The sequence below is a fragment of the Acomys minous genome (assembly GCF_964271855.1).
Source record: "Acomys minous genome assembly, chromosome: 9".
Lineage (NCBI taxonomy): Eukaryota > Metazoa > Chordata > Mammalia > Rodentia > Muridae > Acomys > Acomys minous.
In genome coordinates, this window is record NC_140490.1 from 3,277,552 (window position 1) to 3,347,414 (window position 69,863).

The 69,863-nt window shown below is 49.1% G+C and overlaps 2 protein-coding genes and 1 long non-coding RNA gene across 10 annotated transcripts in view; 2 read left to right on the plus strand and 1 right to left on the minus strand.

The window, feature by feature from the left end:
* Positions 1–2,442: 2,442 nt before the first annotated feature.
* On the minus strand, positions 2,443–12,087 carry LOC311605941 (disks large homolog 5-like). Of its 3 annotated transcripts, none has more exons than XM_084796775.1 (8): positions 9,905–10,176; positions 9,603–9,765; positions 8,409–8,540; positions 7,611–7,794; positions 5,360–5,475; positions 4,723–4,819; positions 3,757–4,524; positions 2,443–3,124 (listed from the first exon to the last, which is right to left on the minus strand). In XM_084796775.1, exons 1-6 carry the CDS (start codon positions 9,948–9,950, stop codon positions 4,732–4,734), a joined length of 729 nt encoding a protein of 242 aa, XP_084652901.1. In that variant the 5' UTR covers positions 9,951–10,176; the 3' UTR covers positions 2,443–3,124; positions 3,757–4,524; positions 4,723–4,731. The 3 variants fall into 3 exon arrangements, with proteins under 3 accessions (XP_084652901.1, XP_084652899.1, XP_084652900.1); XM_084796773.1 differs by lacking the exon at positions 9,905–10,176 and adding an exon at positions 11,936–12,087 and having other exon boundaries at positions 2,785–3,124; XM_084796774.1 differs by lacking the exons at positions 2,443–3,124; positions 9,905–10,176 and adding an exon at positions 11,936–12,087 and having other exon boundaries at positions 3,367–4,524.
* A 6,366-nt stretch (positions 12,088–18,453) lies between these two features.
* Positions 18,454–20,123, plus strand: LOC311605942. Its single transcript, XR_014782123.1, has 4 exons — positions 18,454–18,560; positions 18,655–18,782; positions 18,946–19,040; positions 19,393–20,123. It is a non-coding gene; the product is annotated as an uncharacterized lncRNA (long non-coding RNA).
* Positions 20,124–46,908: 26,785 nt separating this feature from the next.
* The window catches only part of LOC311605376 (disks large homolog 5), a 120,050-nt gene continuing 97,095 nt past the window's right edge, over positions 46,909–69,863 (plus strand). For 3 of the 6 annotated variants that reach the window (XM_084795864.1, XM_084795867.1, XM_084795866.1), the window contains exon 1: positions 46,909–47,806. In XM_084795864.1, the coding sequence (XP_084651990.1) occupies positions 47,503–47,806 (304 nt within the window). In that variant the 5' untranslated portion in view covers positions 46,909–47,502. The remainder of the gene's footprint in view (positions 47,807–69,863) is intronic. The other 3 variants (XM_084795863.1, XM_084795865.1, XM_084795868.1) reach the window with 2 other exon arrangements.

Here is a 69,863-nt window from a genome sequence, read left to right on the forward strand (position 1 = left end):
GATGAGATGTGAGAGAACAGCTCCAACCCTGACAATAAGACACAATGAGGCATGTTACTGAGTCCATGAATGCCATGCCTCAGTGCCTGGCCGCCTAAGACAATTCGCACGACTGACTACCTCATGGATGTGTCCCTACAGGTCTCAAGGAGTTTCTCTCTTTGGTTGGACCCAAGTAATACAGCACACAAGAAGGGAAGGACAACGCTCAAGTGCAGGGGCTGGCTGATTGCTCATCTAGTATGAACATTTGTTTCTCAGAGGACCCACAAGGCAGCTAACAAGCATTTATAACTTCCGTTCCAGGTGGAATCTACTGCCCTCTTCTGGCCTCTTGGGGAATTGCATGTATGTAATCCACAGCCCTAAGAGGACAAGACACCCATACAAATAAAAGAAAAACAATATTTTAAAACCCAAAAACAAAAAAGGAGTCAAATACATAGTCGATGCCAATGGCACAAAAATCAACAAAAACAAAAACAAACAAACAAAACCCCATGATTTAACAGGTCTTGGAATTTATTGTCTTTGCTGGGCAGTAATCACATTTGTAGGAAACCAGAGGCAGGTAGTTCTGGGTTTCCTAACTTCTTTTATACTTCCTCAAGGAATTTTTTCACTTCCTGAGAGGCATTAGAGAAATACTGTTGTGTTTTTCACTAATTTGGTCCACATGATCACCCACAGAGCCCCATATTTTAGCAGTGGCCTAATATTGGCCACAACGATAGTTTCCATCATGAGGCAGGTATCCACAGCGTTGGCCACGGTATCCAGATTGAAAGCCCAATCCCCCTGTGAAGCCCTGGCTGGCTAGGAACTCACTGTGTAGCCCAAGCAACCAGCAACTTAGAGAGATCCTTCTCTGCCTGTGGGTTCTGGGATTCCAGGACGGGACGGTGGCAGCACACCTGACTAAAGGAGGGTCATCAGGGTGAGGAATTGTAGATCATTTTCTTATTCATAAAAATGTGTTAATTCCAGGAGATTGGGATAGATGCAGGGACCTCCCATTGGGACTCTAGGTGAGAGAAGTATGGGAGAATGGGGAAATAGAAGGACCCAGAGGGTCCTAGAAACCTACAAGAACAACATCATGATGGGCAGATCTGGGTCCAGGGGGGTCTGCTCAAACTACTGCACCAACCAAGGACAATACAAGCAGTAGACATCAAACCCTTACTCAGATCTAGCCAAGGGACAGGACATTCTCCACAGTCGTGTGGAGAGGAGGGACTGACTCCAACATGAACTCTGGTGCCCTTATTTGACCACTTCCCCGTGGTGGGGAGGCCTGGTGGCACCCAGAGAAAGGGTAAGCAGGCTACCAAGATGAGACTTGATAGGCTGTGACCATATGGTGGGGGAGAAGGTCCCCTCACTCACAGACCTAGGGGAGGGGAATAGGGTGAAAGAAGGAGAGAGGGAGAAACAGGAGGAGGCAAGCAAGGGGATGTAATCTGAATTAAAAAAAATAAAGTTCAAGTTACCAGTAAATATAAGGACATAAATGAAAAAGAAAAAAGAAAAGGTTATTACAATTGGTGACTGACTTTCCAGCATGTTTCCAAGACCAGCCAAAATCTGTAGGTTTGTGCTGCTAAATCTGCAGCACTAAACTGATATTTAGCTTAATTTTTTCATTTGGTTTTTGTTTGATTTTGTTTGCTCTGGGTGTTTGGTTTTCTTAGTTTTTGTTTGTTTTGCTATTTCTTTGTTGGTGGTGTTGTTCTTACTGATTTGCTAGTTTGCTATATATAATTACTGTCCCCCTCCTTTAAGCCTCTATTGAATAAATGAACACATTTTTAATTAATTTATTCAGGTAGCCTGCCTATCCTTTCTCTGAGTGCCACCAGGCCTCCTCACCATGGGAAAATGGTCAAATAGGGGCACCAGAGTTCATGTCAAAGTCAGTCCCTGCTCTCCACACAGCTGTGGAGAATGCACTGTCCCTTGGCTAGATCCGAGTAGAGATTCAATGTTTAATGCATGTATTGTCCTTGGCTGGTGCAGTAGTTTGAGCAGACCTTTTCAAGATGAGTGTAGCCATGCCTCTTTGGGGTTTGGTACTAGTCTTGGGTGAAACATGTCTTTCAAACTCTCTTGACTGCACTCCATTAACATATCTTTGATGACCTACCAGGACAAGCACCAGTCTACACTCTCAGACCTCTCCTGGATGCCCAGCAACCCTGGCTGTGCCTCAGCCCTTCTGTGAAGCCCTCAGGTACATATTCAGCACAAGGGACCCTGCTCTCTGTGCTTCCCTTGTCTACCTGGGCCACAGCCTGGGCCACAGCCTGGGCCACAGCCTATCCTCAGCTCAAATCTTTCCATCCCAGATGAGGTAAACATTTCAAAGTTCATCTTCTTGATGTCTTCCAATTATTTCATAGAATACAATCTCTAGCATGCAAAGGCTTTTTCTCAGAAACCCACAGGTTTTGGGTTTTTTTTTTCATTTTACACATGCATCCTGCACATAGCAACGCTTGTGTGGATACCGTGTTTCTTCCTCTACTCTGAACTGGCTCCTCAGTGTTCTGCACTTAACACTTTTTTCCATTCACAAGTCTGTGCTATTCACATTAAGCTGCTGACAGTGAAGTTTCTTAGGTCCTTAGCTTGAAGAACCATCAAAGCTCTTACAGCCCCTACACAGTTATGTCCAATAATGACCTGGGCCAAACCAAGGTGGTGACCTTGAGAACTGAGCAACTACAGCCGTACAGGGTCTAATTTGTGCCAGTAGAAATCTCTGAAATGCTTTTTTACAGTGGGATTCACTTGTTTTCAGGTCAGTCAGCTTAAACTTTACAATGTAAGCATCCGTCTTTCACAGAATGCTTTATCGAGAGAGGAACAGGAATCCTGAATTCCGTGACACTGGGTTTAACTTACGTGTGGAGTTAACTTCGTATCCTGGATAAACCCTGCATGCCGCACACAGTGGAGAACCAGTCACAGATGTATAGGCTGCGTGGGAATCTAGAGTAGTAGTTCCTGGCAACTCAAGCTCCACGTTTTTGCAGCACACATCTTCAACGATAGCATGGCCTCCTCTCTTTTTACACGCTTCTTTAGCAAACCTTTAAAATCCCACCGTGTGCTGACACCTCTGGGGAACAGATCAACCACATAATATCCACCATTATTCTCTCCACTGGGACTCAGTGGATAATTTGTGGTCCCCCCCCTTTTTTTCCCCAAAAACTCCACAAATGTTGATTGCTCTGAAAACTCAAATTTATCTTTGATCTTGATGTTTTGGCCATCTGGGTTTCATGCCCAGTCCTCATCAGCTGCAGGCACAGCACTGGTGGCAGCTCAGGCCACACTCCCTGAAGGGTCTATTTGTGGCCACACCTAGATGTTGTACCCTCGTATGATGCCCAGTGATTTTCATGTATCTTTCCTTTATACCCAGCTGGATCTGATCAGAATCTACAGAGCTTCGAGCCCACCGCTTTGCACTGGATGTGGTTGCCACACTGCCTCTGGGTAATCCTGGAACAGCATCTTTTAAAGGATGCTTTTTTTTTTTAAACTGACCTCACACTATCTGGCAATGGTGGACACGGCTCTCAAGCGCCGTACTATCTGAAGTTTCCCAGCCACATGATTGTTAGAACCTACTGGGCATGAGCTTAGCATTGTGTGGTGGTCCCTGGAGCACTCTTCATGGCCATAAAGAAGCTTAGCACCCACTGCTGATGCACTATACACAGCCTGTGATACACAGCCTTTTACCTGTGAAAAGGATAGTCTTCAGCAGGCCGATTCTGTAATGTGTTGGTCCCTGTTTGATTGTTTCAGACAACATAGGCCTGTGAGTGTGGGGAGCATCTGTCTGCCCCAAACTGCCAGCTGTCTTCTGCAAACTCATTGTCAGAGCCAGGCACTTCAGTCCAGGCTTAAAACAGAAGAGAACAGCCATTTTCCTTATTGGAGAAAAAAACTGACTAATATAACCCACAAGGCACTGCCGTCATCTCTGAAGAGCACTAACGTGAGCATCACATGGGTGTGACATGGAGCAGCTTCAACACTGTACTAGAGAAAGAATATGACGCCTTGGGGGGTGGTGTGTCTGGATAACCGTGTGGCATCAACACAGTCTTCCACAACAGATTTCTTCCCACATGTGGAGAGCTGAGGACTCAGTCAGCTTGCCACAGCCCCTGGTAGAGTAACTCTTGCTCAGCAACATGTCCTGCATGTTCTTGTGCCCCTCACCGAGACCACTTGCTGATGAGTGTCGGGGTTCTGAGTAATTCTTGTCTCAGGTTTTCTGAATTTCTAGATCATTTTTGATGCTTTCTTTTCTCCTGTTATAGTGAGCCAACAGACACATTGATAAGATCGGGGCTGCATCCCCTAGGAGGGTGGATGGTGTTTGCTTCATTAGTGAGTTCACAATTCCAGGGCGTTTTTCTGAGGAGGCCTGGATTCTAGTTAGAGAATGTTGCTTTCAGGTTGTCTGTGGCTATTTTGGCCTCTTCAGTTCTCTCACAGGTGCTGTCAGAGAGGAAATGGCAATCAGTCAGACATAGAAGCACTCATGCTGTGCCACCTGCTAGATAAATCAGGGCCCATGGACACTAAGGAAACCAAAGTCAAGGCAGAGAGCCCACCCTGAGATTGCCCCCCTGAGGATGGGATGGGATGAGATGGGATGGGATGGGATGAGATGGGACGGGATGGTGGCTCACTTGCCTGGCACACCTAGTGCTCCTGCTGCAGCACCTCTGTCTGCAGGGAGCTCTCGCCCTGGGCTGTGGCCAGTTTCACATCACACTGGAGTATTTCAGACCTAGGGGAGGAAGGAACACAGGCCTGGTGAGGGCTTGCCATGTCAGCAGCTCTTTTCACCTCCACAATCCAGCATGATCATTCCTTGCAGCTACAGCACATGGATGTGCACTGCAGAGAGCCGGTAACCACCAGGAGTGTGCTGCCCGCTAATCTGCCCTAGCATAGGAACTGACCTCTACAGGTGATGTTTCTTAGGGAAACACAGTGGCATTGGGCTCACTGTCTTCCACAAGTGATGCTCACCCTGGTAGGTATGGGACTAGGAGTATTTGTGGGGAGACCTAGGAAACAAGGTACTTAGATCATACCTACGAGAGAGGTCAGGAGGGAGGGGGGTGCACAATCCCCAGAAACACTAAAGATCAAACACTGTTTCCTGGACAGAAGTTCCTGGTGACTGGACCAGCACAATATTCTGAGGTGTTCTTTCCCTGGCTGAGGCTGAGTGGCACACAGATGGCGGGGAGCCCAGAAAGACAGAGACACAGGGACAGGCAGCCCACCTGGCTCCAACCCTCCTCCCAACCTGGTCTCCTACCTCATCTCAGAGACATCACACTGATGCTGCATCTTTTCTGCCGAGCCCCTTTGCTGGATGCCCAGTTTGTTCTGCTTCAGCGGGTCCTGCAGTCTTTCCTCCAGTCCTTCCTGTGCCTGCTCATTAGAAGATTGTGTTCTCAGTGGAGTGGTGTATGTGCACACACAAAATCTCCTGAACACACAGAAGTAAATGTGTGCACACATACAAGCACACTGCATTGCAGACACATATTTAGCTCTCCATGTAATGATAATATTAGAGATCACCAGGGATACTATGGAGGAGGAAGTCAACTTTCCTTGGAGGGGATAAGAATATAGTGGACATGTGACATAGACAGCCCAGTCAGTGAAGGGTTTGTCCTGTAACTTTAATAGAGAGACAGGTAGACTGCTGGGGTCCTGGTCTATGAGTTAAGCCTCATTCACAAGTTCGCAAGGCTGTCAGTGTTGGCTTGGTCCCCTGCGCGTGACCACTGGATCATGGTGGACCAGCTTCTAGCTCTTCCTCACTCTTCCAAGGTGAACAGCTTCTCCAAATGGAGCTCCCTTAGCTATAGTCTGTCTCATTATGGGCCAAAAGAATAAGCCCAGGAAACTAGAAAATCTCCATAACCAGGAGCCAGAATAAACCTTTTCTGCACGTAATTTGATTGCATCAGGGATTTTTTGAGTAACAGGCTGGCTAAAAGATGGCCAAATGGTTGCATGTATTATTTCATGAGCAGCAATATTCCACAGAAGGCCTGGACCACATTGCTCTTTTTTACTCATCTACTGATGGACATCCAGATAGGTTCTACTTTGGGGATGCTCTGAGGAGTTCTGCTGCCATCCTGATGCCCCCGAGTTCCACTTGGCTTTGGAATGGCTGGGCCACCTGAAGATCATAGCTCAGCTTTCTGAAAAAGTGTCCATGGCTTCTCACAAGGCTACCGCATTTTATAGCATGAGCAATGTCTGAGGGTCCTCATTTCTCCCAACCCTCCTTGAGGTTGATTTTAACTCAGAGTCAATGGCTTTGAACACAAGCAGATGCTGAGTGCTGCAGACACAGCGCAGGGTGAGTGCTTTAGAGCGCCATGAGTCTAAGGGGGGCTGTACTGAGACAGCCCTGTTCTCACACCTCAGCATGCCTGTGAGCTTCTGATGACCCGAGATGCAGCAGCAAGCAACTCAGAATCTCCCAGAAAATAAGACCCACGCCCAACTCCAAGGCCATGGTTTACTGAGCCAGGTTCAGCAAAGGTGGAAAGAAAGTGGCTGAAGGCGATGATGATGACAGCAGGATGCAGGGAGACAAAGCAAGCCGCCTGAAGATCCAGTGTGCAGTCAGTATTCACCAAGAGAGAGAGGGGCACAGAGCCTTAGCCAGCCTTTTCTATCAGGCACCTTGATCAGCCACAGCAGCCTCCTCTGCACATAATGTGCCCCACTCCTTTGCTTTCCTCCAAAGAATATTTTGCAGATTAATAGCTCTGCCTCTACAAACACCTGAAACTCTTCTGAATTTGCCTCAGTTTTTGTTCCAGGGAGTCAGGTGGGCATGCAGAAATAATTGTCAGCTACATATGTTTGATCCATGCAAAGTGAACTGACACACTTTCTCCTTTAAATTTAGGATGTCCCATGAGCAAGTGAACATACATATATGCAGAAAAACACACAAATGCACACATGCACATATAAGAGCCCACACCTACAAGCACACAGAAACACCCCTACTCAAACATGCAAAACAGGCAGACACATGCTCACTCACACCTAGGCACATGTGTGTGCACTCATGAGCGTGCACGCACACACACACACACACACACACACACACACACACTCCTTTGGCATTTGTACTGGACTCTAATCCTGCAAGCTCCTCCTTCCTGTGACCTCACATGACCCCTGCAAAGCAAATGAGCTACAGACCTCTGACCTCATCCCTCAGAGCTCTGTGCTACTCCCTAAGTGGCTCTGCACACAGCACCCCTCCTATCATAATGGCATGTGGGTGTGTAATGTGTGCTGAACCAGACTTTCTCAATGCACTGCAATGTCTGGCAGAGCAGGACGGTTTGCTTGTCAATTATCCACTTTCTCCAAAGAGTCTGACTCTGCTCAAAGACTTGGAAATGGCCATAGAAATGAACAGTTACATGAGATGCAGGTGAACGGCAGGGTGGGTGGATGGTTACATGGGCGTGTCTGTTTACGGTGTGACAGGTGGGCAGCTTGCCCCTGCTGCCTCAGCCTACCTGCGGCTGCTTGGCAGAGCGGCTGTAGATCTTCTCACCGGCCTCCTCATGGAGCCTCTTTGTCTCCTCACAGGCCTGTTGCAGCACAATCTGTTCCCGCTGCAGCTTTCTGATCTCCACTCTTGAAGTGTCTATTTCCTGCTTCAGCTGAGCCCGTTCACTCAGGCGCCGACTGTGAAGGATTCTGAGCCACAACCAAAATATGATGAGTGCCAGCCAACCTTTATCTGCGCCCCCCCTTTCAAGGACCATCATCCCTGCAAGGTCCAGAATCCCCCAGAGAGCCCCAGACTTGGGCCCGTAGTACCACCTAGACGGAGGCCAAATTCTGAGAACAGCCAGAAACCAGAAAGACTCAAAGTCCTTCTGAAAACCTTGACACCAAAGGGATCCATGTACCTTCCAGAAAAGGAAGTGGCCCCCGCCCTGTTATTATCTTTCCATGTTATTGGGAAAATATCAGCAGAGAGAGGGCAAACACCCTCTGAGAGAGGACTAGAGACCCAACAGGAGTGCAAGCTGTCCATGGTCCCACAGAAACCGGCTGTGAATCCCCTGCCAGTGCCTCAGTGGCTCTGGGCTGTCTGACAACCCCCTCATGGTGCAAACCTTCCTGAGGCAGGCAAGACAGTGCTATAAAGGGATCACAGTCTCCTCACACTTAGCAACACTGAGTCCAGCAGCTACAAGGCAGGCTGCTTGCTAAGAGAGAGACAGGCTAGAACCAGAGCTTAAAGACAAAGAAAAGTAGAAGCAGTCCCTCCAAGTGCTGGGGTCCCAGCCAAGTCAGTCACTCACCGGCAGGATTCCATCTCCTCGGTAAGCTTCTTGCACTTGTCCAAGGCCTCACTTAACTCCTTTGGCAATTTCTTCAGGCCTATCATCGTCTTCTGATGTTCCGTTTTCAACATCTCAAATTCAGAAGTCCGCCTGTAGTAGGACATTGCCCCAGGATCAAAGAACCCCATGAATACAGACCTCAATGGTCCTATGAATTCAGGCTGCAGCCTGCACTACCCTGGCCGAGGAGATGCCACATCCTGACTTCTATGTACTGGGACATCATGGTGCTTATTAAACTTACTATATTTCCCCAGGCCAGCAGAAGCAGGGCACTCAAACAGAGGGAGCCAGGCTGCAGGAATTCTCTCAGTGGCCCTGAAGAAATGGTCTAGCCCTCTGTGAAGCTCCCAGGAGCCTGTGCACAGGTCTAAGCCCACTACAAATTTGTAATGACATTTATTCTGTTTCAGAGCAGGGATATTTGATCCTGGGTTCAAATTTCTACACAGTTGCCCAGAATTTATGATCAGTATTTCTAAGGAAGCATCTTTGTAACTTCCCAGGAGATTCCTATACGCCACTAAGGTGAGCACAGGGGCAAGAGCTGTGCTGCTCAATGTGGGGCTCCCTGGCCTCAGCACTGGTGTAACCTGGAAACTGTGAGATTGGAAAATCATCAGGCTCAATCAACAGCCACCGACTCCCAGGATCTGGAGGGAATCCACACAGTGACCATATAACATAGTGCGCGCGCGCGCACACACACACACACATGCACAATTAGGATGCCAAGCAATTATAAGTGAGGTGGCATTGCCTCAGAATATAATGAACATGAGCAGCGTGGTGCAGTGATGAGTACCAGGCCATTCAGTCTCCCACTGAGCGGCACCAAGTGGTACCAGGCCCCTCCAGCTGCTGCCAGGAGCATCCAGAATCCAAGCACCTGCCGGTCAGGTACAAACACCATAAACTCAGAGCGATTCAGGATTCACTTTGTGCTTTACATTGGAGGAAGCGTGGGAAGCCCCTGTCCCCATCTTAACTCCTAACCCATGCTTCAAGTTCTACATCTCAGATGCACTCAGGAAAATTAGTATGGGCACGAGGACACCCTGAATGAAGGTGCAGCCTCCTGTGATGTGAGCAAACCTGAGGCTGACACCGAGGGATCAAGACAGTCTACAGAGAAGTGGGCAAAATGACTACCTCTTGTTCAAATCCTTGTCAGCGCAGCGAGCGAGGATTAAACGCAGCTCATCCCTTTCACAAGTCATCCTCCGAAGCTGAAGCGTCAGTCCCTCCAGTTTGTCCATCTCCTGCTCCTGCTCGGTGATGGTGGAGGCTTGGGATGATGCCTTCCCAGTAGACCCTGCAGGTGGACAAACACAAGGGAACGTGCCTGGTTGATGGCCCAGGGCCAGGAGAGACCATGTTGATTCCCAGGAAGCAGCCTGAGGAGGCGGGAACGGTAGGTTCCCAGGGAAGGGCAGAAAGTGCAGGGAAGTTACCATCAAGCTGGTCTATAAAGGCATTTTCAGTGGAAAAATCAAGCATGTCACAGTTGTAGGAAGAGTATGCGGTGTGTCACTGTGTCACCCCTCCATGGAGTCTGTGTGACAAATACTACACAGGCCTGAGGCTAAGACCTCCAAAAAGGGGAGAGTCTCCTGGGCTGGTTGATAGTCCTGCCAGCTTTTCTCTCACTGTGCTGGGGACCTAGTGTTTCTACTGTAACTGTACTTCACTCTCTAAGTAGGACTCCTCAAGCGTAACCATGGTCGCTAGGAGACCCTGACTCAGGGCTGCAGCCAGCGACCGTCCAGGTCCGGACTAGTTCTCCTTCACTTCCACTTATTTTTAAAAAATGACTAGAAATTAATCATTAGTTGATAAGTTATACTGTGGTCTACAAAGAAATGGAGTATTTCAAAAGACTCCAGGTAGTGGCACTCAAATATCAGAAGAGTGAACTAAAGAAAAGGAAAAAATACTGTCTTGGCACACAGGTGCTGGGCACAAGTTTCGTTAGGGAGAGAACATTGACCCTGGGCAGAGGGAGCACAGGCATATTGATGTCAAGCCAGTAACTTAGAAGTGAAGATGTCTCTGCTGTGAGTCCTGTATTGTTTCATTTAAAGCTGTAATTCAAATTATGACAAGACAATAACTTCACATTCTGTACCTGTATCTGTATGCTTGATTGCTCACTGACTTCTGTGAATTTGCTCTGTGGGGAAATGCTATGAGAAAAATGTAACCAAAAAGCCCCTGCTTTCAAAAATGTATATAATGCTAGACAGCTTGCTTTAAAAATACACTCAGATGAAAACTCAAACTTGAGTTGCCTCTGTCTGTCAATGCCTTATCTCGTGTACACCGACGCTCCAAGAACTCCCATTTTCAGAGAGCTATCCCCGACTGAGCTGTCTGTGACATCACTGCTATGGGGTGTCACCCGGAGCTACATACTAGCCAAAGTCCTCGCTCTATAGTCTCCACTGAAAATGCACATGCCCTTAGGAGAAGGTGACACAGGCGACAATGCACATGCCCTTAGGAGAAGGTGACACAGGCAGCTTTAAGTGCAATGTCACTGGAGCATGAGTAGGGCAGGCAAAGGGCACAGGGGAAGAGATGTTGAAGGTGCCTCTGCCCTACAGATTGACCAGAGCCCCACTTCACATTTTAAACTTACTGACAGCTCTGGAAATGAGGAGCTGGCACCACACTCAGCCTGAAGTGTAAATTCTCCAGAAATCTGGACTGTGGCTTCAGAAGTGTGCATGGTGGAACCCAGGACAAAGAGGGGGGTGTGGAGATCTATGTCTTTCGAATGTTTATCATACTAGCAAGACATGCTAGGCGTGGCTGGCTATGTCAGGATGATCCAATGCTAGAGGTCAAGGGACACTGCATGCCCTACACCACTTCATCTGAGCCCAAGCCGGGAGCCCTGAAGGGGGTTCTGTAAGTAAACTGATAGATGAGACTTTGCCCAAGCTGGTTCTGAAGGCTGAGACTTGGTTCTTCTTCTTTGTGGATGATGTCAAGTCTCCAATCTCCTTATAAGGAGGTGGGTGTCTCCTAGTCAGCTGGGTTCTTCCCCCTCCCTGCACAGGCTGACCCAGGGGACAGCCTCCTCAAACTCACTCCCAGGATGCAGCTTGGCCTCAGAGGCCTCAGCATGTGCTTTCAGAAGCCAGGAGAAGATTTATGCTGTCCACAAGCAGTCAGGTAGGGTAAAGATGCCTAAGTCACTTGCTGGATCTTTCAGACTTGTGTTAGTGGAGATGCCACGCAGGGGGCAGAACATGGTCACCAGATTAACAAAGCCATCCTCATTGACAGCCCAGGAAGACCCAGAGCTGGCAGGATGAGGCCTGCTTCTTAGGAACCCAGAGAAAAGGGTAGACCTCCTGCCTCCCAGAAGCTCCCACTTTTAAGGCCTTTTATTGAAAGGCCTAACTCAATGTCTCCTCCTCCAGGAAGCTCCCCCTTCCCTGCCCAGGACTCGCTGCGCCTTCCCCGGGATCATTTACTTCTTGTCCTGAACCAAGGCTGAAGGCCGTGCTCTTTCCAACTTTCTTTTGTTTCTCCGTTCTCTCTCCCAAATAACCTGCTCAGCATGTTGAAGGGTGAACCCTATCGATGCTGAGTGACTTCTCCACAGGCAGTTGGTATCTCCACAACAGTGGTGACATCACAGAGCATGCTAAAGCTCTCCAGGATACAATGGGTTCTCAGGAAAGGGACTGCTGCTGATGTCACTCAGAATTGCCCTGGCCTACCTGCTAACTAGCTCCTCTCAAATTCATCAGAGGGCAAGGTGTCCATTAAAGGAGCCTGTCCTGTGACACAGGGAAACACTTCAGCACTCCCTCCCTCCAAAGCCAGAGAGTCTTTCTGATTCAGGTGGATCTTTTTTCGCTATTTCGCCCGTGGGGATCTGAAGGCTCGCTTTCCAAACACTGCTCAGGAGTGGCCCCTCCCCTCCTCAAGGTTCACACTCAAGCTGAGAAATAAAGATGCTGAGAAATCAGATGAGGATAGTGGGGAGGAGGGATGACGGTTGCTCTGAGCGGAGCAAGCACTTGGGGAAGATGCTCATATTATTAGAGTTTAGGGACATGTAAAAAACAAACAGAAATCACACATGTGATGAAGAAAATTTCCCTCCTGAGTCTTATCAGAGCTCAATCCAGGCATGAGCTGTTAGTGAAGATGTGACTTCCTGTTCACAGGCTTGGCTGGAGACACCTGCACACTGGCTGGAGACACCTGCACACTGGGTCAACACAGGTGAGACCTAAGGCAGCATACAACCATCTAACAGAACATGTTGTATTTTGTAAAAGTAACTTCTATTTTTCCTGTTTCAGTAGTTGTCTGGGAGGGTTACTGCCTCCTTTTGCTCACCTGGGCCTAGTTCTGGAAGCTTCTAGCCTCTGTAAATGTAACCTAGGCCAAAATGTTCTCAATTTCTAGGCCTACTGCTTTATAAGTTCACCCTTATATGTTCTTTCTGAGCTCAGGCCTGGCTGGTTCAACTCAGCTGTTCTGGCTCAAACCCCTCTCCCAGCTGACTTATTCAATCTGGCTTCTCTCTTGGCCCAGAATTGCTCTGCTTGGCCTCAAACTAACTCACCCATCAGTTCTAATCTTCTGGCTTCTTCTCATTTTCTGACTCATTCCCTCTTCACCTGAGTTCTCTCCCTCCAACTCATCTCTCCATTCCTGTCCTGGTAATACTCCCTCCTCTCCTTAAAACTGCCTCTTAAGTAGCTTCCTTTTCTTCTCTCTTCCTGTGAGAGTTGGGCGTATCCTATTCTGACAAATAGTCTCTGATTGGTCACCTTTTCTGTCACTCAATTAGGCATCACTTTCAAGCATGGGTGTTTCCTTCCACAAACTAACTTCACCTCTTTTGGAATTAAAGGCATGTACCACCATGCCTGGAACTAAGCTTTTCTTTACCTGATACTTGCTCTATACCAGGCTGGCCGTGAACTCAGATCTGTTTGCCTCTGTCTCCTGAATTAAAGGCATGTTTTTATTCCATCCAGATCAAACAGGCTTGGAAGACCTTTGGATGTGATCTCTTGCCAGAACAACCATGTTCTGAACTGACATTCCTCTACAACTTCCCTCTTCTGTTCAGCTAAAATTTGTACACACTTTAATTTTTACAATAGAAACAATTATCAGTCCTACAATCTTCACAGTCTGAATGTCCTTGTGAAGACCCACTCAGCCACTGATGCGATGGTCCTCCCTAACTGCAGTCCTGGTCATCTGTCCTTCAGCAACAGCCCATTTCAGCATCAAGGTTTTCCAGTCTGCCAGTTGTGAGAGCATCTGAGAGAGCTGGTGTGCTGAGTCTGAACTCCCGTGCTCATCCAGCATGAAGCCTGCGGGCTGTGTGCTGCATCGTTAGTGTGCGCATTGGCTAGAGGAGACCACTGGCCTTCCTTCTTGTCGGTCTCTACCTTGTAGCAGGGTTTCTTCCCAAGTTAGCCTGATGGGGACTGGGGACTAGTCTCTGGACTGGGCTGTTGACCAGCGAGCTCTTGGGATCCTTTACATGTGCTTGCTCCTGTATGGAAGTCCATGCACGCCTGTGTGCAGCCCTCCACTAAACACCATCTTGTAATGAACAGGAGCTAGAAAGACTGGAGGAAAGGCTGCAGTGCACACGGAAGCAGAAGCAGCCGGCCATCCAGCAAAGACTCAGCCTTAAACCTGCAGCATCAGTGCCAGGTCCTCCAGATGAGGTAGGAGCCAAGCCGGGAGGAGAGGGTGAAGCTATCTGGGTCCCCTGTACCTTGGACCTCTGTCTTTTATGGGCTTCTGTTGACAGCAAAGCTAAGAGCCACTGCAGGGAAAGTACACCTCAAAGTACTGTGCTGGGCCAGTTAACAAGAACTTCTGTCCAGGAAACATTATGTCTGCTACTCTGTGTGTGTTGGGCATTGAAACTCCCTTCTGGGCTTCGTCATATGGTCTGAGCAGGCTATCCTTGAACTCTTGAAGGTCTGCTTGCTCCTGGTCTCCTAAGTGATGGGATCTCAAGTTGTGCGCAACCACACCTGACTGAAATTTTCTTGATATTAAACACATCTCTGTTGAGATCAGATTCCCTCCATTGAATACTGCTCCCTACAGCGGTTACCCATTTCTGTGAAAAGGGTTCTCTGGTTTCCAGGATGAAGCCAGGCAGTTGTCTCTGCTGCAGGGATGGTCAGGACCTTCACAGGAGCGTTCTGTAAGACACTCCCACAGAGAGCCAGGATGCAGTTTGCCAGCTCCAGCCCTAAGGAAAGCACAGGCTTCCCTTTGGTGCCTGAGCCTGTGCAGCACCATTGTTCTCAGGCTCACAACCCAATAAATGCTGCTGCAGCATGACAGGCTCCACCCTGCATGCCTCTTGGGTGCAAGGTGCCTCCTGAGCAGAGGGGCTGAGCTTGTTTCATGATCTCGTTCAGGTTGCCATGTCGCAAGGCTGTATTATGCCTATAAAATGATGTGGTCCATCCATAGCTCATCATGAGTAACGTGGATCTAGCTCATATGCTGTTGATGATGGTAGACTGCCTTTACAAAATGATGCCCGTGGGCAGGAGGAGAAAGTCTTACACTTCCTAGCAGAACAGAGATCGTACAGGACCCAGATCAAGTTCAGACACGTGTTTACGCTTGAAATGTCTAGGCCCAGCCACCGTGTGACTCTTACTTGTTGGAGTTACAATGACTTCAGTTAAAAGATCATGTTGACTGTCCAGTGCTGTTGAGGTTGTGGAGGGGACCATCCCGACAGCTGACACTGCAGGACTTCACCGGGTCTCTGTCTTTATTGTCTTCTTTTCCCCCAGGTTTGAAAAACTGCAGGGGGAAATGATCAGGAACTGGCCGCAGCCCAGAAGGAGAGCCTCCTGCAGAGGGAGCTGCCGCGTCAGGAGACACCTGCTGAGCGCCTTCCCCAGCAACCACAGAAATCCGGCATTGATATTCCTCCTCATGTTTGGTTTCCTCCTGGGAATAGGACCTAATTTAGCCAGTGAGCCAGGCTGGTTCTGAGTCTGATTCCCTTTCGTTTCTGACAGCACCCTTGAGAGAACTGAGGTGACTGCCTTGCCACTTAGTGTCACAGGCTGTTGGTCTGTGCTGCTATATTTGCAGTCAGAGAATGCTGCTGAGCATAATTTTTGTTTACATTTTATTTTTTTTTCTTTTGGTTGTTTACATTTTGGTTTTGTTATTGAAGTGTTATATCTTCTTGTTTTTGTTTTTAAATTTTTTATGCTGTTCACTCTTTATACTGACTGCCCTTTTAAAGTCTTTTTTTTTTTTCAAATGTGCTTTTCATGATTAAAAGTGCAATTCCCAATCTTCTTAAAATCTCTTAAGATCATCTTTGTTCAGGTGTCCCAGGCCACTCCTTAACCCCTAATCCACAGACAGAGATGGGCTGCAAGTTCCTGGCAGCCTGGACCACATACAGACTTTCAATCCAGACATGGGAGAAAGTGCAGCAGGGGCTTAGAAACTTGTGTGTGGACAGTGTGGCTTATTCCATGGACACATCCTTTATGACAGAAACTGTATCCATGCTGTCATGTATTTAGCTACCCCTAAGGTAGAGTGCTTTACAACACATATCCATTACTGGCCCTGTGGACCACATTGTTGAGATAAACACCTGTATTGCTCTCTTACTTTTCAGGAAATAAACATTCACTAATGGAGTATGACTGAAGTCATGAAACATAGGACAATGTGACTCAGTTGTCCTGCAATACAGCATTAGTGATAAGCACACAATAGAGATAATGACATTCCGAGTCATGTTTGAAATATAGCTTATTATAGATGCTTTGGGCTTTGACCATGGATTTGGTATGCTGTTTCTTTTTTGATTTTTGTTTTATTTTTATTTATGTGAATGGATGTTTTGCCTACTGTCTTTCTGTGCCTCACATGCATGCAGTTCTGGCAGAGGCCAGAAGAGGGAGCCAGATCCTCTGTTATAGATGATAGTCACCAGTCACCATGTGGCTTCTCTGAGAGAGCAGCAAGTGCTCTTAACCTATGAGCCATCACTCCATCCAGCTTCTGCGCTTGGCCTTTGTCCTTCCTGTACACGTCCTGCATTAGTTGGGGTGGATCACCCCCCCCCCCATCAAATGGATAAGTCTCTATAGATTTGTAGGACAGGTCAACGAGGCAGGCATGCTGATTGTCATAGAGTGACAGGCATCTCTGTAGGGCACTGCTCTCCCTGAGTTCCGGATCATGTAGCAGACAGCATCACATATGTTCAGTTTTGGAAGAGAGATCTCACCTCTCATATAGGATGACACTGTAGGTTACTCACATCTGATAACATTCAGGATTGAGATAACATGCCTGGAGGCTGGGGTGGGGAAATGAATCCTTCTTGGTGACAAGAAAACATCTCCAGCTACAGCGCATGGAGCCTGCAGCACAGGCCACATGTTTCTGGTGCAGAGCATGCATGTGCAAGCCTGGAACATAAGAGGAACATGGAAGCTGCCCCTTTGCCATGCAGATCCAAGAGTATATTGATGAAGTGTTTCTTCCAGGTGACTGCTTTATAACCTATGGAATGCATCTGACCCCCGAGACTGGATGGGAGTGAGAGAGTACAAATGTGAAGGGAGTAATCCCGTGGTCCTCAGACAGTTGCTAGGAAACCCTGAGAGGCTCAGCAGCCAGAGAAGTAGGGTAGAGGTGTTGGTTCCTCTCTGCCATAGGCCACCTTCTCTTCCTGAGCTCACAGAGTCACAGAAAGGGACATCTGTAGACTTGGCAGAAACTAGGTGAGGCTTGGTTTAGGCCGTACGACCAAGTTACTGTTATACTACGTGGGTCTCCCTGTCCATCTTAGTGTCTGGAAAGAGCCTGGGGCAGGCTGTGCCTTATTGACCTGTGGCTAATCAGCATAGTCCTTGGCTGTTTTGGTAAATGTGAACAGAATGGAAAATTAACCAGGCTTTTTTTTTTTCTTTTTTTTTACTGGCTCTTGTGCAGGTAGACAATAGTTTCATGTCAGTTTTTCCCAGGCTAAACTGTCCTTGGTGCACACTGTGAACTGAGGCCCTTCCTTTTCTTTCCCAGCTAGCTAAATATTCTCAGTCATGAAAGCATTGTGTCAGCCAATCTCAAGGACCAGTCTTGGGGTGGCCAGATGGCCACCCCAATATACTTACACAGCCAGCCCTGTAATTGTTGTGGATGATGAATGGAGTTCCAGACCTGAGATGTCACTCAATGGGAGAGTGTAGTTGCCTAGCAACCATGATGCCCTATGTGCAATCCTAGCCCTCGGGGAAGAAACATGAACAAACCAGTTATATCTGAAGTGTAGCCTACAACAAAAGGGGGGGTCTGCACAGAGCCTGTTAAGTCCTCCAGCCTCCAATCTCCACGGCTCCCTCCACTGTCTCCATTAGCTGACATGTATTTTCACTAAGGTGAGCATTCAATCCTGGGGTGGAAAGAATCTGTACGTTATCAATAAGACACATAACCGATTGTGTATGTGTGTGTGTGTGTGTGTGTGTGTGTACACAGAGGTTATAAATACAGATAAAGGGCTTGTGAAATTTCTTGGTGGAGGTGATGAGGTTAGGAGATGGCTCAGCCAGTAAAGACACTTTCTGTCAAGCCCAGAACCCTGAGTTCTTTCCTTGGACTCCACGTGGAGGAGAGAACAAACCTACCACAAATGTCCTCTGATCTTCATGTGTGTGTGCATGTGCATACGTGAACCCACCATGGCACTTACTAAGGACTTCATGCGTGTGTGCATGTGCATGCGTGAACCCACCATGACACTTAATAAGGACTTCATGTGTATGTGCATGTGCATGGGTGAACCCACCATGGCACTTAATAAGGACTCAAGACCATGGTGAAAATAACTGTCGAGGAAGACTGCAGACTTCTGGCACTAATGCCTTGTGGTGCCTTGTGGTGACAGTGAAATGGTGGCCCCTTCATCTATACCCTGAAACCTGGCAATGTGGCTGTTCTCACAGAGGCATCACCACCGTGGAGAAAAGGAAGAGATTATACACTGCAGTCCCCAAAGTGAGGCAAAGCCACAACTCAAGGAGAAGCAGCAAGGTTAGGGCAAGGTTAGAGGTCAGTGCTGTGGGCAAGGACTGTACTGCTAAGTGATTGGCCAGGTTTTTGCCGCAGCCCTCTCACCCCAGCTTTCCTTCTGTCCTCTCATCAGCTTGGTTGTAAAGGGTTACAGTTCCCTGAGCTGCTCTCTCCATGACCCAGACGCCACACAGCGCTCCTAGGTTCAGTGGATTCCTGGCGGACACTGCTGGCAACAGATCAAGCGCATTGTGTGCCCAGGTATTATGGACCCTGACACCCACCCAGGAGACTGGATGCCACCTAGTTCACTATAGCATTTCTGCCCTTGGCTCCTTGCCCCATCTGCAGCTCAGTAGAAGTGCTCTGTGCCCCTGACACGTCTGGGTAGCCTCACCTGTGCCCATGCCCCTTGCTTCCCTAGGAACAATGCCCACGGATGGGCAGAGGCTCCTGGTTACACATACCTGAACCAAACTGTGTGGGACCTGAGGAGTGCTTGTCACCTCACCTGTACTGGTTAGTACTGTGCCACATAGACTGGAGTAAGCCTAGCCAGGTGTCCTTGTTTCAACTGTGCATCAGTTGCCAAGGCATCTCCGTACATTTCTACGTGACACACTCATGTAAATATATTAGTATTTGTGCCATTTGAGGAGTTTGGGGCTGTTATTATTTTACTTTTGTTCCCAAGAAGCCGTAGACACCATGAAAGTTGGCCTCAAAGTGTCACCTGAAAAACTGGTTAAGGAATGTGGCCATTGGGACTCTGTACCTGAACTGATACTGAAGTGAGACCCAAACTCCCCCAAATGGTCTTCTATAGTTGCCTGGCTAACTGTTTTATTGTCTGCTTCTGTGTGTCTCTAAGAGCCAGTTTCCGGTGACAAAAGTCAATCCAGTCCCTGTGTCCTGCAGAAGCCTCACTGGAGCTTAGAGCCTCCTTAGATGACCTAGACGATGCACAGCTGCTCCAGGTCTCCTGCACTGCCTGTGATGTCATCCACACAAATTCCACATGGGAGCAGTCTATCCCAGGTCTCCTGCACTGCCTGTGCTGTCATCCACACACATTCCACATGGGAGCAGAGCCACCACCAGAGCCAAAGAATGCACAGCACTAAGACTCCTCAGTTCAGACAGACCCCAGCTGCACAGTAGAAGGTTCCGGAAGATGGAGGCCTTTGCCCAGACTGGAAACAGGAGGATTTTGGAACAGTAAAAAACAAAACAAAAACAAAAAGTAAACCTAACTAGAAAATGGCCTGTGAGGGGGCAGGCAGAAGACTTGCACAAATTCCTTAATCACTTCTCATGTTTCCAACTATTATTTCCTTTTGCCAGGAGCCCTTGGGATCTGGGGTCCATGCAGCACAAGAGAGCAATGAAAGTCACTGTCCAGGAGGCTTTGCTCCTGAGACCATGTCCCTTCTTGCTGTGTGTGCCCAGTGGAGCTGGCCTAGGGTCAGGATGCAATGGCCATGGCCACAGCTCCCTGCGTCTGGAGCACAGCTTTGGGCCTGTTCTCCTCTCCTGCCCACAGGGGTTACGGTAGTTGTCCTTGCTTCCTGGGCAGTGAGGTGATAAAAATTAAGGATCTGATGTGTCTATTTTGTTCTGTGCACCTGAGGTTCATGTCTGTAATGGCCATGGGCTCTAATTCTCTCAATTCTCCAAGAAACAATAGTCTACTCTGGTGGGCTGGCACATGCCTTTAACACCATGGGAGGTAGAGGCAGGCAGGTCTCTATGAGTTTGAGGCCAGCCTGGCATACATAGTGTTCCAGGATAGCTCAACAGATGGATTGAATGATGAGAGAGAGAGAGAGAGAGAGAGACAGAGAGAGAGAGAGAGAGAGAGAGAGGTGACAAAAGAAAAAACAAAGACAAACTGTCACAAATTGAAGCAATACGCTTGAGAACATATATGTTATTCAGAGTTCTGATAGCTGATTTTCAAAGCTCTGAGATCAAGTCGCTAAGGAGCTCATGTGGCCACGGGTATTGGCATAAGCACGTGGTACACTTTTCGTTTATGATGGCATAGGCTTACTCTCTAGCCCAGGCTAGCTCTTCAACTCAAGATCCTAATGCCTCAGCTTTCCCATTGCTGAGATGGCAGGCTTGTACTAGCTGTACTGAGCTCCACACAGCAATCCCTGGCCTGTTACTTTTTTTTTTTAACCAAAGTCACAGTTTTCAAATGGAACTTAATTGGCCACGCATGGGGACAGACACCTGTGATTCTATCACTCTGTTCGTGGAGGAAGAAGAAAAGGCAAATCTATTCCACATAGGAAAGTCGTATAGTCAACTGGGCTTTGCAGTTCTGGACTCCGATATACAGGTGTTCTGGCTGCATCTACCAGGTGGAACTCTCACAGCGTCAGTGATGGGGAAATGCTTGCTGTTCCCCTACTTTAATGAGCTAGCCTGAGTCATAACAAATGATCCGGGCCATGAGCTCAGGTTAGCTCAGGCTTTCTATTCTAATTGGCATAGCCTCCTCCCCCATGAGACCCAGGAGAGCCACAGAGTTACACCTGTGTGTGTATACACAGCTGAGTCCGTGCAGAGTTCTCTGGGAAGAAGACACAGGCCTGATGAGACCCAGGAGCACAAACGCCCCCCTCAGCAAGGGGCAGAGGAATAGAGCAGGAGCAATGCCAGGCCGTTCTGCTTGTGACCCACTTGAAATGAGACGTCTGTCCTGTCAGGGCCATGACAAGTGTCCTTCTGATTGGGTGAGTGCACAGGAGCGTTCCTGTGAGCTTTGTGTGTGCGTCAGTGTGTGCCGTTCTAGGAATGATCTGGCATGGGCCAGTATGATGGCAGAAAGGAGTACATCACAGAGTGTGACATCACCCCCGAGTACCTTCCTGGTACAGCCAGCCCTGCTGCCGCCTCCCACTCCCAGCCCCAGCCCACCAAACATGGTGCATTGATACAAATGCTGTGTGCCACTTAATTTCCCAGGCTCCCTGCCGCCTCCCACTCCCAGCCCCATCCCACCAAACTTGCGCCATTTGCTCTCTCAGCTCTGTGGCTTTCAGATCATGTTTCTGGACCTATAGCCAGGCTCTGATAAGCTCCAGGCCCCCTCAGGGGGAAGAGAGAGGTACTGCTGATGCTAGCGGGTGGTGTTCTGGCTTCCAAGCTGTCTCTCTATGGCCTCCTCCTCTTAGGCACAGACTACGGAGGTTGTGCCCTGAGCAGAGGACCCAGGCTGGTCATCCTTGCAAAGTATATGACTGCCACCCTCCTTTCAAGCCTCTGAGCTGGGCCCCAGGGAAGTCCCCACGTGAGTGAAACTGGCCACCTGGTTGGACATCTTTGGAGTCTTGGCTTCCATGGTCCTTGTGAGGACTCACATCCCTGCTGCTGTTTTCTCAGGTGAGAGAAGAGCGCAAAGCCTCTTCTTCCCCCACCTGCCTCATGGCTAAGGGAGAGACGCCACTGCGATTCCATTTTGGAGTCACGGTGATCAAAAAGGCCAGCAGGCTTCAGGTGATTCAAATGAGAGGTTGTTTTTAAATAAAGAGATGAACCGTGGTGTCATTAACGAATTTATTACATAACACAGAAAATGACTTCTGTTCAGTGTAAGCCCCACGAGGACTTGACTAGAAACTGCCTTGATGAGAAAAGAGGCTGAGTGACCAACATTGGGCTATGAGGTATTAAGGTCTGAATTTTCACTGGGGTGGAGAAATAATATAAAATATCTAATTTCGTAAACTTTGTATTTATTCAGTTTGTGTCTTGAAGCTGCCCCCCCTCCTCCTCCAGCCTCTACTCACACATCTCTTCTGTCACTCTCTGCTCTCCTTCTCCTCAGAGAAGGGAGAAGACCCCCATGGGTAAGAACCCACACTGGCACGTTTAGTAGCTACGGGACTAGGGGCATCGTCTTCCACTGAGGCCAGACATGGCAGCCCAGTTGGGGGGAGAGGATCTAATGGCCTCAGAGTCAGAGAGGACCACGATGTGCTGAGGGACTCACACGAAGACCAAGCAGCCATACCCTCTCCATATGTGCAGGGGCCCTAAGACCTCTTCATGTCTGCTCTTTGTGGGTGGTTCAGACTCTGTGACACCCATTGGTCCAGGATGACCCCGTAGGCCTTTTTGTGTTGTCCCCGACCCCTCCAGCTCCCTCAGTTGTTCCCCCAACTCTTCCATAGGACTCCCCGAGTTCTGTCTAATGTTTGGCTGTGGGTCTCTGCATCTGTCTCCATCAGCTTCTGGGTGAAGCCTCTCAGAGGAGTTCTGCTAGGCTCCTGTCTGCAAGCGTAGCCCAGTCACCTTAATAGTGTCGGGGATTGGTTCTCCCCCATGGCATGGGTCTCTAGTAGAGCCAGTCAATCTTTGTTCCATCTTTTTCCCTGCGCATCTTGTCAGCAGGACCAGTTTGGGGTTAAAGGTTTTATGAGCGGGTGGGTGTCCTTATCCCTCCACCGGAAGTCCTGCCTGGCTACAGGAGGTGGCCACGTCAGGTTCCCTATCCCCCATTTTAGGAGTCTCAGTAAGGTGGCCCCCCATAGGCTTCTTGGGGACTCCCCTATCCCAGGTTTCTGGCACATCCCGGAGGGGTCCCCCAGATCCCCGTTCTCCTCTCACCGGCCCCCTGTCCCCTGCTCATCCCCACCCCTGCTCCCCTCTCCTGCCCAGCTCCCTCCCTCCACCCACCTCTGATGCCTACTTCACTTATCTTTCTGAGATTTTAGCGTCCTCCCTCGGGCCTTCCTTGTTTCTTAGCTTCTTTGGTCTGTTGATTGTAGGGTGGTTGTCCTATACTTTATGGATAATATCCACTTATAAGTGAGAACATACCAGGTGTGTCTTTCTGGATCTGGGTTAACTCACTCAGGGAGGACCTTTTCTGGTTCTAAGCATTTGCCTGCCAGTTAATGATGGCCTTGTTTTTAGTAGCTGAGTCATATTCCATTGTGTAAATGTACCACATTTTTTAACCCATTCTTTAGTTTAAGTTAAAAGCAGAGAGTTGTGGATGGACAAAGTGTTAAGTGCATAGGGCGCAGACGCCAGTTCAGAGCTGAGGAAGTCGCACTGTATCCGACCTGCATGGCTGTCTGCAGGATGCACAGAGAAATGAACAGCGCTGTGGGGTCCAGGGAAAGCACCAGGGAGACTTTGGCTCCTAAAAATTGTATCAGAGAAAAAAGTGTGGTGCGCATCAAGAGGATGGACTTTTAGACATTCGTCTCCTAGGAGTGGAAAGGTTTGAGCAGAGGAAACGCCATGGTCCAGGGACACGTGGCAGCTGACTTTCCACACAGAGACTTGGATTTCCTTCTTGCTGAGGATACAGCAGAGAGGTCTTCAGAGAAATGTTGAGACACACCCAGAGCTGCTGGCAGTCAGGAGGAGTCTGAGAGTGTAAATTAGGGCTTGTCCTGATGGGCCATCAAGGGTACGTTAGTAGAGACAAGTAAAGTAAATTCCAAACACTTTTAGACAAACTCTGCGATATGTTTCATGCTCAGCCATGGTAAGAGCAGAACACATAAAGTCCCAAAGACCCATGCGTATAAATGCTTTGGGTTTTTTATTTTAAATTATTATAATTTATTCAGATTACATCCTGAATGTCATACCCTTGGTTGTAACTTCCTGTTCCTACCCTCCCTCCCTCCTCCACCCTATTCCCCTCCCCTCTGACAGAAGACCACCTCCCCTACCATATGACCCCAGCCTATCAGCGCTCATCCAGATAGCCTGCTTCCCCTTCCTCTGTGTGCCTGCAGGAGCTCCTCACCAAGGAGAGGTTATCAAATGGGGGCACCAGAGTTCATGTCAGAGGCAGTGCCCCCTCTGCCCACACTGTGCAGAATGAGCTGTCCGTTGGCTGGATCTGAACAGGGAGTCTAGGTTTTCTGCATGCATTGCCCTTGGTTGTGCAACTGTTTGTGCAGGCTGCTCTGGGCCCAGATCCGCCAGCCTTGATCGTCCCCTTGTGGGGTTCCTGAACCCTTCCATGCCCCCATGCTTCCAGACCACTCCCAGCCCTCCACCAGAGTCCACCAGCGAGTCTCAGCATCTCTCCTGATCCTCCCCTGGGTGGAGTCTTTCAGAGGGCATTTATACTGGGATAATATCCACTTATAAGTGAGTATATACCATGTGTCTTTCTGGGTCTGGGTTACCTCACTCAGGAGGATCATTTCTAGTTCCATTCATTTGCCTGAAAATTTCAAGATTTCCTTTTTTTTAATGGCTGAGTAGTATTCCATTGTGAAATGTACCACAGTTTTTTTTTTTTAATCCATTCTTCAGTTGAGGGACATCTAGGTTGTCTCCAGATTCTGGCTATTACAATTAAAGTGGCTATGAACATAGTTGAGCAAATGTCCTTATATGGTGGGGCATCTTTCGAGTATATGCCCAGGAGTGGGATAGTTGGGCCTTGCAGTACACTAGTCCCAATTTTCTGAGAAAGCACCAGATTAATTTCCAAAGTGGTTGTACAAGTTTGCACACCCACCAGCAATGGAGGAGTGTTCTTTCTCCACATCCTCGCCAGCATGTGCTGTTACTTGAATATTTGATCTGATAGGTGTAAGATAGAATCTCAGAGTGGTTTTGATTTGCATTTCCGTGATGACTAAGGATGTTGAGCGTTTCTTTAAGTGTTTCTCAGTCATTCAATATTCTTCCGTTGAGAATTTATATACTTGTTTTTAAAAGACTTTTAGAATTGATAACGGCCTTGCCACTTGTATATCCAAGGAAAGGCAAATGTTGTAGGTCTGTCTGTGCTACCAAATCGGTAGTGAGAGAATGTTCTTTATCATAATTTTCATTTGTCATTTTACAGCTCTTTTTGAGAAAATGTACTTTCTTAATGAATAAAAACACACGATTTCCAACTCTTCACCCTTAAGGTGAGCTTCTTCAGTCATGTGTGGTGTCACACACCTGTAACCCAGAACTCACAGGCACTGATGGTTCTCTGCAAGTTCCAGGAAACCTGGGCTACATAGTGAGTTCCCAGCCAGCCAGGGCCACACAGGGGCATCGGGTCTTGGGTGTCGATAGCTTGGCTTACTGTACGGATACACACTTTATGGTGAAGGATCATACTGTATCCATGCTGTCATGTATACAGTGACCCCTAAAATATAGTATACCCACATTCATGAAGTAGTCATGTGGGCCAAATTATTGAGAAATACATTTGCATTGCTTTATATCTTCTCCGGAAATAAAAACATTAATTGGGCGAGTATAAAATAAATCAAGATCTGGGCATGGTATCACATACCTATAATGCCTACACTATGGGAGGCAGAAGCTGGGGTATCTTCGTGATTTTAAAGTCAGCCTGATTTACAAAATGAGTCCAGGACAGCCATGGCTGCAAAGAAAAACTCTGTCTGAAAAGTCAAATAGATATAATAAAGGAAAAATAAAGAAATCAGGAAAACAAGAGATATCTGCCTTTGGTTTTATTTGTTTGTTTTGTTGGTGGTGGTGATGGTGGTTTGTTTTGGGTTTTCAGGGTTTTGGGGTTTTGGGGTTTTTTTTTGGCAGTATGTCAGTGAGAACCAAACAACAGAGATAATGACCTTTCAAGTCGTGTTGGAAAACAGCCTTTTGTAGATGCTGGTGGTCTTGAACATGCATTTACTCTGCTGTTTGTTTTAAATGTATTTACACTTATTTTATGTGAAGAGGTGTTTTGCCTACTTTATGTCTGTTGCCCACAGTCATGCAGTTCCATCAGAGGCCAGAAGAGGGAGGCAGATCCTCTGTTATAGATGATTGTTAGGCACCCTGTGGTTTCTCTAAGAGAGCAGCAAACGCTCTTAACTTATGAGCCATCACTCCAGCTCCTGCACTTGGCTGTGTTTGTTGGACTGGATCACCTACAACAAAACGGAAATACTTTAGAGACATGTAGAGACAGGTCCAGGGGGAAGGCACTCTGACTGAGGCTGCCAACTACCTGTGCCCCTGCTCTGGTGTCCCCACCGCTCTCCATGAGTTCAGGATCATGCACCAGCCGTACTTATTGTCAGGTTTGGAGCAAATCTGTCACCTCTCATCTAAGATGACAGTGTATATTAGGCACATCTGATAAAGTATAGAGTTGAGATGACCATCCTGGAGGCTGGGGTTGGGTAATGAATCCTTCATGGTAACAAGAAAAAAGATCTTCATCTAAACAAGTTGAGAGAAAGCTCCACAGCAGCCACGGGGCATGAGGCTGCAGCACAGGACACATGCTTCTGGTGGGAGCATGCATGTGCGAGCCTGCAACATGAGAGGGACAGTTTACGCTGCCCCTTAGCCACGGCAGATCTCAGATTATATTGAGGAAGTGTTTCTCCCAAGCCACTGTTTTATGATTGATGGAACGGATCTGACATCTGAGACTGTCAGTGAGTCAGAGAGTTAACGTGTGAAGGAAGTGAGTGTGTGGGTGTCCAGGCAATTGCTGATAAGCCGGGCCATTTAAAAGCTGAGCAGCCAGAGAACCAAGGTCCAGCCTTTAGTTCATCTCTGCCATAGGTCACCTTCTCTTTCTGAGCTCACACAAACGCAGAAGGTCCATCTGTAGACAGGCGAGACTTGGTTTAAGGCATGCTACCAGGTAACTATTGTACTGAGTGGTTCTCCTTCTCCATCCTGGCACCGGGAAGGAGCCTGGGCCCGGCTATGCCTGACTCACCTGTGGGTCCTCAGCATAGTGTTTGGCTAGCTTCTGACAGGCTGCCACATGGGAAGACTAACCTGGTTACTTTGCTGGCATTTTTGCAGGTGGACAACAGTCTCCTATCAGCCTTTAAGGGCTAAATTGTCCTCAGTGCACAGTGTGGGCTGAGGCTCCTCCCTTTCTCTCCCAGATAGCTAATCATTCCCAGTTTGAAACTTTTCGGCCAGGCATCCTCAAGGAGCAGCTGAGTGTACTCATCCAGCCTGCCCCGTAATTGCTGTAGAAGATGGAGTCTGAGGCCTGGGACGTAGCTCCGAGGTAGAGTAGTTGCCTGGCGTTCACAGTGCCCTCGGCTTGGTCCTAGCCCCAGGGGATACAGGGTAGAAAACCTAAGAACCCAGTTAAACCCAGAGGTGTAGCCTGCAACAAAAGGGAAAGTTACACAGAAGCTTTTAAGTCCTACAAACTCCAGCCTCCACAAGGCTTATTTTCATAGACAACATGTGTTGTCACTAAAGGGAGCATTTGTTCTAGGGGTGAAAAGAATCTACACTTCATGAAAGAAGTGTACTTAACTCATAAAGTACAGATATATATGTACATATGTACATGCACACACACACACACAGAGAGAGAGAGAGAGAGAACATAAACACAGACACATCGCTTATGAAATCCCGTTGTTGAGGTGATGGGCTTGCAAAATGGCTCAGTGGTAAAATGTGCTTGCTCTCAAGCCTATCTTCATGTGTGTGTGTGTACACCCATGACCTATCTTCATGTGTGTGCGTGTACACCCATGACCTATCTTCATGTGTGTGCGTGTATACCCATGACCTATCTTCATGTGTGTGCATGTACACCCATGACCTATCTTCATGTGTGTGTGCATGTACACCCATGACCTATCTTCATGTGTGTGTATGTGTACACCCATGACCTATCTTCATGTGTGTGCATGTACACCCATGACCTATCTTCATGTGTGTGTATGTGTACACCCATGACCTATCTTCATGTGTGTGCATGTACACCCATGACCTATCTTCATGTGTGTGCGTGTACACCCATGAACCCACCATAACTTTTAAAGATGACTCAGAAGACCATGGTGAAAATAACTGTAAAGCATCCTGAAGACTTCTTTTGGAATGTCTCATGGCACACAAGCACTCCTAGGTTAAGTGTATTTTGGTGGTCACTGCTGGCAACAGATCACAGGCCTTGTGTCCCCAGGTCTTGCAGACACTAACACCCACCCTACTCCTGATGCCTCTATATTGCCACATAGTTCACTATACCCAAGCCTGTAATCCCAGCACCCAGGGAGGCAGAGGCAGTCAGTTTTCTGTGAGTTCAAGGCCAGGATGATCTATAAAGCAAGTCCAGCACAGCCAAGCCACACAAAGAAACCCTATCTTGAAAAACCAAAATAAAAATAAAAACAAAAACAAACCAAGAAAAAAAGGGCGAGAAAAAGTATTGGCTCACTAATTAAGAGCCCTGGCTGATCTTGAAAGGACCAGAGTTTAATTCTGGGAAAACATATGGAGGCCCATTGCTAAAACTCCCAGGTAATTCAACACCTTCTTCCAGCTTCCTCAGACACCAGACACACGTGTGATGTGCAAACAAAGCTGCCCACAAAACTCTCACATGCATAAAATAATAAAATAAATTTAAAATAAAATAACAATACAAGTCAGTGGCTTCTGAAAACGCTCAGCAGGTAAAGGCTTGCTGCACACACCTGGGGATCTAAGTTCAATCTCCAGAATTTACATAAACATGGAGAGGAAAGATGGACCCCATAAAGTTGTCTTACAACCTCCACTTGTGCATGTACACAGAATAATAATTCATAAAAACAGAAAGACAACAGTAAATTTAAAAAAATAGACACACACACACTATAAAAGCAGCAAGGATTGAGGCATGGCTCTGTGACAGAGCACGTGGAAGGTCCTGGGTTCCATCCTTACCACCAGAAATAAAAACACACAAAATACATGTAAGTGAATTCAAAGCCCTGTTTAGCATCAAGGAGTGAGGGTCCTGGAGCCCAGCAGAGCTTTCCAGAATCCCTGCCTAGTGTTTTGAGGTTCCTATGACAGTGTCCTCGTCCTGACCAGGAGCTTGGTTCAGGTGGCCACTTTTTGCAGAATCCTCCTAGGTGCTTCTTGATCTTGAACTTTTTCACAAAAGGCCCCACGGCAATTGTGCCAGCAAGGGGGCTGCATAGAGCTAGGTCCAGGAAAACAGGCTGTGACCCCCATGCCTCCTAATTTCTGTCTAAAAGCCTGGGCTCCAATCTTGGCCCCCCAAGAAAAAGAACCAGAGCCAAATGCTTCTAACATATACCACTACGGATGATTTAAGGGTCTCCAAATAATCACTTAAGTATCACCATGGCAACCTGAAGAGTTGCCATGGAGATTGGAGCAGGAAATGTCCCCATGGAGACACCTGGGAGACTCCATAGGAAATCACTACCAGGTGGAGGGCTTAGAAAGGGAGTTGCTAAACACAGAAGAGAGCCCCCCTCTCTGCACCCCATGGCCCCTACTCTGACATGAGGAGGGAGGCTAAGGAGCCAAGTGAGAGAGCCAGCAGAGAGAGGCAGGAGACTTGCTGAGTTCCACTAGCAGCACCACGTGATACGAAGTTGCTAGGCCAAGCATAGAGGAGATCAGCAGGAAGGACGGCGCACGGGTGGCAGTGGCGGTCCCCAGGGAAAAGGGGAGTGTTTGTTCTCGGTGGGCTCTCTTGCGTTTGGATTTATTTTACCACAGTGTCTATTATTAACTGTTCCTCAATTACCATGCTTGACCATTTCCCGTGATGACTCTGCTGTCTCCTCAAATCAATCTCACATGGCTGGAGTCACCTTATTAAACAAAAAATATAATAGAGTCTCAATTATTTTAATGCTATCTGGATTAAGAGAGAAACTGAGAAACAAACACAGTTTTATAAAAATATCTTTAATATGTTGGTGCCTAACGTGGGGCCAAACATCATAGAAAGTGAAACTACAAAGCAGTTCTTTACTTCTGTTCATTAAGAGAACAGCCACAGTTTCTAAGGTAGGAACTCGCAGCTTCCTAATTAGACACCACCACCACCCCCTTGCAAAGCAGCAACACATTCAGCTTGCTGCAAAAAACAAAACAAAACAAACAAACAAACAAAAAACTGATACAAACCCCAGAGAGGCAGTTCTTTTAGGAAACTCTTGCTAAGGAAAAAAAAATGGCTCTTTAATACAAACAAGCTTCTTAAAGTGATTCAGTTTCCTAACTAACAGCCTTGATAGCTTTCCTCAAAAATCTATATCTGGAGCAATTTCAAAAAGGCGTTAACTAGATGGTCCATCATCAAAGACTGTTGCAGTTAGGACTTTAGTTAAACTCTGAGCTTTCTCAGCATGCAGAGACTGGACAGCAAATGTTACTGCTAATTTTATTAAGGCTGGACAATATCTCTATTTTCTTGGATCCCCAAAAAGAAAAACTACATCCTAAATCAGCAGAAAGCAAATTAAGAAAACTATGCTCCATCCCCACAGGGATCATCGTGTGGGCGATAGATGCTTATTATTGTTTTAAAGCGGTTGATTACAGAAATGAGAAGTAAAAGGGTGGCTTATTGAATCTACTTTTGGACCAAAGAACATTAATAAGCTAAAAATATTATATGGTATAGATATTTTGCTACAACATGCTAAGGTATTATATCTATGTAATTCTCAAAACTGCAATGTTAAATTCTAGACCTTTTGAAAGCCGCTATTACCAACTGTTTAGGATAAGTAAGAATCACATATAGCAGTCAGACAATCAATATCATGGTCATTTTAGATCCTAGTTTAGTTAATTACAAAAATATGTTTTCTAGATTGATGGGCAAAAATAGTTTGGACAAGATAGATAGATAGATAGATAGATAGATAGATAGATAGATAGATAGATAGATAATAGATAGATAGATATAGATAGATAATAGATAGATTGATAGATACATGGATAGATAGATAGGTAGATAGTCTTCAAACACCTTATAGACCTACAGAACATGGCATTTAAAGATTTTTATTAACAAGGCCTTTTCGACAATAAGATAAGTCTGCTCCTGGTAGCACACCTGTTCCACTTCAAAGGGCATCAAAGGCTTCATATCTGGCAAGCTGGCCTTTGGGTGAGAAAATGCCCTGTGTCAGTTACAGACAGAATACCGCCCCAAACAGGACAAACTGGATGCAGGAGAGGAGACTGCCAAGCTTTACAGGGACTAGGTAGGTTAGTCCTTTATAAGTCCTGTTTCACAGATATTCCTATCAAATATTCTGAGCCAGAAGGCTAAAAGTGATGTTCCAATGTTTTAGGGCAATTTGGAGGGGGGGGGGTCTGTACCAGCAGCCAAATATCTCTGTAATCTCTATATTTTGAAAGCTTCTTGCCTTAACTTCCTACATATTTAGGTAATATTTATTCCTTAAGTCTCTGATGTGGTTAAAGACTAGATAGTTATAGTCTCACGGTTAAACTTAAATTGTTTAAGATGATATAAATTGATAGATAGTAGAATACTTTTTCCAAGGGTGCCAAATATACAAATGTAAGTCTTCCCTAATAATTTTCATAATTGTTATTATTACATACAGATTGCTATTATAAGAGAAAGAGCCTGTTATTGGACTAAAAGGAGGAGAAGTAGGCGTGAGGTGATCGTTAATTCAAATGCTGATTTCGATATTCCCCCATATCTGGTTACAACCTTTGTTCTAAAATCTCCTGTTTCGAAGTTGTGTAAACACTGCTTCCCAGTTTCCCCCTGGTATGCCAATAAAGCAGTTTATAGCCAATCTCTGAGCAGGTGAGAAAGTAGGGTTGGACTTCCTGCCAGCCAGGGGAGAAGGCCAGCAAGGAGGAAGTAGGGGACTGAGGCACAGGAGTGGTCCAAGAGAGGGCAGGAGAAGGGGCGGGAGCAGGAAAGCAACTGAATGAAAGTATCTCTGCGATGTACGCTGGGAGGAAGCCAAATTAGATTTGAGGGTTAAGAATGGAGTAATAATTGCTCAGTTCTTGTGTTGTAAAGATTATTATTTTTTAAAAATATAATAGAGTCTCAATTCTCAATTATCTTAATCCTAGCTGGGATAAGAGAGAAACTGAGAAACAAACCGAGTTTTATAAAATAAATAAAACAAAACAAAACAAAACCTTAAAACATAAGGTTCAGAGGAAGCTGATCAGGTGTAGCAGCTTTGCAACTCAACAGTTCAAATTCAAGTTCTTGACTTTAGGCAAGATGCTGATCTCAGAGACTTTCTGCATTGAATAAACCCTTGGAAGCAAAGCCAATTCAACAGTTTGTAAAGGAATTTCAATTCAGAACATGACTTCCCTGGCAAAAGATCACATCCAAAGATCCTTGAGGTCTGTATTAACTGGCTCAAATACAAACAACTTTTTATCCAGGAGACAGAGGCAAGCCGACCTGAGTTTAAGGCCAGGCTGGTATAGAGAAGGTTTCAGGTTAAAAAAAAAAAAAAGTTTAGTTCCAGGTGTGGTGGTAAGGGCCTTTAATCCCAAATAATGAAGGTAAAGTTAGCTTGAGGAAGGAAGCACCCATGTTTTAAAGTGATGGCTAGTTGAGTGATTGAAAAAGTGACGAATTAGAGAAAGACGACATAGTAGGATATGCCCAACTCTCACAAGAAGAGTGAGGAAAGAGAAGCTCCTTAAAGGGCAACAAGAGAGGGAGAGGGGGCAACTTCACCAGGACAGTAACAGGGGGCAGATCACAGAGAGGGTGAGAGAGAAGAAGCCAGGCAAAGTGAGGCCAAGTGAGCCAGACAACGAAAGGGCCAGGAGATCAGAGCAGATTGCTGGAGCCAGTGTGAGGCCAAACAGCAATTCAGAGGCCGAGCGAAAAACCAGATTGAATAAGTCAGCTGGGAGAGGAGTTTGAGCCAGAACAGCTGAGTTGAACCAACCAGCTGTGAACTCAGAAAGAACAAGAAAGAGTGATCTTATTAAACACTTAGTCTCAGAGGCTGAAAACATTCTAGGCCAAGGAAGCCTCCAAGACAGTAATTGAAACAGGCGAGTGAAAGTTCCCTTTCTAACTGTTGATTCACTCACTCTCACATTCACACCATAAATGCTCGGCACACCAGGGTCCAGGCTCAGTTTAGAATGATTTTTAAGGAGTACCCCTTCTCGCTCCCATTAAGATGAATGCTATGTGGAATCTATATTCTTTGCACTTGGGAGGTCAAGGCAAGAGGATCTCAAATTGAAGGTTAGACTCAGATTCACAGAGTTCCACACCTGAACTGTCAGGAGCTCAGTTCCACTGCACTGCCTCTCAGCTCACTGACTCAGCCTAACTGCCTGAACAGAACTGACTAGAACTCAGAGACCTGCGTGCCGCCTCTAGTGCTGGGATTTTCCCCTAAATCTTGAACATTGCTTCTAAGTTTTTAAAAATCCATCCTTAGGAAAGATGTAGCTTGTAAAATAAACAGCCTAAGTGGCTTCTATGTTGTCTTAGGGCCAGGACAATCCTGACTCCCCCAGGCATCATGTTTACCTCAGTTATTTGCCCCAGACCTTAAATATCGAACACTGTTTTTGGCATCAGCATTACCAATCTTTATGGGAGAAGCCATAGTACTTTGTAAAGAAATTCAATGTAAACGTATCTTAAGTTTTGTTGTACACACAGGACTGAGTTAATTGTCATCAGAAAACTCTTTTCCCAAACAACGCTGTGTTTAAATATGGCTAAAATAAATGACCTGGGTCAGATTCTAGAAGTTTGAACCCGTTACCAACAGCTAAGTCGAGCTGAACAGAGTTGCACTCTTGTCTCTTCCTGGATCATGGTGCTTCTGGCCATAATGCCTTCAGGGACACCTGCACAGCTCATTGTGGGAATCCCACATGTTTTTTTTATATATATATACTAGTAAGGACTAAGAATACAGGAGAATCCTGTGTCCTGAAATGAGTCAACTCTGGAGAACCCCAGTCAATTTGCACTTCCTTTGGAAACACTCCTGGAAGGTACAGGGAAGTGGGAAAGAGGTAGACATTTGAAAATTTGTGGCTTGCACAGGGTGTGTGTGTGTGTGTTTGTGTGTGTGTGTGTGTGTGGTGTGGTGTGGTGTGTGTGTAGGTGTGTGTGCATGTGTACGTGTGTGCACATGTGTTTCAGTTTTGTTTCATATTTTTCCAGTGCTGCATGATGAACACAGAACCTTGATGTGTTAGGCAGCACTCGACCACGGGCATGAGTTTCAATCCCTCTTTTCTTTGGCCATATTGCACGACTCCCCTGTGACTCAGTTTTCCCATTTGCTCAGCAGACAGACGGATACTGGGCCATGTGTCAGAGGGTGGCTCTGAGGACTGAGAATAGATGATGAAAAGCTGTCCAGCCTCGGATGCTCTGGGATGCTCTGGGATGCTCTGGGCTACACACTGAGATTTGAGGACCCTTTGCTCCTGTCTGCTGGTGAAGAGGGCATTCTGGGTAAAGTTCCTCCAGGGAGGGAGAAGCTGCCTCCCTGAATAAAAGAGGCTCAGGGGGGTAGGGTATATATACCCCACAATCCCTGACACCAGTGGAAACCTATGACATGGGAGGACAGAGTGCAGTGTCCAAGCCATGGCAGGCCTTTTATAGTGGGAATCTTTGAGAGTCACTTTGTTTCTCTGTGTGAGACTGCCCTGAGCCCTCTTGCATCTCAACATAGTGTTAAGCTGAAATTTGCAGTTTCCCAAAAGACTCATGGGCTTGAATTTCTGGCCAATCAGCAGTGAGGAAAAGCCATGACCAAGTCTGGTTGCTAAGAGACCTGTGGAGAAGCCCACCTGCAATAGGGAACAAACACATTTCTTGCCTGAGTGCAGGCTCCTAACTGGAACAGAAAGGGAAGGAACCAGACCCCAGGTACGCTCACAGGAAGAGGAAGTGGCTGACCAGAGGATGGAGGGTTTCCGCATCAGGTGGCTCCCTAACAATCAAGGCGTTTTCCTTCTAAAAGATGCAGGCTCAGGACTATTATCCAGTTCACAGATAGACAACTGAGGCAGCCAGGGGGAGGGATGAGAATAAATTTGACCAGTCTCAGTCAGAGGAATTGAACACAGGTACTTGATCCCAGCTTGCTCCAGCAGAGGGCAGCACTCACTGTCCCTGGCCTTGGGTTTAAGGAAGGCTAGCTAGTGGGAAAGACGGGGAGGCTCAGGTGTGCTCTGCTCCTGATCAAGGGGACCCCGGGTGTGGGCTGAGTAGACACAGAGAGTCCTGTGTGGCTGCACAGAGTAACAGGCTGGTCTTTTCCCTCTTGTCCTTCCCGGGGCCCTGGCTCACTGGAGTCTTTCTGATAAGGTTCTGCATGCGTAAGTGCAGCGGGCCTGGCCTGAGGGTCTGGGCAAAAAGCAGACAATCCAGTGGAGGCAAAAATCTGGGAAGCTAGTAGGTGTTTATCAAGTCTTGGCCATTTGGGGGGCAGTTTTTATAAGGGTGCAGCTTGGCCTCCTTGACTGACTGCTTAGATGGTGGGTTGGCTTTTAAACTGGCTGGTGGCTCATTTCTTTAAAAGTATTTTTAAGATTTTTTTGGGTGGTAGTGCAAGTCTGTAATCCCAGCACATGGGAAGCAGAGGCAGGTGGAGCTTTATTACTTGACAACCAACTTGGTGCACATAGCAAGTTCCAGGGCAGCCAGAGCTGCAAAGTAGGTGAGACACTATCTTAAAAGAGAAAAAGAAAAGATACACTTATTTGTGTTCGTGTGCATGAGCTTGTGCCTGCATTAGTTTATGTGCACCATATACGTGTCTTGAGTCCAGAGGGCATTAGATCATCTGAAACTGCAATCATATCTGCCCAAAGCAGGCTGGAAACCGAACCCAGTGAAGGGTTGCAAAGAAACCTGAGCCACAGTCTAACTGTGGTACCTATTAGCATACCAAAGCTCACCCTGGCAGCCAAGCTCACTTGGTCCCTTCAGCTCCTCTCATTCTCTTCAGCCCTAAACCTCAGCAGCTCAGGGCTGAGCTTCCCTTCCCCAGCTTCTCACGTCCATACACCCAGCCTTCCTGGCCAAGGGCTAAGTTGGTTTTTTTTAGCTCTTTGTTCTCTGGGTCCTCTGCTCTGGGGTCTTGGTCCATTCTTGCCTGACTCCCTTCTTCTTCTTCTTCTTTCTTTTTCTCCTCCTCCTCTTCTTCCTCTCCTTCTCCTCCTCCCTCCCTCCCTCCCTCCCTCTTCTCTCATGGCCTGATTCAGTCTGCTGGCCACATTCAGGGTACTACATTTTCTCCCTGCTCTGGACTCCTACAGATGCCTCTGGCTGTCCCCTCCCTCATACCTATAATAAAACTTTCTCCACAACCAAACTTTGGAGTGCGCATGTCCTCACTGTATCCACCCAGGTCCTCTGGAAGAGCACTAAGTGCTCTTAACCACTGAGCTATGGTTCCAGCCCCTGGGTCATTTCTTTTGCAGATACAGCCTGGCTGTTTTTCTGTGTCTATTTGGTCTCTCAGAAGACTTCACAGCCCTGCACACAGGAAGCAGACAGGTCGCCCCTGCTGTAGGGATCAGAACCTTGAGTTTTCGCTTGCCTTCCCTCTGGGGAACACCCCATAAGATCTGCCTTGTCTTCCAGATGTGGCCATGGTCATCAGACAGCTGCTTTCCAGCTGTTGCCTCTGCACAGAGGAGGCTTGCCTAGAGGACTGACCTTGACAGCTTCCTGTGGGGAGTGATCCTCCTTCTCCATCCTGACCAGGCTGACCGGGCCTCTCTGAGCTTCAGTAGGGGACAGGGACACTTGTTCCCTGACATAGTGTGGACAGAAGGACACATGAAAGGGTTGGACAGAAAGGGTGTGGGCGACATGAGTTCTGCTTCCTCCAGCCAGAGTTTCTGAGCTGCAGCCATTCCTCTAGCAAGCCGCTTCTGGCCCTGTAGCACTTCATCACCTCTGAAAACATGAAGGATCATATGACTATTTGCATCTGGTTTGCATATGTCTCCACCCACAGGGCGGGACAGCCTTTGAGTTTAAGCCAGCCCCTCCTCAGGAGCTGGGTGTCATTGTGTTGGGAGCAGGGCTGTTCTTACTGTCTTCAAGAGCTCCTGTAGACTGTCAGCCACTCTCTGCAGCAGAGATGGCTGTTGCTGCAGGACAGGAGGTGCACACTGCCAGGAGGGTGGGAAGGAGTCACAATGCTGAGCCCCAGGTCACTCTTCTGCATAGAGGGGCCTGTCAGGCTGTCCTTCCCGTGGTCTCCCTTGGGAAGAGACTTTGAGGGCTGCAGGGAAAGCATCAGAATAATCTGCCATGATCTTGGTGCTCAGGAAAACTGCAGGCTGATTGGTCTCTCTGGCTTGATCATGGCCAGAGCTCTGTTTATTCATGAAGTCGCTGGGTCTCAGAGCTCTGTCCCTGGTCTACCCTAGAGAAATGGAGGTGAGCTCGCTGGAGTTCTTGTCTCTTTCTGAGCAGCTAACAGGGGTCATCTCTACTTCCCCTGGTCATCCTTCCAACCAGAAGCTCAGAGCTATGCTGTGCTTGAGGCCAGAGGCTGACATGTCAGTTTTAAAAGATGACAAAGAAGTAGTCAATTCAAATTGGAAGCGGACACAGTTCTCTCCACTGAAGTTTATAACAATGGGACCCGCAGAAGGGAGTGCTGGCTTTAATCCCAGGACACTGGGTGCAGAGGCAGGCTGAGCTCAGCGAGTTTGAGGCCTGGCTTGTCTACAGAGTGAGTTCCAGGACAGCCAGGGCTATTGCCCAGAGAAACCCTGTTTTAAAAAGTAAAAGAACAACAACAAAGGAACTTTTCCAAGGGAAAGTGGGAGTGATTTTTGAATCCTAGAATTACCGAAGTTTTCTCAGGTAAAGAGGATACAGAAACGTAGTCTACAGGGATGAAGCCACATTTTGTTTTTAAGATGTATTCTTTCTATTTGCTGTATGAGTGGGTTTTGTCTACTTGTAATGTATGTATGTGGACCATTTGTGTTTAATGCCCAAGATGTCAAAACATGATATCATATTCCCTAGAACTGTAGTTATGGATGGTTGTAAGAGGTCATGTAGGTGCTGGGAACCAAACCCAGGTCCTCTGGAAGACCAGCAGGTCCTCATAACCACAGAAATCTTCCAGCCCTGAGAAGGCACAGTGCACCAGCAGGTCCTCATAACCACAGAAATCTTCCAGCCCTGAGAAGGCACAGTGCACTGGTGCGGGATAGAGTTGTGTTTGGGGAGGGTTTTGTGCACTGCGCGTTCAGATGCTGATTTCCGTGACCAGAGATCTGCTTGCAGCTCAGGTGTGGGCACTGTCATTGCTGTTGAGGAAGCTCACTGTTGAAGAGTCTCGATGTTGTGTAAAAATTGTTTTCCATCATTTCTGGTTAGTAAAGAGCTACATTATCTGGCGTGGTGGTGCACCCCTGTAATCCCAGCACTCAGAGAGGCAGAGGCAAGTGGATCTCTAAGAGTTTGAGGCCAGCCTAGTTTCCAAAGGGAGTCCAGTACAGCCAAGGCTACACAGAGAAACCCTGTCTCGAGAAAGGAAAAAAAGAAAAGAAAGAAAAACCAACCCCCCCCAAAAAAACCCCTCAAAACAAGAGATGCACAGGGCAGGAGAGGAGAGTTGAGGCAGGACTTCTGATTCCAGTGAAGGAGTCCCAGGAGGAGAGAGAAGAGGGTGGAAGACAAGGCCGCCATGAGAAGGCGCCATGAGGGAGTCACCATGGTGACAAAGATGGAGCAGGAGCAGCCAGGGCGAGACATGATGGCAAGTAGTGGAGCACGTGGCTGGGAAACAGTCCAGACCAGAGTAGACAGGTTAGAGTAGATGAGTATCTGCCCGGCTATGGTGCTTTAAAGCTTATTAATAAATAGACCAGGTCTCCATGTCATTATTTGGGAGAGGGCATAGAAGCAGCCATACTTTTATTTGTACACATTAGGTCAGTGGGTGGAGCATGGAAGCAATAGTAAAAGAAAGACTACACGTTGACCTGAAGGCAGTCGGGAGATAACTAAAGACAGAGGGATCTGGCGGCTAATGTTCTGGCCTTCCTAGCTTACGTTACAGAAGACCGTTCACTAGTTCACTACTGTCCTTGGGAGAAATACCAGGAAGGCACTTTCCCAAAGAGATTCCCCCTTGAGAGTGTGATGTCTAATGGGATTCTGTAGAACACACTCCTCCTGAGTGCTTAACCAAGAGGTGGGGCATCTAAGGGTGGGGAGCTGGGGATGGACTGTTGGCGTGTGTGTGTGTGTGTGTGTGTGTGTGTGTGTGTGTGTGTGTGTGTCTGTCCCCTGGGGGGGGGGGGATAAAACCTGACTGAGGCTCCAGAGGAAAGAACAGTGAGTTTAAGGAGGAGCGGAAATTGGCTTGAGGTTAGCAAGCTGCTTCTTAGCTTTAACTTTGCAAAGTGCAGTGGGTAGCCTCAGGGATAGCCTAGAACCTGGCACAGGGCAGACACCCAATCAATAGTTAAATGTTCTTTACAGACATATCAGAGATTCCACGTGTACAACCCTACTCAGTGAGCACTCACTCAGTACTTCACAGTGCTCGGTACCCCAGGCCCTGGTTGGCTTAACTAGTTTCCCTGCTCAAGGTCTGTCTCTAGGCAGGAAGTAGGAAGGTCAGTGGCCAGCTGACCTTTTAATGGGAGGCCCTGGGAAGAGCACTTGCAAGCTTATTCAGGTTGTGGATAGAGCCAGGTCCCTTCTCCCAGCCCCCCTCCTTGCTGGCTGTCGGAAGGAACTACCATCTCAGAACCCATCTCCGGGACCCAGGCCCCTCCATCTAGTGGCTAGTAATGGCCAGATCATTTGCCTCCCCTGCTAAGAGTCCCTCTGCCTTCCAAGGCCTTTGCAATTAGCTTTGTCCATCTTAGATAGTCCAGGGCGGTCTCTCGGGGTTTTGTTTTGTTTTTCTAGACAGGGTTTCTCCATGTAACAGCTCTGGGTGTCTTGGAACTAGCTCTGTAGACCAGGCTGGCCTCTGGAACTCAGAGATCCGCCTGCCTCTGCCTCCCAATGGCTGGGGTTAAAAGCGTGTGCCACTTCACCCAGCTTCAGCAGTTTTAATTAACCCCTAACCTTATCTAAACTAGCATTAAGCCCTTTAATTATGTAAAAATAAAATCTATTTGTAGGTTCCGAGAACTTAGGACAGGGCTGTCTTTGGTGTGTGTCTGTGACAAGGCCAAAGAGAACTGAGTTGGCAGTGGTGACAATACTGACAAATGTTAATAAAGAAGGAGATTACAGAGTTGAAACGACGCTAAGGGTCCTAGGCCTGTGCAAACAGGCTGGTAACACTTCAGCAAGCAGAGTAACATCTAGGCTACAAAGTGCAGAAGAGCCCTGAATCAAAGGGTTAACACTGCCAGGCAGGCCTGTGCCTGCAGAGAGCCTACAGAGACTCCCCAAGGCCTCACTTGCCTGATGCTGAGATCAGGCCTGCGTTTCTGAACAGGGGCACCTTTAGAGGAGTCCCCTAGCCTGGCTGGCCAGGCAGGGAGAAGAGTGCTGCTGGTGCCTCGCAGCCCAGTGGTGGTGGCTCTAAAGGACTCCTGGTGCTGCAGCAAGCTTCCAACCTGCCATCACTCTCTCGGGCACTGGAGACTTGGTGACCTCCCTTGGGTTGCTTCTGATGTTCCCTTTTGTGGTGGCTTCCTTCCCTGAATTCCTTGTAGTGCTTTTAATTATTATTTTTATTGTTACTGCTGTTTTTTCACAGTACTAAGGATCAAACTAGGGCCTCTTACATACAAAGTACGTGCTTTACTGCTGTGCTATATACCTTGTTTTTCTGTTGTTTTGAGTTTTTGTTTGTTTGTTTGGGTTTTTTGTTTTGTTTTGTTTTGGTTTTTTGAGACAGGGTTTCTCTGTGTAGCCTTGGCTGTCCTGGACTCTCCTTGTACACCAGGCTGGCCTTGAACTTAACAATGATCTGCTGCCTCTGCTGCCCTAAGTGCTGGCATTACAGACATGGGCCACCACAACCAGCCCCAAAGTGGGCTGTCTTTATTAGGATTTTATTACTGTGAAGAGACACCATGACCAAGGCAACTCTTATAAAGGAAAACATTCAATTGGTGCTGTTACAGTTCCACAGGGTTAGTTTATTATCATCACAGCCAGAAGCATCGCAGCACGCAGGCAGACATTGTGCTGGAGAAGGAGCTGAGAGTTCACGGGCACCAGGAGACTGTGTACACACTAGGCCTAGCTTGAGCATAAGACTTCAAAGCCTGCCTCCAGGGTGACACACTTCCTCCAAAAGGGCCACACCTCCTAATAGCACCAAGCATCCAAACACATTTTAAGTACATGAGTCTATAAGGTTAATTTCTTTCTTTTTTCTTCCCTCCCTCCCTCTTCCTCCTCTACCTCCTCCTCCTTTTGTTTTGTTTTGTTTTGTTTTGTTTCTCAAGACAGGGTCTTTCTGTGTAGCCTTGGCTGTCCTGGAACTCACTCTGTAGACCAGGCTGGCCTAGAACTCAGAGATTGCCTGCCTCTGCCTCCTTAGTGCTGGGATTAAAGGCGTGGCCACCATTGTCTGGCTGTATGAGGACCATATCTATGGTCCTCCAATGATGTTGTTTCATTTACTCATATGTTCATTGAATAGCTAAAAAAAGAAAAGGAAAGAAAAGAAAAAAATCCACTGGCATATAAAATATATCATGGGAGGGAAAGATGGCTCAGAGGGTAAGGACAGTAACTGCTCTTTCAGAGGTCCTGAGTTCAATTCCCAGCAACCACATGGTGGCTTACAACCATCTATAATGCTATTTGGTGCCCTCTTCTGGCCTGCAAGTGAACATGCAAGCAGAACACTATATACATAATAATAAATCTTTAAAAAAAAATGTATCACATGCCAAAGGCACACATTTCCTCAATTCCTGGGATGTGTATGTGAGTTCTGTCATACAGCTAAAGGGACCGTGGTAGGCAGATAGAGCAGGATAGAAGGTGGAAGGCTGCCACCCCACATATAGTGCCCGAACACAAGACAAACGGAAATCTTTCTTTCAGTCCCAACTCTATGACTCATTAGAGAAACTGAAATCATGTGTGCAAAAGCTGTTGCTACATGCTACCTGCCACTCTGAGACAGGGTTTCTCTTTGAAGCCCTGGGTGTCCTGGAACTAACCAAAATGAAAGAAAAATAAAATAAATTAAAAGAAAGAAAGAAAAGAATATGTAGGCACAGAGGGTTACCCAACATTACCCAGCTCCTACACTGCAAAGCTAGCCTTTCATGAGGGCATGCATGAGGGCCGTCTGCTTGAGGGGTTGCGTTGCCAAGTTTCTGTGCCTGTCAGATCCTGGGCCTTGTCACAGCCTTCGTAGCTGTCCTAAGTACTCTACTAAAGAGTGGTGTGTACCCTCAAGGTGGGGGAACTGGACGCTTCAGGAAGGGCAGGCAGCCAGCTTGGGGACACAGCCAAGGAGTGTGTAGTCGAAGTCTAGCTCCCAAATGCTTTCCTTTATGGAGGGAAGGTGCGTGGGGGAGGTAGGCACAGGACTGGAGACAGAAAGGCCAGTGCAGGGTGGGGTAGGGAGTGGAAGGACAGAGACGGTGCACGGAGGAACAGGACAGTCTGGTGACGGGAGGAAGGATCTCGGTGGATTTAGGTTGGTGGGAAAGAGCAGGATTGATTCTTTCTCTCTTTCTTTGTTTCTCTCTTTCCTTTTTCCCTGTGCAGGTGCCCATGGAGGCCAGAAGAGGGTGTAGAATACCCTGGAGCAAGAGTTACAGGCAGCTGTGAGCTGTGGGATGTGGGTGCTGGGAACCAAAGTCAGGTCCCTCCGCAGGAGCAGGAAGCACCCTTCCCCACCCCCCACCCCCCAGGCAGGGGCCACTCTTAATGGCTGAGTCATCACATCAGCCCAGAGAATCATATTCTGTGGGAATTATAATGCCAAGTGCCAGCTATGGAGTGCTGTTGAACAAGGCAGGATTCCTTCCTGAGGAAAAAAACAAGGGAGTACAAAGGGGGACATCTGAGAATGCGGAGCCCAGTCCTGTGTGGGCAGGAGGAGGACTGCAGCAGGAGCACGTGCTCCTGTGAGTGTGAGCGGACGGTTCAGAATGTGGAGCCGTGGAATGGCTTCTCTCCACGGAGAGAGGGTCTCTGGTTTTTTTGTTTGTTTGTTTGTTTGTTTTTGAGACTTGAAGGGAAGAAAGGAAGGTAAATTGAGAAATTCTTAGGCCATGGGAGAGTGAGGTGATGGGTGGTTACGGAGAGGGAGACACTGTCTTTTCCTTCACACTTCTCATTGTGACTGTCATGGATGGGCTTCCATAACAACTGCACACAAACTAGGATTTAAAACAATGAAGGTTTACAGTTCCTCCTCCTCTTCCTCCTCTTCTTCCTCTTCCTTCTCTTCTTCCTCCTTCTACTCTTCCTCCTCCTCTTCTTCTTCTTCTTGGAAAAGAAGGGCCACGTTGGGCCCTTCTGAAGGCCAAAAGGGAGACTGTTCCGCCCTTGCTCCTGGTACTTGCTGTAGTCTTCTCCTCTTGCTTGTGCACGCATGACTCTAGCCTCTGCTTTCTCCCTCATATGTTATCTGCCCCAAATTTCTCTTTTTAAAAAAATTATTTTTGCAGGCAATGGTGATGCACATCTTTAATCCCAGCACCCCGGAGGCAGAGGCAGGCAGATCTCTGAGTTCTAGGCTAGCCTGGTCTATAGATCAAGTTCCAGGACAGGCAGGGCCATGTAGAGAAACACTGTCTTGGAAAAACAAAAGCTAACACACAAATAAATAAAATATAAGTAATTTGTTTTTGGTTGGGCAATGGTGGCGCACACCTTTAATCTCAGCACCAGGGACGCAGAGGCAGGCAAATCTTTGTGAGTTGGAGGCCAGCCTGGTCTACAGAGTGACTTCCAGGACAGCCAGGGCTACAAAGAGAAACCCTATCTCAAAAAAGATTATATGTGTGTACGTATTCATGTATGAGGGTGGAGGTGTGCCATGGAGTATGTGTGTGTGGCAGTCAGAAGAAAACCTCCGTCTTCCACCTTGTTGAGGCAGAATCTTTCATGCTGTTTGCTGCTGTACTGTGTTAGCTGACCAGGTTAGCTGGTCCTCTGAAAATTCTCTTATCTCACACATCTTGTCTGGCCCCGGGAATAGTGCTGAGATTATAGACATGTGCTATGGAGTCTGGTGTCACTATAGGTTCAAGGGAATTTGGCTCCAACTTGTCAAATGTGTGCAGCTAGCACCTTCGAACCATCTCCCTGGCACACAACTTCCTTCTTTTAAGGCATATTTATTTATGCGTGTGTGGGGTGGAGGGTTGTGTGTGCATGTGCCACCTGACACGTGTATGTGGGGATCAAAGGAGTTGGTTCCCGACATGCGAGGCGGCATACGCCTTTAATCCCAGCACTCAGGGAGGCAGAGGCAGGTGGATCTCTGTGAGTTTGAAGCCAGCTTCATCTACAAAGCAAGCCCTGTCTTGAACCACCCCCCTCCTCCCCCCAAAAAAAACCCAGAAAGGAAAAAAAAAAAAGAGTTGGTCTCTCCTTCTACGAAGTGTTTCCTGAGAATCCAACCCAGTGCACCAGTCTTGGCAGCAAGCGCCTTTGCCCCCTGAGCCAGCCCATCACCACTGAGCCCCCCGCCGCCCCCCCCCGAGTTCTTATAAGCACATCAGTCCACTCTAATGCAATATGACCTCATTGTAACTGGATTACGCCTGCAACGATCCCATTTCTAGAGAGGCAAAAGCTACAGACAGAGGTTCATGCCAAGGTGATTGGTTGAAGCAACCCTAAAACATTAAACACAACCACGCGCTCTCTCATCTAGAATTTATGCCTCACATTCGAGTGTGCATCACTGCTCAGACCCTAGGAAGAAGTAGTCCCACCAATGGTGCCTCCTCACTGATTCCTAGGAAGACTCCCTGGAACAAACACCAATTCTCTTCATGGTCCTTTGAGAGTCACTGGGAGAATATGGCTCATGCGTCTTGCCACTCTTTGGACATGGAACGCACAGTTTGTTCTAATCATAAATAAGATTAGTTTCCAATTTTCACTTTTCTGCCCTTTCCCCACTTCCACATTCCCTTCTTCACCTAGACGTCTATTAATCCAAGTAAGAGCTGAGGTGGGAAACTCAGAGATGAGTTAGGATCTGTGGCTGCTCTCAGGTTAAGTAGTGGCCAGCCAGAGAGAAGGTATGTTAGGGGCAGGGGAACCAGGAATGATCCAGGGAGTCTGTGCAAAACTTTGGCACCACGATGGCAGCCACCTGCTAGTCCCCTAAATCCCTGTGTCCTAGTTAGAATTAGCTGTCAGCTTGACCCAGCTTGAATTGCCTGAAAAAAATAAAAGAATCTCAGTGGATTAATTGTCGTTTTATAAGGTTGGTCTATGAACATATCTGTGATATGAGTATGTCTTGATTGGTAATTGGGTGGGAGAGCCCAGCCTACTGTGGGTGGCACCGTTCCCTGGGCTAGGTAGGGGTGATGGGCTGCATGAGGAAGCTAGCCGAGCATGAACCTGGCAAGTGAGTCAGCACACACCAGTCCTCCAAGGTCCCTGCTGTACCTCCTTGGCTCTGAGTGAGCGTTCCTACCTTGTCTTCTCTCAGCAGTGGGAGCGACCTGGAAATATAAGATGAAATATACACCCCCCCCACACCCCCCAAATTGCATTCGGTCATGGTATTTGCCAGAGAAACAATAAAACTAGCCTTATTGAGTCGAATGGAGAGGCATCTTCAAATAGCTTTGCCCCACCATGTTGGAATCCATGTTGGGTTACAGAGACCTGAAGAAACTGATAAAGCTATCAAGCCCAGCCTCCCAAAAACCCCACGTGTTCACAAAAATGCTGATGTTACTTCAGCACTACAGCGGCCTGTTGAACTTACTCATGAAGCCATAGCTGGGAACCCCTGGTCTAATACTCTTCCACACCCCCAAACCCCCAGGGGAAAAACCTCAGGTGAGCGAAGGTCATGGGTTTTCTTCCACCCTGAACATCTTTCTGAGGCACAGAGCCACCTAAGGGCAAAGCCTGGCTCTCTTGTCCTGGTCATTATTCAGAGTTTGCGTCCTATGAATAAACGTGGTTTCTGTCAAAGAAGAAACATATTTGACACACTTTTGCTTTGGGTGACAGTGACATGTAAAGACTTCTTGGCCAGTCCTAGCATGTGAGTCAGTGGTTCTAATGTAGAAGTTTGCCCCTGAAGTCACTATGGGAACATAAGGTAACTGGGATTTGCTACAACCTTGGGGTGACACTGAGGGGATGAGCACTTTTCTTGCCAGAAAGCTCCACCACCCACAGAAAAAGCTCTTTACGCACGCACACCCCAGTTCCCACAAGCATCCAACTACCTTTGACTCTGGAACTGTGATACAGGAGAGCAGGACGCTAATAACTGTTGGGAAGGTTGGGGTATTTTCTTGGGAGATTTTCTAAGAAAATCTTGGAATGGGCACCGATTATGGGGAGAGGTCTTAAATTGCAGATGTCTAAGTTTAGTGGAGGAGGGTTCCATTGTGTCCTTGGTTGATTTTGGAATTCTCAGAAGACCCTGGATTAGGGGCAGTACGTGAACCGGGTGGGGGCTGTTTCTCCCAAAAGCTGGGGGCTAAGTGCCGGCGGCCGCTGGACCCTTCTCCGCCCAGGGCTTCAAGTTGCCTGCCACCTCCTCCAGGCCGAAGGCGGGCCCGGGAGGAGAGAGGCCAGAGGGGCGGGCCGCAGCTGTGCGGGCGGCGGTGTGGGAGCTCCGGTGAGCCGGGCCGGAGCCGTCGGGCGCCCGGGGACTTATCGCCCCGCGGCGATCTCGGTGTGCGGCGGGGCGGTGGGTGCGGAGGCTGAGAGGGAGGGGGGCATGCCTGGGCGCTGCGAGGCCTCCGGGCGCGCCCCGGCCGCCGTCCCCACCTCCGCCTCCTCCTTCTCCTCCTCCTCCGTCTCCTCCTCCTCCTCCTCTTCCAGTCCTGCCGCTGCCGCCGCCGCCGCCGCCGCCGCTGCCGCAGCCAACATGGCTGCGCCCCGGAGCCCGGGAGGCGGCCGCTGAGACCTGCCGATCCTCCGGGCCCCGAGGCGCGCAGGCCCCGGCCCATGGGCCCAGCCGCCTCGCGACTCCCGGCGCGCTAGGCTGCCGCCCAGCTCGGCGTGCAGCCCGCCGGCCTCGGGGAGCCCCGGCGCCGTCCGGCGGGGCGGGGCGGGGCGGCGCGGGCCGCCACCATGGAGCCGCAGCGCCGGGAGCTGCTCGCCCAGTGTCAGCAGAGCCTGGCCCAGGCCATGACCGAGGTGGAGGCCGTGCTGGGGCTGCTGGAGGCAGCGGGAGCGCTGAGCCCCGGCGAGCGGCAGCAGCTGGACGAGGAGGCGGGAGGTGCCAAGGCGGAGCTGCTGCTCCAGCTACTCCTGGCCAAGGAGCAGGACCACTTCCAGGACCTGCGCGCCGCCTTGGAGAAGACTCAGCCTCACCTGCTGCCCATTCTCTACCTGAACGGCGTCGTGGGGCCGCCTCAGTCCGCAGAGGGCGCAGGTGAGTGGCCGACCCCCGCGCGGCCCCTTCTGCCCCGCGGCCACCCCTTCTCTCTGCAGCTCACCTAAAAAAGAAGGGGGTGGGGTGGGATGGGAGGCGGCGAGGCTCTATTCGCGGCCGTTGCTCTACCTGTCTGGCGCGCGTGACACCTTCTCTCTTAGCCCACCGGGGGAGGGCCGGATGCCTGGAGACCGAATTCACACCTCCTGCCTCGGTCCTGCTGTTTTCTGGGAACAATAAGCCCTCGCCGAAAGCCTTAGTCTTCCTTCCCTCTCCTTGTTGCCACCGCTGCAGAGTCCTTCGGAGGCCACCAGGTCCTTTGGCGGGCCTGAGGTCGGAGGACACCTCAGAAGGATGTTGGCCAGCCCCTTCCTTTTCTAAGCTCCTCACGGTCGGCTAGCCCCTCGCGAGCCAGAGGTTGCAGTGATCAAGAAGGGAATGAATATAGGTCAGGGGCAGATCCCCTAAGTTTTGATCCCTGCCACCCCATTTTAGGATCATTCGAGTCTTTTTCACTTTGTGTCCTTTTCCTTCTCGCCGCCCGCCCCCCCCCCCCCCCCGCCTCCCCTGGATCTCAGTCTCCTAACTCGCACAGATTTGCCGTGAATTGTGCACAACTCCTTCCCCCGGTTTCTTTGGAAATTGTGGGCCCGGAAAAGTTGAGGAAGTTGCATTGCACCATGGGAAAATCTTCGTAGTGGTTGTTGTAGCTCAGTTCCCTCCCTGACTGAGAGCTCTGAGTTCCCGGTGGAGGAGAGCGCTGGTGACTGATTCCTTTGAGTGGTGCCCTTTGGATCCCTGTGTTCTTGCTCTTGGAAGTGACTGATTTGTAAGTGTGTGTGTAGGGGGGAGGGGTACCGCTGGGAGTTTGTGACTAGTGGTAGCTTGTCCTGACTGGGCTGGGGAGAGAGACGGGGAAGGATGAGGGCTGGCGTGGTGTTTGCTGTCTGTTGTGGCAGGAGCTCTACCTTATCACATTTAATCTCTGTTAACAGCACGTGAGCTCTCTATTATTCCTGCTTTGCCAGAGAGAAAACTGTGGCTTGCAGTGGTTAAAATGCCCAGGAAGGATTAAATACCAAGAGTGGTGAATGATTGTCTCTTGCTTTTTAAAAAACATAGCCAGGGCCTGGAAATAGCAAGTGTGTCTTGGTCTTGTTTTAAGTTGAATCAATACATATATAAAAAAAATCAATAAAGGCACATATGTAAAAGAATAGTGAATAAAGAGAGCTGGAAAAATAAAACCTGCCCTTAGCAACTTGTGGGCCAGAGGTTGAGGAGACCCGTTTATGGGACTGTTAAAAGCTACACTTATAAAGGGGGTGATTTTATTAGGTGTCTCTGGTAGCAGGCTCTCATCTCAATAGCCCTCTCTCTAGCGGGAGGGCACTGACATAGAGAGAGGCCAAACTGCCAGCCACGAGGCAGAGCGCTTCACGGACGCCCTTCTGTCTTCCCCTTGGCCTTCTGGCTTTTGCATTCTGTTTCTCAGATGTGCACTCTGTCCCTACAAGTATGGTTTATTTGGAGTCTCTTTGAATAGTCCTTTGAAGTCGCTTAGAAGGGGCTGTCACAGGCAGCTAAGAGAATAAAAGGAGCTCATCAAAGTGACTTTTCCTTTCTTATTGCTTCCAGCGACTTATTTTTGAAGGAAGAGGTTTGTCAAAGGATATGTTTGCAGAAGTCTCAGAGAAAGAGAGTAGCCTAGAAGTCCTCACGGGGGTGTGTGTGTGTGCATCAGCCCCAAGGTTGATCTCTGGACTAGAGAAACTAGCATACAGATCACCACTCACTAAGTACACTCTTCATGCCCTGTAGAGAAGGTGTGACCTCTGGTGTGACCTTTAGGGCGCTTCTCCTGACCTCCAAGGAGTGGGATACCATAAGTTTGAGATTTATGGCTAGGGCTGTGATTTTTTTTTTTTTTTTTTGGTTCCCCACACTTCATAAGTCAGAATTGTTTCAGAGAGATTCATGAAGTCCTTAGAAAAATAAATCCCAATAGTTCTTCATTTTATTTAATAGGTTAGAAGAAGCTGGCATAGCACTTGACATGGCAAGACACTATCTGGGGGCCTTGGTGAGCAGGGTGACATGGTGTGTGAGTCCCTGGGTGTCTGGGTGTCTTTGTAATGCTGTGACTGATGAAACACAGGGGGAAGCAGGGCTCCTGTTCTGGACTGATGTGCTGCCGTTGAGCAAGCTGTGTCTTATCTTCCCATCTCACTGACCTGTGGCCACCCCAGTGTCACAGACTGGTGCCTTAGCATCTGCCTTCCATTGACTTCCCAGGGCCAGTGTCAGGTACCAGGAAGATGAGATGGCGGAGAGGTGACAGACACCGGGAGCCTCCCTCCTGTTTCTTGTCTTAGGTGCTTCCTCCTGGTCGCGACCAGGCCTTCCCACTACCCTTTCAAGGGATTATTGGTCATGAAAAACTCTGATATCATGCTCACACACGGATTTGTAGGGAAGGAAGCGAATTCCTTTGCCCCAGCTGGTGACAGTGAGAGGTGAGAACTTCCCTTTACTGGGTGACTGGGGGGTGGGGGGGGAGAGCGTCTCCTGTGTCTTTTATTGTATCAGAGTTGAATTTGGTTACTCCATTAGTGTTTCCATCTTGAATTTGATCGGAACATCTGATTTCTCTTGCAAAGATCATCAGGTTCTGCTTCTACGCTGGATCTTGGGGTCTTCGTCTATGTGGTAGGCCCCACAGAGTAGCCCAAGGCGCCCTGCTGCCTGCCTTCAGGGGGCAAAATGTCTTCAGGGAAGGATCAGGTGTCCAGTTACTGGGCTTGGCTTGGTGACTGCAGAGGCAGGAGTGTGGCCATATGTCTTGAGGGCTTGTTTGGGCAGTGGGATGCCAGAGGAGAAGGAACTATTGAGTGACAGGTACAAGAGCGGGCTTTTTGCTCTTAAAGCTGCGTACTGTATACCGTCCTCCAGTGCTCTGATCCGTGCCCAGTGTGGCTCTGACTAATTGCCATCTAAATGTCAAAGACTTCTTAAATTATTTTGTGCCAGGCTTCTCTTGGAAGATGGAACTTGGCTGCCTGCTGCATCTCGCCACCCATGTCTCTTCCCTCCTCCTGTGCCTCTTCTTTATTTCCTAGAGAGAGGTTGACTTGCTGTCACCAACATGAATAGAATGGCATAGGATCATCTGCTGAAGGAGTGGAGATAAAACTGGAGGAGAAGCCGGGGTGGTGGCGCACGCCTTTAATCCCAGCACTCAGGAGGCAGAGGCAGGTGGGTCTCTGTGAGTTCGAGGCCAGCCTGGTCTACAAAGTGAGTCCAGGACAGTCAAGGCTACACAGAGAGACCCTGTCTCGAAAAATAAAACAACAAACAGACCAACAAAACCTGGAGGAGAGACTGGCACTTGAACTTGAAACAGAACTTGATTTTTTTTTTTTTAAGACAGGGTTTCTTTTTGAAGCCCTGACTGTTTGAACTAACTCTGTAGACCAAGCTGTCCTCGAAGACAGATCTATCTGCCTGCCTCTGCCTCCTGAGTGCTGAGATCAAAGGTGCTTTTTTAAAGATGTATTTTCTTTTATGTGTATATGTGTTTGGCCTGCACTCACTAGGTGGGCTATGTGCATGCAGAGGTCAAAAAGTTACAGATGGCTGTGAGCTGCCAAGTAGGGGCTGGGAATTGAACCTGGGTCCTCTGCAAGAGCAACAGGTGTTCTTAACCACTGAGCCATCTCTCTAGTCCCCTGAGGCGGGCAGCAGAGGGAAGAACTGTAGAGACTACAGGAGCTGAAAGAGAGAAGGTTGACATTGGCTCTGAATGGATGGGGGGCGCAAAAGACTTTGGGGCACTGTGACTCTGGGTCTAGTCGGAGGTTTGGGTGTTCCCTGAGACATAGGTGTTGTAGAAGGTGAGACTGGAAACCTTTTTTGTTTTTTTGTTTTTTGACATAAGGTGTTCCTCTGCAGCCCAGGCTGGTTTCAAACTTGTGGAAGTCTTCCTTGCTCACCCTTCTGAATATTGAGATTACAGGTGTGAGCCACCATGCCCACCCTCTCTGCCCACCTACACTCTTTACACACACACACACACACACACACACACACACACACACACACACACTCACTCCCCCCACCCCTTCTTAAGGAGTAACCCTGCCAGGCTCTTCCAGAGATTAGTGTGGGTGGCTTTCTGTTGCCAGGTGTGGGGTATTTATTATTTTGTGGTGACTGCCAGGGTCTTTTGTTTTCGCTGCTGCCTTTGGACACCAGCCACTTTTGCTCAGTCCACTCTGCCCTGGGAGATCATCAGGGGAAGAGGCAAGCTAGCATTGCCTTTCAAAGTTGTGCTATTTGAAGAGACAAGGCGGAGGAACCTGAAGGCAGTGGTTGAGGAGAGGTTTCTAAATGGGCGCAGGTTGCAGTTCTCTGTTTAAGTTGAGGATTTAAATCGTCTTAGGCAAAAAGGGCAACTTATTGATGTATAATACAGTCATAATGACATTTACAAGCTACATGTCGGACAGTGGCCCCATAAGATTGTATTAACCTAGTGATGTTTCCATAAGCAAACTCCACGATGGCAATATAACGGTGGAATCACCTAACACCACCCCAGTGTTAGGTGACACATAGCTACGTCCTAAACCCTTGACCCAGATGAGAGCTAATTGACCTCTGAATCTTGCAAGCTTTTTCACAGGCCTGAAATGTAGCCTCGGTCTTGGTGGGCTTTATTATGCTCAGTGGTCCTGGTCAGGGAAGGAAGGCAGCTCTGTCCACTCCAGTAGAAAAGTCTTCTGGAAGAGTCTTGATTGTCCTGACTAGGGCTGTGTGCCCTGTGAGGCAGAGTGGCCGTGGCTGAACTTAGAGGCTAGGGTCGGTTTGGTTAGTGACCTGTTCCAGTACAAGGCAGCGTTTAAAGAAGCAGTTTCTCCGAGGGGAGATGAGCGGGAAGGATATTATAGAGAGATAGGCATTAGGCCCGGCACAGTCCTTGATAAGATGAGAAGACTGGATCCTTGCTGGAGTGCGCAGTGTTGTGGGCTGCTGTGGGCTGTTGTGGGCTGCTGTGGGCTGCTGTGGGCTGTTGTGGGCTGTTGGTGGGCTGCTGTGGGCTGCTGTGGGCTGTTGTGGGCTGCTGTGGGCTGCTGTGGGCTGTTGTGGGCTGTTGGTGGGCTGCTGTGGGCTGTTGGTGGGCTGCTGTGGGCTGTTGGTGGGCTGTTGGTGGGCTGCTGTGGGCTGCTGTGGGCTGTTGTGGGCTGCTGTGGGCTGTTGTGGGCTGCTGTGGGCTGCTGTGGGCTGCTGTGGGCTGCTGTGGGCTGTTGTGCGCTGCTGTGGGCTGCTGTGGGCTGCTGTGGGCTGTTGGTGGGCTGCTGTGGGCTGCTGTGGGCTGCTGTGGGCTGCTGTGGGCTGTTGTGGGCTGCTGTGGGCTGCTGTGGGCTGTTGTGGGCTGCTGTGGGCTGCTGTGGGCTGCTGTGGGCTGCTGTGGGCTGCTGTGGGCTGTTGTGGGCTGCTGTGGGCTGTTGGTGGGCTGCTGTGGGCTGCTGTGGGCTGTTGTGGGCTGCTGTGGGCTGCTGTGGGCTGCTGTGGGCTGTTGGTGGGCTGCTGTGGGCTGCTGTGGGCTGTTGTGGGCTGTTGTGGGCTGTTGGTGGGCTGCTGTGGGCTGTTGGTGGGCTGTTGTGGGCTGCTGTGGGCTGCTGTGGGCTGTTGGTGGGCTGTTGTGGGCTGTTGTGGGCTGTTGTGGGCTGTTGGTGGGCTGCTGTGGGCTGTTGGTGGGCTGCTGTGGGCTGCTGTGGGCTGCTGTGGGCTGCTGTGGGCTGCTGTGGGCTGTTGTGGGCTGCTGTGGGCTGCTGTGGGCTGTTGTGGGCTGCTGTGGGCTGCTGTGGGCTGCTGTGGGCTGTTGTGGGCTGTTGTGGGCTGTTGGTGGCTAGGCCGTGAGCAGGACAGTTAGCTTTTCTAAACCCGTCTCTTGCTGTGGTAAGATGTCTCAGACAGTTGCTTGAGGTCATCTGAACTTGTAGAATCCTAAATGTACGGACCCCTAATGTCAGGTGGCCTGGAGTTTCCAGTCTCATCCATCCATGCTGCCTGTCCATCCAGCGGTAGCCAGCGTCTGTGGGATGCATAGCTTAGGTTAGTCCCCTCCCACCCTCCCACCTCACCCTGCTGCACCTCCTTGAATCCTCTGACTCCTGGTGCAGAAAGGATGACGGGCAGGAAGATGCAGAGGAACACCGAGGAAACCTCAGAGTCACACTAGTACCCAGCCTGCAGACATCCCCCCTTTCTCTTCCTCCTTTCCCAGCCATGACCACCATTGAACAGGGTCTGGACTGTCCCTTTGACACTCTCCAATTCTGTCCCTCCGTCTGTGTTGTTCTGGGAGAGGTTAAGCCCTATAATACCCGTCATCCCTGTCCTCGCCACAGGTTGGCAAGGGCTGTCTTCTCTGTCTGGGTAGATCTTAATAGCTCAGTGTTTAGCAGGGGAACTGGATGTTTGGAACTGTGGAGACCTCTGAGCTTAATGTTGAAGATATCTTTAAGATTCACAAAATGGGCTTTCTTTATTTCTTTTTATGTTTATGCTTCCTTTTGTAATACTTGCAGTTGGGAGTTTTTATGGAAATTTTACTGTGAAGCAAAGCCTTGTCCTGTTTTCTGCAGGGATGGCACACTCGGACAGTTTTAGCAGCTCATGTATCTTATCAACCACACTGTCCCAAGCCTGCTGGGAAGTCCAGTGGGCGAGTGAGCCCTGCCCGCCATTTTGGAAGCTCTCCCCTCCTGGGTCTCAGTGTGCTGTCCCGAGTCCTGTTCTTCTTCCCCTGAGCTCAGCCCAAATACAGCCACAAACCACTCACACTTCAGGGTACAGGTGAGAACAGAGGAAGGGCATGTTGTTAGTGTAGTGAACCCTGCCACATCATAGTGGCGGTAGGGACCGGGGATGGCCAGATTGCTGAAGGTCGGCTGCAGCTCCTTGTGAATAAATACTCTAAACAGGTGTAAGGGTTGCTGGCCCCGTGGCTGTGGGTCTCAAGCACAGTGTCATCCCCAGGAGGGCACTGCCGGCACTGTCACTTCGAGGCCTCTTTGAGCGTGTCTCAGATGCACACATTAGTGTTGCCGCTCTCACTGTGCCTGTGATGGAAGCTGGTGGTATGACAATCAATGTCTTAAGGCTTCAAGGTCACCCGCCAGGTTCCGGCACTACAGGGCTGGCTGCTCCGAGCTGTGTGAGGCAACCTTTCGTTTTCAGACTCCAGTATCAGCCAGCTGTCCTTGAAAGAGCCCCCTGTGGGATCTGCTTCTAAGAGCTGGCCTGACCTTGGCTGAGCCTCTGGGCTTCCTGGCCCTCGTTCAAAAGCAAAAACAGAATTGGCGAGGCACTGACTGGGGAGTTTCTCAGTCCTGTGGGGTTCTGAGCACTCCCCAGATGGCTTATAGTCCCAGGGGTGTGTGACAGTTGTGTTGGAGTGGATTTCTGGGGGGGGGGGGGTGGTGGTTCCAGCTCTGCACCGTGGCTGCTGTTAATCTGCTTTAATGTTGGTCTTGAGTGATTTTTGATACTCAGCCTTTCTACTTCCCGAAAAAGTAAGTGGAGCAGGAGAAATGTTTTGTCTCTCCCTCTTTCTTTTTGGCCTCGCTTCAGACAAAGCACCTGCACCTTCCGCAGCCCCAGTGGGAGGGAAGCGGTGTAGTGATTTCCTGGGAGGATGTGCCACGGGGGTAGCAGACACGGAACAGGAGCCCTGAGCTACATTGCTGCCTGGAGCTGGGGCTGCCAGGTGTGTTTAGCAGGGGATTTTAAATGGAATAGAGCAAGAGATAATTGGATTTTGCCCCCCTTTTTTGTTCTTCAATATTTGCCTGGAATAGGTTGTAAATCTTTGCATTGTGTCTCAACTGAGATTTTTTGAGGTGGGATTCCACAAAACAACTGCAGAGACATTTTTACCTGAACAAGTATTTGGAGTGTCCCGTGTGGACTCTCCAGCCCTCTGACCCTGGGGAGGGTGGTGCCTGCATTCGTTTCAGCCTAAGAGTCATAACTCATCTGGTTTCAGATATTTTGTTTTTGTTGTTGTTATTTTTTTAAACTGTAGTAAGATTTATATACACTGACTGTGAGCTATTTTGTTTTTAGCACAACAATGTATACACTGTGAAAATAGCTAGTCTGAGTATTTTAAGTGTGCACCTCAGTGGTATTCAGTATTTTTAGACTATTGGGTAACCCATACCATCATCCGTTTGCAGAACTTTTCCATCTTGTGGAAGAGAACCCATTAGATGCCTCTCCGCTTTCGGTGGTCAAGTGGGACCATGTAGCAGTTCCACGGGCAAGCTCATAAAGAGCTGGCGTGTTGTTTGCCTTCTGTCCCTCACACTTTAACTCAGGACCGTGTAGAGGCCTAGTTCTAATAGTTTTCTTTTGTCTAAAATGTAAGTGTAATATATGTTCACGTACGCACATACTCGCGCCCCTCCCCCAGCCTCCAAATAGGCGTTACTAAGATGTAGGCAGCTCCTTTGGATTGCAAAGGAATTAATTTCAGAGGTTGTGGGTGACTCCTTGGAGGCCCAGACTTCAATTATACCATCCCAGCGGATTTGAGAGCTGAAAGCCATTTCTTCCTCCTTTGCAGTGCTCGCAGTGTCACCCCAAAGGCCTCACAGTGTCACCCCAAAGGCCTCGCAGTGTCACCCCAAAGGCCTCGCAGTGTCACCCCAAAGGCCTCGGAGTATGCCATTTCGGCCTCTTGGGCCACTCAGGCTTGGTTCGCTTTCTCATCTCGAGCCTAGATCTCTATCAAGATGCTCTTCCAAAAGTCTCGGGTCAGCATTTCCCCAGGAAACACGTTATGAGCGCTGATTTGATGGGATGCAGATGCTGTTTCTGCCTTGGCCTGACTCTGTGGTCCAGAGCATTCGGATAGTGCCGCTCTGAGCAGTCCTAACTCCTCTATACCAGGCTCTTGAGAGCAAGTGTGGGCCAGTGTGCTCTGGGCCTTTGCTAGATTGGCTCCAGACTGATGCCCTTTTCTGTGGGGCATCTTGAAGCATCCGTGTTCAGAGGAAGGCACACAGAAGCCTCAGCATTAGACATAGTACAGGAACACAGCATGTCTTACTTATTTTCATTTCCCATGCTCCTCTTACTTGGAGCGATCAACCCATAAACGCTTCCCTTCTTTCAGCCTCTGATGCCAGCTGAACTAAACACATGTAGTTCTGGGGCCAGAAGCTGTCAGATTTTAGGTATGCGTTCTTGCTGGGCCTGCCGTGGCTTCACCAGAATGAAGTCCGATTTCATGGACATCACCCTGTGAGATGCTTTTCCCCCCTAGGATCAAGGCTGTGGGGCTGAGGCTCGGGTCACATGTCAGGGCTTCTAAGGGTGCCTTGGGGGGATGTGTGGGGACAACTGTGGTGCCTTGGCTGCTGCAGGTCTGGGGAGACCCAGTAACTGTCAGACAAGAATAAGTCTTTGCCGAGCCTTCGACGGAAGCTGGTCTGGAGAACCAGGAAGATGTCCTCCGTTCTGAGAATGTCACGGAGGATGGGTGACATGGAAAAGTGAATGAATGGCCCAGGTGGCTTGGATGTTGTAGGTGGCATTGGAGCTGGGGGCAAGGTTCTGGGAGTAGAGGCAGTTGAAAGCTCTGAGCACACTCTTGAGGGCCCAGCAATTTAGGCTTACATCTTAGCATTTCCACCAGATCTCTTAGCTCCATTAGCCTCTTAGCCTTCAGGACTTCCTTTTCTCCATCTGTGAACGGGATCAGCCCGTAAGTGGACTTAGAAAGCATCACAGGACCCAGGCCGTGCATGCGGTTACAATGACAGAAGCTGAAGGGGCAGATCTGGGGTGTGCATCAGTGAGGAGGCCATGCCTCTTTGGTAGATCAGCTTCTTGAGGCTTTGGCCCTTAAGGAGGCATCACCAGGTGCCGTGGCAAGGACCTTTGCAGTCACCTGTGCTCAAATGGACACCATGGAGATAGTGAGGTGAGCCGAGGGGACCCAGGGAAGACAGTGGTAGTGAAGAGGGAGCGTGTGTTAGACAAAGTCCTTTCTTCCTTCTCTCCTGCCTTTTAAAGCCTTTGCCTTCTTAAACGTGTGGAAATGGAGTGGACGCCAGCAGCCCTGTCGCTGTACTGACCTCTTCCAGCAGCCTTAGGCCCCTGCGGTACTTTAGAACAAAACCCAGCTGGTGTATCACTCATGTGAGCATATCTCAGGCCTGTCTCAAAGCAACTCGCATCTATTCTGGTCTGCCCCAGCCTCCCTCATATTGCGGTATTGCCTGTTGGACCTGGTGTGGTGGTGCACACCTTTAATCCCAGCACTTGGGAGGCAGAGGCAGGGGGATTTCTGTGATTTGGAGGCCAGCCTGGTCTCCAAAATGAGTCCTGGACAGCCAAGGCTACACAGAGACACCCTGTCTCAGAGGAAAAAAGAAAAAAGAAAAAAAAAAACCCAAAAATAAAAAGGTATTGCCTGATTGTATGAGGTCCCACAGCCTTTGGTTAGAGGGTAATCCTTATAGACACAGTCACAGCTTTATCTGTCTGTGTGTCCTTTCTTTCCACAACTTGTCACTATGTGCTTGGTCCCTGCTGCTACTCCCTTTGCTCCGCTGGTGCTGGGCCCACAGAGGTCACCTCCACACCAGCACGATCCATGGAGGATCAGATCCTGGGCCCCTTGTGAGCATCCTGCTCTGGATTTGTTAAGCCATCTTATGCCAAGCTGGTATTCAGTTTTCCTTGTCTCATCAGGTAATTTGTTCAAATATGGATTTTAACAAGGGCTAGCTGTTACATTTAACTGATGTCACCTGCGGACTTTGTAAGCTAGGGAGCAGGGTCTCATCATGCAGGCTGGGCCCTGGAACTCATGGCATGTTCCATCAGGCTCTGCGTGGATACTTTTACAAACCTGTCTGTAGTGCCCCCTTCCCCAGCCCCATGCTTGGAGAAAGAAGAGCTGCCTAAAAGCTTTACCTTTCTTCCTTGGGTGAGTCACAGCTGGCCCCAGAGGCCTGTTTATGGAGGGGCCTTGCTTGCACCTGCTTCCTCTGTGTACTTAAAAAAATTTTTTTTGTAGGTTTCCTTTTGAGGTGAACCATTTAAAGAATGGCAAATGACCCAACAAGGCTAATGAGAAACCACCAGTCCTTGCTACCCAGCAGAGTGATGTATGGGTAGTGCACTGAAGTCCTGTTGGGCATCTGGTCAGTTGTTGTGAGAAGCCCTTACCCTTTTGTTTATTTATTTATTTTTGAAAAAAATTTCTTGAGCTTAAAACAAAACAAAAAACTGTCACTAGCCGGCCCAACCCTAAATTGCATAAGAGAGCCATTGTCCCGGTGACACATTAACCAGCCCCACTTGCTGCCTGTGCAGGGAGCAGCCCTGCTGGCTTCAGTTGCCTGTGAATGGGTCTGACTTTGGCAGGAGGGACCTCTGTGCTATGTGGCTTTCTGTGACAAAGCAAAAAACCCCAGCTGCCACCCTGCTTGCCACTAAACAAAGGTGTGGTATGTCTGGTGGTTTTATGTTTTTTTTTTTTAAGATGTATTTATTTTATGTGTATGAATGTTTTTGCCTGTGTGTGTATGTTAACTACAAGTGTGCCTGTTGGGCCATGGAGACCAGAAAAGGGTGTTAGATCCCCGGGAACTGGAATTAAAGGTGGTTGTGTTAGGATTCTGCCCCAGTCTGCCTGTGATGTCATTACCTGCCCTGCTGCTGGGTGTGCCCCTGCCCAGGAGGATTATAAAAGGACAAACCCACCCATCTCAGCTCTCCCTCTCCCTCTCTCTCTCCCCCCTCTCCCTCTCTCTCCCTCTCTCTCCTTCTCTCCCTCCCTCCCTCTACCTCTTCCCCCCTCTCCCTCTCTCTCCCTCCCTCTCTCCCTCTCTCCTTCTCCCCCCTCTCCCTCTCTCTCCCTCCCTCTCTCCCTCCCTCCTTCTCCCCCTTCTCCCTCTCCCTCCCTCCCTCTCTCCCTCCCTCTTCCCTCCCTCTCCCTCCCTCCCTCTCTCCCTCCCTCCCTCTCCCTCTCTCTCCCTCTCTCTCCTCTCTTCCTACCTCTTCCTCTCTCCCTCTCTTGCTGTCTCTCTCTCCCTATCTCTGTCTCTCTGTTTCTCTCTGGGCACCCCTCTCACTTCCCTCTCTCCCATGCTCATATAATAAACTTCTTCATATCATAGCTGTTGTGTGGTGCATATTTCATGTTATATCTCATATCTCATTGAAAAGGTTGTAAGCTGCTGTGTGGATGCTGAGAACTAAACCCATGTCCACTGCAGGAAAAGCCAGTGCTCTGGGAGCTGTCTCTCTAGCCTCTATGTGTGTGTGGTGATTTTGTTTGCTTTGTTTTTTATGTTATATGAGGTTTATTAAATGAGCATGAGGAGAGAAGGAAAGGGTAAGGGGAACCGAGAGAGAGAGAGAGAGAGAGAGAGAGAGAGAGACAGAGAGAGAGACAGAGAGAGAGACAGAGAGAGAGACAGAGAGAGACAGAGAGAGACAGAGAGGGGGGGCAGGCAGAGACAGAGACAGGAAGAATAAGAAGAATAGAGCTTTTTTTTTTTTTTCTGTTTTTTTTGAGACAGAGTTTCTCCATGTAGCCTTGGCTGGCCTCAAACTCAGAGCAATCCACCTGCCTCTGCCTCCTGTGTGCTGGGGTTAGGGGTGTGCGCCCCCACTGCCTGGCCTGTGTGTGTGTTTATAGGTGTAGTGTTCTCTCAGTGTACATGTCTGCGTGGTACATGTCTGCCTCCTTAAGATGGCCCTGGATCTACAAACAAATCTTTTTTCTTTTGACTATTGACTGTTTTCCACATATGCTGAACATCTGTCTAGCCATTTAAAAAAAATGATGATAGCAGACAAATGGAAAGAAGCAAAACCTTGTATAGAGTGTGTGTGTGTGTGTTGTGTGTGGGGGTGTTGTGGGTGTTGTAGGTGTTGTGGGTATGTAGAGTGTGTGGGTGTGTGGGGGTGTTGTGTGTAGGTGTTGTAGGTGTTGTGGGTGTGTAGAGTGTGTGTGTGTTGTGTATGTGTGTGTTGTGTGTGTGGGTGTTGTGGGTGTTGTAGGTGTTGTGTGTGTGTGTGTTGTGTGTGTGTTGTGTGTGTGGGTGTTGTGGGTGTTGTAGGTGTTGTGTGTGTAGTGTGTGTGTGTTATATGTGTGTGGTGTTGTGTATGTGTGTGTTGTGGGTGTTGTAGGTGTTGTGGGTGTGTAGAGTGTGTGTGTAATGTGGGCGGTGGGTGTTGTGCATGTGTAGAGGTCAGAGGACAACCGGGAGGAGTGTGTTCTGTCCTTCCACCATGTGAACTCCAGGAATTAAACATGGGTTGTCAGACCTAGAGGCAAGTGCCCTTACCCACTGGGCCATCTTGCCAGCTCCCTTTATATCCATAAATCTGATTGGTTAAGATGCCATACTATTTTAAAAGCAGCGCCATGACATTTCCAGTAGTGCAACCATCTCTGTTCTTTCCATGTCACCCCCCCCCCCTTCTTCTTTCCTGGCTAGACTTGTTTTCATGACTTAATTTTCATTTTTAATAGTTATTTATTTATTTACTTTTTTTTGTCTATGTGCATGTCCACGCCCCACTTGTGTACCTGGTGCCCTCAAAGGCCCAGAATCCCCTGAGACTAGAGCTACAGAGAGTCGTGAACTGCTATGTGGATGTTGGGTACTGAACCTGGGTCTGTTGGAAGAGCAGCCAGTGCTCCAAACTGCTGAGCCATCACCCTAGCCCTTAACACATCCTTCTCGCAAGCAGCCTCAACTGTTGAGCACATGGCTAGAGAGGATTTCAGGAACTACTGTATTCAAGTTCTTATTTTGCACAGCAAAACTAGCAGTTCTAAGGGCACAAAGTGACAGATCTGGACCCTGGACCTCCCCTTGAAGCAGCCTGGCCGTGGTGTCTGGAAGCCCGGGCTGCTTTTCCTCACGTGGACGTGGCTTAGCAGCAGCCGCGGACAAGTAACAGGATACCGCAGTGTGCTAACTGTGCCCCAGCTTTCTTCCCAGGCATCAAACCCAACCCTTTACCAGCCATGTGGTTGATATTTGTGTTCCACAGTTGGGCAAACTAGGCCAGGGTTGAGAGTTCCACTGCTCACTCAGGCCACCAGCTGCTCTGAGGCTGGCAAGCGCTGGCAGTCCTTGTCAGTTTCTTCATAAAGGCTGCGTTTGTTCTCTACTCAGGCCTTCCTGTGAGAGTCCCTATTGAGGTTTCTGGGTCCCCCCCCCCCCCAGGATATCCCTCCCCTTTGAATCCTATCAGTGATGCTCAGCCCCTGGGTTCTGAGCACCTGTTGCCAGATGAGGCCTTTTGGATCGTCCCAGAACATGAAGTCTAAATTTAGTGCTGAGTCAGAGACTGGGCTGACTTTCTCTGGGCCAGAGGAGCATCTGTGTGGCTTTCTTCCTGTGACTCAGCAAAAAACCTCTGCTACTGCCACTCATGACTCCTTGGTGTTTAGTCACAGGTCAAAGTTCAAGCAGTAAAGTTTTCCCGACTCTCTGGTCTTGGGGGGGGGGGGGGAGCGGGACGGGGAACTTTTTCCAAAGATAGCATGTTGGAGGCTCACAGACCCTCACAAAGTCGGCCCACATGGCTAGCTTCAGGGGAGCCAGCTCAGGAAGAAAGGGAGAAGTGAAACAAAACCCTAACTTGGGGCTCTGCACCTCTTCCCTGAAAACAGTAGCTAGATCTGGGGGGACCCAGTATTCAGGGGCTTTGTGTGAATGCTTCCACACCCATCTGTTCTCCTCATTTCTGATAGAAGACGGCAGGTGACCTGTATGCAGGTTGGCGTAGGGACCCAGGGAGAGGGGACAGTATGGTGTCAGCCACCCTGAGTCTGTGGGAAGCGGCCAAGTCTCATGTAACTCACACGCGAGAACTTCTTATGAGACTAAGTTGAACTGGTCACCTGCGCAGGCCTCTTGCCCTGGACCCCGTCCGTGCTTTACAGCGGAGCCCAGCCATATCAGACGTTATCCGTCTGTCCCACCCATGCCTCTCTCCATCTGTCCGCCTGCCTCTCTGGTCAGTGCCGAGGCTGTGAGGATGAGAAGGTTTCCAGTACCATCCATGAGTGATGCTTCAGACACATACTGAATACAGGTCTGTTCTTGTCATAGGAATATCCATTCTGTGGTCCCCCAAACGCTTGCCCTGTTGTTGAGTTTCAGTGCTGAATCAGAGGCACCAGAATGCGGCCAGCCTCGCTTATTGTGTCCTGTTTCTTGCCTGTTTTGTAGTTTCTAGGCTGTGGGGAGGGGTTTTGTGTGTAAAAAAAAAAAGGTGCTTGGCTTCCCTCCCCTGTGGAGTTTATCTTCTCAACGGATAGTCCCAAGCGAATGAGCTGACGTCCAGCAGCACTGATGAGCGCCTTGGGCTCATCACACGTAAGGAAAGGGAACACATACAGTGAGCCGAACTGGGTGCAGGGCCCGAAGGCTGGAGGGTGCAGGAGAGGAGGAGGGAAGGGGGCAGGCTTGGTGAGGCTGGTGCCGAGGCAAAGGCAGGCTGCTCTTGGAGACGGGGCAGAGAATCCTTTCTGTGAGTGGAGGTCTCTACAGGAGTCCAGGGCAGACTTGGGGAAAATGAGACCAGGTTTACCAGCCTCTGGTTATATCCCGTGGAAGACACAGGCGGGCCAGGTGACCACGTCTACCATCCTCAGGGGCTGGAGAAGGATTGCAGTTGACAGCTGTCTGTGGTATGTGAAAGGAAGACTCTCTGGACGGAAGAGGATAGGTGCAGACAGACAGCCTTCCCAGTCTTCTGAGGAGTCTTACTGGCTGTGTGTGGGCTGGTGAGTTTCAAGCCTGATAATGCTGGTTGCAGTGCTGGGACATGAGCGTCTGTGAGTGTTCCGCAGAGACTGTGGTGTGCTCCCATGTGGGGGTCTCCTCTCTGGGCAAAAGGGAGCGCTGGAGCAAGGAGGCCAAACGGAGCTCAGTGACCAACTCTCTACCTGTAATCTCTAGTTCTTGGTGTCGTGATTTCTGAAATGGAATCTGTCCTACTGAGCAACCCCCCCCCCAGAGTCAGCTAAAAAAGGTGTGGGGGGGGCAGTTAGGAAGTGCCCACATGCCTCTCGTGGCTGGATGCTGGGCAGGTGGGCATTAGTGCTGCCTGCAGTGTTTACTCGGTGACTTTTGCATTCTTTGCCCCCTTCAATCCCTCCAGCAGCCCAGCAGGAGTCTTCAGCAAACCTAGAAGTGAGGCCACAGAAGAGGGATGCCACGGTGCCCGGGAGGCAGGTTGATGGACTTGAACTGTGTTCTGAAACTACCTCCCTGTTCCCTTAGCAGGAAGTGGGAAGAGTTCAGGAAGCTGATGTTGTGGGAATTAGGGAGTTACTCTCTGAGGTCTTGCAGGTAGTGCCCGGCACAGGCAAAAACTGGGTAAGCCCAGCTTTTATCTTTGTTATTGCCACAAGCCTGTGGCTCAGTGCCACCCTGGGGACACATGTCTCTATAATGTCACATTTAAAACAAGTTGTTCTCCTAGATAATGGTTAAAAATACTTGGGCTACACCCACCCCCCCTCCCCCATCCCCGCAGAAGTTCTGGTCTGTAATGAAGTGAGCACAGCGATTATGTGTGTTCTGTGGCCTTTACTGTGATTTGACCTTGTGAGGACTCATTGAACAGGTGTACACCACTTTAGGTGCTGGCAGGTCATGTGCCGAGCAGCATGTGATGCTAGTTTCACGTCATGGGCATTCTTAATAGGATCGGGTGGTTGTAAATAAGAGTTGAGCCATTGCTGCCTGCCTCTACAGTTGGCCTCCTTGGGAGAGGCCTGGCCCCTAGGAGCAGATGGACTCAGTGGCTGCTTGTTGGTCAGTGTGCGGTGCTGTACTTCAGCAGCCTGTGGCGATTCAAGGCCGCAAAGTCTCACAGTGGAGACTTCTTCTGTAGATTTCTTTTTATTTTATGTGTTGAGTGTTTTGCCCATATGCATGACTCTATGCCGCATGCATGCAGCGCCTGTGGAGGCCACAAGAGGGTGACAGACAGGTCCTGTGGAGCTGGAGTCATAGGTGGTTGGTTGTGAGTGAAATGTGGTGCCAAGCACCGACTCTGGGCTTTCTGTAAGAGCGGCAAATGCTTTGTCCACTGAGCTGTGTCTCAGCTCCAACTGTGGAGGCTTCTTTTTCCCATGCCTCTCCTGCAGCTCCCCCGTAGGTGTCATGAGGGGCAAGCCTGGACTAAGCCTGAGCTGCCTCTGAGACTTGCATGGACAAGGAAGCTGGACATCACCAGTTGACCATGGCTTATAGGGCTGTGGAAAATCCTGTCTTGGCTGATGTGACCACCCCAGAATTACTTCAGAATGACCCAGAGTGCCTTCACCAAAGCCTTGCCCCACGCCTTCGTTCCTGAGTGTCAACTCCTCCACCGGGTTCTCCTGAAAGTCTGGAGAAGGTCCAGGATGCTCACTGCCTTGTTCTGTGTTGGAGAGGAGGCAGGATGGGTGTTCATCCCTGGAGAGCAGACTGTGCAGATGGATGAGACTGAGTCTCTGTCACCAAGGCAGTGGTACCAGGGGACAGATGAGCTGCATACGTGGTCGGCAATATGTGCCCCTTAAGACCAGTGCTGAGCCAGATGTGGTGGGGCACACATTTAATCCCAGCACTTGGGAGGCAGTGACTGGCAGATGCCTGAGTTTGATGCCAGCCTGGTCTACGCAGTTCAGGCAAGCTAAGGCTACACGTGAGCCCTGTCTCAAATACAGCAATAAAAACAAGCCAAAAGCCTTAACACTTGGCAGAAGTGTAAGTAACAGAGTGAGATGGCAGATGACATAAAACACCACCTACCTTGCAAGAACACAAACGAGCCTCGCGTCTGTGGTGTAGGCGGGAACTGAGCTGAAGAGGAACTAAGTAAGACAAGGAAAGAAACACATTGCTTTCCTGTTTCTGTATTCAACGGAGGACCTCAGCTTTGCCCTGTTACAGCCTCTGATCCTGTACGGGGCGTCTGTGGCCTGGGCTGGGTTGGCAACCTCAGGCAGATTGCTGACTAAGCCACACAGAAGATGGATAGAGAGGCCACGGTTCATAGGGCAGTAGATGCAGTGGAGACAAAAGCCTTTTATACAACATCCAGGCGATGGTAGGGCAAGAAGTGAACAAGCGCTCACTTTAAACCTGGCGTTGTGAGTGTGTGTCACCTTCTCAGGGAGGCTGTGGTGGAGGAGTATGGTGCACGCCCTTTAAGACAGTTCATCAGAAAGACACGCCCACTGTCCTGTGTTCACCAAGCTCACGATGCCATGTACTGCAAGGTGCGTGACACAGGAGTCGGGACAGTTTAGCTTCAGGATGATAATGCCCTCTTCAGGACCAGGCAGGTGCCGCCTTTTCAGACTCCAGGACTGAGTACCTAGTGCTTCAGGGGAGGGAGGGCGGAGGGAGCTCTTTTGCTGGGCTACTGCAGCAGGACCCCAGGTGGAGCAGGGAAGGTCCACTGCCATGCTCTTGATTCACAATTCTGTCAGATCCTCCATCACTAACTGAGCTAGGCTCCGGATCTTACGTCTGATGCTAGTAATTACAGTGAAAAGATTGCTGGTTAAAAAAAAAAAAAAAGAATTACAGGCTAGTAACCTTGGACTGAAGTGCCTGGGACCAGGAGTGTTTCAGATTATAGAGTTTTCCTGATTTAGGAATATTTATGTAGACTTTACTGGTTGAAAATCGTCAATCCTAAATCTAAAATGCTCCAGTAATCTGAAACTTTGGAGTCAAGGTATTCATTTAGTATATAATTAACGATAGTTTTCACAGAGGATTTGGAAGACACAAGGGACCAAAAGAGAATTAAGGCAGACAGTCTTTTCAAACCTCCACCTCCCCACAGAAAGCCTTAAAAACAAACAAACAAACAAACAAACAAACAACAGAACCAGGTTAAAGTGGACTGGTGCATCCTTGCAGCCCCAGCACTTGGCAGGTAATGGCAGGAGAGCCAGTAGCTTAAAGGCAGCTTTCGCCACACAGTGGCTTGGAGGCCAGCCTGGGCTCTGTGATGCCCTGTGTCGTCCAAACAGATGAGGTCCTGGAAGTGGTACTCTGAGTCAAGCGGTGCATATGTGTTTCCAGGATGTGGGAACAGAGTGCTGAGCTGGGAGCTCTTATCTTCCCCAGGCTCAGTCTTTGGGCTGACTCAGAAGCACCCGGGAACTTCCGGAAGTCACGTCGGCTGGTCCCCAGGAGGCCATTTTGCTTCTTTGGTTATTTGTTTATTTTGCGGTGGCATTGGAGATGGAATCCAGGTCTCAGGTGTGCTAGACAGGTGCTGTACTACTGAGCCACATACCTAGTCTCCAGCCCTGGTTGGGAATTGGGGAAAGATGTGTCCCATCGCCTCAGTGTCTGCGCCCATCTAAGAGGGGGTGCAGAGGTTACGTGTGTTCTATTGTCTTCAGGAGATGGTGAGTGCGAGTGCACGTTCGGGGCTAGGTGGATGAAGCCTGCACAGTTCAGGGGCACGGCTCTCACATCTGTGAACTGGAAGTTTCGGAGTGGCTTTGTTCAGTCTGGAGCATCCTGATGTAAGCAGGGGTTTCTCGCATTGACATCGCCAGGTGAGAAGGGCGCCACAGCTGCCTTTAGGGCTGCGCTGCCAGCTCTGGGCATTGAGCTGGGAGGAAAGTGGGTCAGGACAGAGGCCTCGTCTTTCTACCTCCTTCCCCAAAGGGATCTCTGGCTTATATGCCATTGGACCCAGGCCTGTGCCCAGGCTAGCCCACCCTGGCCTCTTCCACTCCGGCATCGGAGTAGCTGCGTCTTCACCTGGTTGCCACGCCCTGTCTCAGGAATGATGGAAGTCCGTGTAGGAGGATGCAGAGGAGACCCTGGGGTCCTTTCGAGCATAGCTACCACAGTTCCCTGGGACTACTTTTCTCCTGCTGTGTAGGAGTTTCCTTGGTGGCCATGACTTCATCACTCAGACCCTACTGTTGCTATCCAAAGGGTTTAGGTTTAGCCAGCCAGGGATGAACACTTCGCCAGTGTAACTTGTGGGTGGCTAGCCACTTTGTTTAGCATTTGTCCCAGTGAATGTCAGGTCTGCTGGGTGTGCTGTGCTCTGGGGTCTGTGAGTGTAGAGGGCTAGTACGTGCTTATTCACGGCAGCCTAAGGCGTGACGGTGGTGTCAGGAAGGTCTTTCCACAGCAGGAGGCTGATGAAAACCAGGCAACTGGAGACTGAGAAATTGTGTTCTCTTGAGGGTGGAGATGGAGTGAGGGGGAGTTTGATTTTGTTTTAAGACACAGTTGGGGTAAAGCTCAACCTCATAAAGGAGGTAACTTGAGAGATGCCTGTAAGGGTTGAGTGGAAGGTCACCCCATGACACGTAGAGAGGGAGATTTCTGTGTGTAGTGGGTGACCGTGGGCACTGAGGCGACAGAACGGAGGCCAGGTCAGGGAGGGTAGGAGTAGGAGGCCTTGACTTGGACCTGGCCTCCGTATCTGCGTCTGCTGCTTCTGCACAGCATGGCTGAGCACGCTGCTTTCACCTGTAGGATGATGATAAGGCACAGCAGACAGCCTGCTGCTCGGTGGTAAGACAGACTGGAGGTGGCGGGGTTAAAGGATGCAGTAGGTGATAACGCAGGGTAGACAGACAGCCCGCTGCACGCTGTGCGCGTCTTTCTTTCCTTCAAATGCTTGTTGAGACTTCTTGACTCTGTTCTACTTAGTAGACCAGAGTCAGCCATGGAAGGTCATGGAGGAGGAAGTTTGATACCATGCCATCCCTATCGTGCTCAGCTGTTCGTGTGTTTTAAAGACGACCCTGAAATCTGGGGAAGAAGCTTTGGGGCATAGAGTTGGGGGCTTGGGTTGCATAGTTTAATGCCAACTTGACACAAGCTAAAGTCATCTGAGAGGAGGGAACCTCAATTAAGAAAATGTCTCCGTAAGATCAGACTGTAGGCAGGCCCGTAGGGGATTTTCCTAGTTAGTGCTTGATGGGGGAGGGCCCAGCCCACTGTGGGTGAGGCCATCCCTGGCCTGGTGGTCCTGGACTCTATAAGAATGCGGCTTGAGCAAGCCATGCTGAGCAAGCTAGTAAGCAGCACCCCTCCATGGCCTCCGCATCACAGTTCCTGACTCCTGGTTCCTGTCCTGACTTTCTTTGATGATAAACTGTGATGTGAAATTGTAAGACAAATAAACTCTTTCCTCCCCAAGTTGCTTTGGTCATGACGTTTTATCACACAGTAGCAACGCTAAGAAGACAGGCTGGAGACCTGACTCTGCTGGCCACCTAGGGGGTGCTGGAGCCCTGGTGGAGGTTTCGGTGAGAAAGGCTAGGTTAGGTGTATATACCTGGTAAGCCAGCTACTCCTAAAGGAGCTCACAGGGCTGGATATGCGCTGAGTGGGAACTCAGCTGTGACAAAGGAAGGTGAGCGTCATCAGTGGGCAGAAAGCTGGGCCAGAGCCTGTGGCCATAGGGCACGCTGGCGCGATTGGACTGTGGTGCTAGGGAACTCAGGCGGTCCTTTATTAAGCCCTCTAGCGTTGCTAGAGAAACATCTGTGCTGTTCCAGCTTTACTGATGGGGACAGAGGCACAGTGAGCCCAAGCCATTTGCCCATCTCACGCTAAGTGGGGTCATGGTTTATCTCCTGGCTCCTGGGGTTCAAGAGCACCCTACTGAGCTGAGGCGAGAATTGAGCTACATGGGATGGTATGAAGTTTGGAGTTGTTTCTTTTTTCCCCCTCCTTTTTGTTCGAGTCAAGGTCTCACTTTGTAACTTTTGCTGGTCTGGAACTTACTGTGTAGCCTAGCTCAGGCTGACCTCAAACTCCTGGCTGTTCTCTTGTGTCAGCCCTCCAGTGTTGTAATTACAAGAGGGAGCCACATGCCCAGCCAGGGTTTGGAGTTTTCAGCCATGAGTTTCTGCTGCCAGGTTTCTGTCACCCACAAGGCAGAGAACAATGGTGGAGCTGATTGTTGGTGGGACTGCTGCTTCTGGAAGTTGTGGGCTCTTCAGCATGGGAG

What these genes read in the sequence shown, in the direction of transcription:
- LOC311605941 (XM_084796773.1), bottom strand. Translation starts at nt 12,023, where the DNA reads ATGCTGAGCAGGTTATTTGGGAGAGAGAACGGAGAAACAAAAGAAAGT. An exon ending in GCTCTGCCAAGCAGCCGCAG is followed by an intron (nt 5,476 to 7,610) that starts GTAGGCTGAGGC and finishes TCTAATGAGCAG; the next exon opens with GCACAGGAAGGACTGGAGGA. An exon ending in TGTGATGTCTCTGAGATGAG is followed by an intron (nt 4,820 to 5,359) that starts GTAGGAGACCAG and finishes TTCCTCCCCTAG; the next exon opens with GTCTGAAATACTCCAGTGTG.